Source organism: Hemibagrus wyckioides, linkage group LG18, assembly GCF_019097595.1.
Source record: "Hemibagrus wyckioides isolate EC202008001 linkage group LG18, SWU_Hwy_1.0, whole genome shotgun sequence".
NCBI lineage: Eukaryota > Metazoa > Chordata > Actinopteri > Siluriformes > Bagridae > Hemibagrus > Hemibagrus wyckioides.
Genome location: NC_080727.1, coordinates 5,465,458 through 5,537,546, shown reverse-complemented (window position 1 = coordinate 5,537,546; position 72,089 = coordinate 5,465,458). Strand labels below are relative to the sequence as shown.

Here is a 72,089-nt window from a genome sequence, read left to right as displayed (position 1 = left end):
ATAATGAACCTGTATTAATAGATCTTAGGAATAAAGGTTGTAGAGAGAAACTCCGATAGATCTGAGGAGTAATTTGCACTCAGATAATGACTTTCCGTTCCCATTTTAAAGTGTTTTGTTTTTATCCCAGGGTCGCCCATTTGCATCTCAATTATGGGTTATAAAAGGAAATGATGGTTTCTGTAATGATGCGAAATTACTAAAAGAGTATGTTAATGCAGTGGGTTTGTTGTGCTCCATGGAGAACTTCACTTCACTTCAATTCAGTCTCGCTATATTCTTCGCTCAGACTGAGTGCAGGCGTAAAACGATTACTCCCGTTCATGGAGGGGAGTTAGCAATAAGGATATGATATCCGCTGCTCAGCTACTTTCTCTCCCCATGAAATGCCTCGAATGGATTTGTAGGCATCCTCATTACGAGTTCATTTTCATTTAAAAAAAAAACATGGACAGAGTACACATAATGATCAAGATTGTCCGTGATTGGTAGGAGAATTGTGTTTAAAAGTAAAAGAAGATGCAGGAGACCTCACAAAAGGGGTAAGTGTTGTTGCCAGTTAAATGAAATTTCTCCATTCTGAACCTCTGAAATCATCCACATGGCAAGGCAGTAAATACAGAAACAAAATCAAACGTGCATTCAAGTGACTAAATGGATTTGTGCTGTTCAAAACCAAAGATGGTCCAAAAAAAGTTTTGCAGAATTAACAACCAACAAAAGGTGATGGCATAAATGGCATAAGACAATAATCATGATCTTGATAGATGGTGAGAGCTGACTGGTAATTGGGAATCTGCAAATGACCAAAATGTGGAAAACAATAGAAAGAAAAAAACAGCTTTTAATGGCCGAATAAGAACACATCACTTGCAAATTAGAACGAAAACAATATTTAAATGAGGATTTTGCATTTCCAGGAAGAGTGAAACTGAACCTGAACCTCATATGTTTACTGTACATTGAGTTAATTGCACTGGATTATGTGGTTATATGCATCAAAATGGGTATTTTTTCTTAACATATATGAAAACATATTTTAATATGCATATCGGTGTGTGAGAATATCACAACTTTATTTTTAGACATTTATTTCCACTTTTCCTTAATCCAAAATCTCTCCGATGGGTCTTGGGTCTGCCCCAGGAATTTTTTTAACCACTATATCTGTATCTATGAGCCTCTGCTCAAACACACGTCTTACCATTTCACCAAACATCTCATTGCTTCTTTTGGAGACGTCAGGAAAGACCGGTTTAAAAACAAATCACCTTGCATTTTCTAATTATCTTTATGGTCATAACTTTGAAGCCACCAATAAACATTTCTTCAGCAGAATAATAAACCTTACAGGATTATGTAATTAGGGGTTTAATTTATTAATTAGCGTTACCAGGCTGCTGAAATGAGACATTGTGCTCATTAAGATGTAATTACTGACGGTTAAGGTCTATTTCACAGCCGAGCAGGCAGCTAAACCTAGAGGCCGATAAACATTTGCTATGGCCAAACAGTGTTTAAACAGCGTGCTGGTTAAGACCAGCAGACCAGTGCCCACTCACTTCACTGTATCACTGATGAGGGAGGAAGGTTAAGACTCCTAATGCTGGTCTGTGTGTGTGACTACATTGTTTCTAGATAGATAGATAGATAGATAGATAGATAGATAGATAGATAGATAGATAGATAGATAGATAGATAGATAGATAGATAGATAGATAGATAGATAGATAGATAGATAGATAGATAGATAGATAGATAGATAGATAGATAGATAGTCATCTTTTTTTCCTCTTGTGTTTTACTTTAACAGTGATGATATATGGTTGCAGTGTTTTGTATAAAACATTTTTATGAGTAATCTTGCTGATGTTGCCGATTCATTCTGGCTACAAAGCAGTCTTTATGAATACAAGATCATCTCTAAACTCTCCAGATTCAAAAAAATTCCCAGCAGTAAGAAAGATTATACTTACAAAGCAGAAGTGGGAAGATGTACTGTATTAAGCAGCAATGTTCCGATTTGTATTATAATTTTGTATAATGTATATTATATTAACAGTTAGTTCCGGTCTTTTAGTTTGATTGGGCAAGAAGCAATCTGGTATATTTCCACTATTTGTATCACTCAGTTTTTTCTGTATTCCCCCCATAAAATTCAAAAGCAATAGAATTCGTTACTTTGAAACCATTATTACGCTTACTGCCACTGTCAATCAACCTGTGTGCAGCGCTTAATCCAGATGAAACCTTTTCTGGGAACTATTTTCACTGAAAAACAAAAAACAACAACAAAAGATTTGTCCATTTTTTGTCTGAAATGTCATTTAGTCGTTATTAATTTCTTGTTCATACTGTACAGCGCTCCCGCTTGAGTGCTATTGCTTAAGCAATTTTTACCAATAACGATCAGCCGGTGTTTTTATATCCTTTGTCATCTTTTCTATGGGGAATAATAACGTTCTGGTATATTGTGTTTTTATTCTTATTGAGAATCATTTGGAATGATGTGCCCCGGTACCTAACATAACAACAAAATGGCGCAAGAAATGTAGCAAACAAAAGAGGGGTGGGGGGACTAAAAGAGAATCCCCTTTTCATAAATCACACCCAACAATTTCCAAAGATCTGTTAGATGTGGCAGAAAGTAAATGGTCATGGTTGCAAAGCAATACAGCTGAGGGCAGCAGGAAAATAAGGCCCCTATACTTTAAATATTTCTGTAATAAAATGCCTATTGAATGGCATCCCAAGATTGCATCAGGGACTGTGTGAAATAATAGCTATCATTAGCCAAGAGGCACAGCTCCAAAACTCAATAAGGTATTTTCTGAGACCACTCTCTGAAATAAGACTCTCACTTCCATCATTGACAGGAGCCTTCAAAGAGGCTTGCTAAATTAAATTTCACATTGCGCCAGAATGAAAATGGGGCATCTATTGCTTCAAACGAGTCTGGAATGTTCGAGAACAAATTGGATTGAAATAGCAGCCCAACAAATCGCTCTTCAAACAACAAGTCAGTGGAGACCAAATAAAAGGTAAGCCATCTGAGCGCTATTAAAACTCAGTTGGGTGGGAAAAAAAAAGAAGAAAAAAAGTTCTGAGTAGCACAACTGAACGTCCCATAAAGCCGTCGCCTCTTGAGAGCTAACTTTGAAACCAGCAAAGCATTTTCATGATAAACAAAAGGATTGTTCAGGTGAGACTGACAGTGCAGGAAAGTAAAAGGGATATGAAAGGACAAGCTTGATTCACATCGCTAAGTCCTGAGATGGGTAGATACTTCATCAGCATTTCTGTTGTGCAGTTTTGTATTTGCTAAGCACCTAATAAATTAGAGCTGTCAATTCAATGCAGAGCCTAAATGATCTGTGTGGGGTTGTACAGAGGGACATTTCAGCTAGTCGGGATGTATGACTAGCATCCTTTCCCGAATTTACAGTTGTGTTATCCGTACGGCGAAGGCATCGTGTTCTGTCATTTCTTAGTCAAAAACAGTTAGTGCGAGACTAATGCCTGTCCGTAGTGATAACAACAAAAAAAAGTTTGTGTCTTTGTTTTGGCTTTGAGCTTTGTCTCCACCCATCATACCATTACTCTATTACTATGTCACTTATGTGACATTTTACAAAGCTTTTACAAAGTCTTTTTACAAAGTCTTGCTAATTGCATTGTGAATTTCTGAGTCTTGGTTTACATGCTCCAGGTTCTATAACTCTTGACCCATATCTGCTTTATTTTGTCTTACATTAGATGGGGGTCAAAAGAGTCAAAACTTGAATACTGTAGAGATGAAAGATAAAACTTGACTATCTATCTATCTATCTATCTATCTATCTATCTATCTATCTATCTATCTATCTATCTATCTATCTATCTATCTATCTATCTATCTATCTATCTATCTATCTATCTATGTGTGTTAATCCAAGAATAATGTGTCCATTCCGGGGGTCAAAACAAGGGGGGTCAAAAAGACTCTATCTACCCATCTGTCTATCTATTTGTCTGTCTACCTATCCACCCATCCACAAATCTATCTATCTATCTATCTATCTATCTATCTATCTATCTATCTATCTATCTATCTATCTATCTATCTATCTATCTATCTATCTATCTATCTATCTATCTATCATATGAAGCAATCCAAGAATAATGTGTCCTTGGTGGGGGTCAAAACAGAGGCAGGTAAATAAGAATAATCCATAGTTGAACTGCAAGTAAGAGTCTAAAAACTGAAACAACCATGGGAGCAAGAGCCCAATGATGGGAAATCCCTGATAATACTTCACAAAAATACTATGACAAGTTAGAAATAGACATTGAAAAGATGTTTATGAAATGTTCTACATAAAGTTAATCAAGGAATAGACACAGAACAGGGAAACGAAGCAATAACAGGATAAGGCAGAACTAATTAGATTACATGACATAAAACTTGTGCTTGTGAAACTGCTTGTATTGAAGACTGAAAGTATGTAACTGCAGCATGACCATTTCCATTTTTTCTATGTCTGTTTATTTAATATATTTATTATATGTCTATGGTTTCCATGCTGGCCTGCATTCTGACCCAAGTGCTTTGACGCCTATCCAGCAGTAAAGGAATTCCCTTAATAATGCCCTTAATAATAAAACCCCAAGCACACACACTTACATCCTGCTTCATTATCCCTCACATTACAATTTGTCTGTCGTCCCTCTTTGCATATTTCTATTTGTATTATTAAATGCAAATCCATTTATTTCTGCCTGATCTAGAGGAAATACAATAAAAAAATCTTTTAATTAACACGAACATTGCAGTGAGCATCTTCATTTCATAACTAGTGTGATGAGTGTGACTCAGCCCTGTGCTCAGTGACAATAGAGTTTATCAGTGCAACTTCCATTAGGGAGCTTTTTGCACTGTTATCAGTCCCTGGAGGAGGATACGCTAGAGACTGCGACTTTGGGCTTTAATTAAGAGTTTGACTCGGAGGAGATGTGATTTGCTAACACTCTGTTCGGTGTCATCCTTAGAGAAAGATTCTCTCTTATCTTAACAAAAGAAGCATTGTGCAAAGACAAAATATGCAGGCTTGGTTCATTTCGAGCTCTCTCAGGCAGGACATTTCAGAAGGATGAAGTTTATTGTGCTCACACCTTCATTAGAAAACATAACGGCTGCATGAATATTATGCGAATGTAAACACTCCTGGTATCTTGATACCTACATATTCGCTGGTCACTACCTGAGCTTTGTTTCTATGGTAACAACATACTCAAACTACAGATTTGCATGACATAGTATCCACATAAACATTTTTATTAGAGTAATCTTTATTATATATAATACATTGTTTTTTTATTATAGTGATTGTTTTCTGTGATTTTATATGAATTTACGGATGGTGTCTTCAGTTTCAGAGCGCCGTAAAAGTTAAGATGAACAGTGACGCAGAAAAAAATCATTTTTTCATTCAGTAAAGTCATTTATTGTGTTATTTTCTCTCTTCTCTTCAAAAAAGATTATAGATTTATTTATTTATTCATTTATTTGTTTATTCATTTATTTATTTATTCATTTATTACATTTTTTAAAAAATAAAATATTGGATTTTTTTTTTTTGCTGGGGTGTTCCACAAAATTTGTTCTTTAATAACTTAAAAAAAACCCATTTGCTATAGTGTTGATGAGAAATAAAACCCGTTGTGCTGCTGAAGGAATAGAAAAAGCTTTCAACTATGAGAACCACCATGTTTTTCTAAAACAATTTCACTAAAACAGCACAAGTCATGTTTCATTCCTTTATTTATTCCTAATCACTATATACTCATTTGTTATAATGACTGTATTCATTTTTACAGCAGATGCACGTACCCAGAGCAACATACATTTTTATCTCATTTTATACAATCAAGCAATTGCGGGTTAAGGGCCTTGCTCTGGAGCCCAGCAGTGGCAGCTTGGTGGACCTGGGATTCAAACTCACAACCTTCTAATTAATAGTCCAGTACCTTAGCCACTAAACTACCACCTCCCCCCTTTTAATACCACCTATTGTAGTTATACACAACTGTCTGTCTGTCTGTCTGTCCGTCTATACTGTGCAGTAATCCATGTGTCCTTGGTGCGGGAAGGCAAAGTGGAACAATCCAGAGACACAAGAAGTGATAAATAAACTACTTAATCAAGAACTACACACAGAACAAAGGGCAACAAACCAGTAACAGAAAGGCAAAAAAACTGGACCAAACGTGAAACCAAATAAACTGACAAAGATTCAATTAAATTCAGTTCTATTGGATCGTCTCAAAGCAGCTTTACAGAACATAGGAGATATAGTACTAAAGGTTCAAGATCAATATTAGACAAAAGTTCGAGATTAACATTAGACTTATATTTCAATTTCTTTGTGTTTATTCCTAATGAGCAAGCCTGGAGCAACAGTGGTGAGGAAAAACTCCCTTATATGGTAAGAGGAAGAAACTTTGAGAGGAACCAGACTCTAAAAGGAACCCATCCTCATTTGGGTGAATCACACAGAACATTTTACACAGACAAATTAATCAGGACTAGACACAGAGCAGGTGAACACAATAGGACAACAAACCAATGACAGGATGGTGACAGAATCCAAAAACAGAAACAGAGACGGCCATATCTACACAATATTAAGAGCAGTGCTTGAATACAACATGGCTTATATTCAAGACTAAAAGTACATAAAAGCCAAGTGACCACTTCTTTCTCTTTCTATTTTTTAGGATATTGAGACCACAAAGAAATAAAAGTGTCTTCAGTCTTAGCTTGAGGCTGACACAATGAGTTGTCCTACTGCTCTTTCTCTTTCAGTGTCACTCCCTGGTGAAGTTCAGCTTCCGCTCTGCATAATCAAGATGATAAGGAAGTCAACTGCCAGCTGCGTGCCAAGATCCAGCCAACATCGACATAACAGGAGTGTGATGCAGAGATAAAAAGCAGGATGCACAGGGTGCTGTCTGACTATCTGGGCGTGTGTTCATGTGTGCGAGGATTTCTACTGTGTGCCAAGTTCTTGAATACACTACAGGCAATTTTATCTAACAGTGTGAACTCTGTTGGGGTAAATCATTTGATTTGTCTCCTTGAGAACATGTTCAAGTGGATCATCAACACACTTGATGCAGATATTACAGGTACTAGCAAAATAACTTTTTGGCATGATAAATCAATTTAAATATAATAACTGGTGCTACTCCACACACCCACTATCAAGTATTGTTTTCTTTTCCTTACATATATGTTTAAATTTCCTGAATTTATCTGATAGAAATACTCTTCAGACATGGTAAATATTTGCACAGCACACACACACACACACACATTTTCCTGCGAGGTTCATTCAGCTTGTCACATCTCATCATTTTCCACAGCATGCATGTTGAAGAAGCTGTCAATCAAGTGTAATTCAAACAATTAACCTATGAAACCACAACCATATGGAGGCTTATGATGCAACACAGTGCTGTGGGTCCGTTATGACAAAAACATTCCTTCCAGCAGTAAACAACTTTTTTTTTTCTTTTTTTTTTTTCCATCTGGTGCTTGTACTCAATAATGAAGACGTAAAAAAAAAATGCAACCTTACTTGCTCAGTTACTTCTTTTATAAATGCAACATTTATATTTAAATAGAGGAAAATATAGCACATGTTTTTTTTTCTTTATTTTAAAAAAGAATATTTAATTAAATTAAATTTAATTTAATTTATTGCACACAACAGAAATGATTTTTTTTACATAAATAAAGTAGAAAACTTTACCAAAATTTGTGTTTGCTGGTTTAGTTGAGTTGATATTTTGCATTATTAAACAATGGAGGCTTAACTTCTTTACCAGAGCACTGAAATCGACTTTTCGACATTTTCATTCAGTAAAAACAATTAAGTTATTTCATTCTTTCTATAATAAAAGCTTGAATTAAATAAAATTATTTACTGATCTTGTCCTACAGAATAAGCTCATTTTAAGCTTGAATGAAAAACAAATAGAATCTTAAATTTACTCAAAATCTCACAGCCCCAAGGTTGAAATGCAAATAAAAAAATAAAAATAAATCTAAAAAATCACTTGTTTTCACAGTGAAGCAGAAAAGTGAAAAAAAAAAAAATGCATTGGCAATTTTTCCAGTAATAGTTTTTTTGGTTTAGTATTTGCACTATGTACTCATATCCACACTGTACGAATGATGAGAGTCTCCTGTACTCACCCCTGCTCGTCATTCTGTAGGCTATACGAACTGCATGCTGCTTATAATAATAAGCGGATTGAAGAGTTCATATATTTTCTAGTGTATTAAAAACCCGGTGCCCTTTAGTTGCTAGGTTTTCAATATATGTCTTATCCGTGGCTTTGAAAGTGACAAGTGGTTGAATAGGGATAGGATGACTGTTTATACTCCTTGAAGCCATTACACTCGCTCTCTAATGCATACTGAATAGCTTGCACGGGGGTAAAAATAGCTGTTTTTCAATATTTTGCACGCAACTCACATTAACAAAGAACAGATATTACACTCCAAAGGAAAAGAAAAAAATAACTTATATCCTTTAGACACTTTTTGGCTTTGATGTAAAATGCAGAAGTGGTAGCTCAGTGGTTAAGGCATTGGACTACTGATCCTGAGTTCAAATCCCATACACAACTAAGATAGACCCTCAAGCAAGGCCCTTCTACAAATGGGATAAATGTAAATTGGTCTGGTTAAGGGTGTCCGTTAAATTCAAGAATCTTTTCTTTCTGTCACTGTACTGAATGCAGCAAAATTAGAGCAGTCCTTATGGTGCAATTTAGATACAATGTGGTGCAAACTATACATACATTTGAACAAATAATGAAATAAAAACAATTGCAGTCAAGGCAATAGTAATAAATAAGTGATGTATAAGGTACAAATAAGTATGTACTATTTATGTAGATATCAATAAGTTATTGCTCAATAATCAAACATAGGGATTTGCATATAATGAGAGGGTATTAAAATGTCAAGGGATGTAAACATATCAAATAATATAGAATATAAGTTTGTGCAGAATTGTTGTGACCCTTCAGTTTATGTGTATGTATGTGTGTTCACAAACCAGCAGCAATTAGCTCCCATATTGTGCTGGGGTAGAAGCTATTCTGAAGTCTACTGGTTTGTGAAGTGATGGATCTAAAAGTGATGTCCAAGGTGAGAAGGGTCATTTAAATTCTTTAAATGTAATGCAATTAACATCCATCAATCCATCCATTCTCCACTCTCTGGGGAAGTCCTATCCTAGGAGTCTCAGGGCACAAGGCAGGTTACACCCTGGACAAGATGCCAGTCCATCACAGGGCACTGCAATTAACATTTCTGGCAATAGATCAAGTGTTGAAGTAATCGATGATGATCAAATCATCACCAAATCGTCATAGATTTCTTCAACCACTCCAAATACACAACATATTGAAGTGGCTGAGCTGCAACAACAGAATATCACATCAGGTTCCACTCCTATCAGCCTGAAAACAGAGGCTACATGGGGTGTAGACTGACCGAAAATGGTAGAAATATGTCTCCTGGTCTGCAACGTGCAGATGATAGGGTCAGAATTTGGCATCCACTAAATGAATCCATCAACTCAACCTTCCTTGTGTTAACAGTTCAGGCTGGTGGTGGTGGTGTAAAGTTGGTGTGTGAGGAATGTTTTCTTTGCACACATTGGACTCCCAGGAACCAATCAAGCATCATTTGAATGGCTAAACTTTTATGGCCACATTTGTCTTACCTATTATATATTATAAAACCCGCAGTACTTCCAGCATAATAATACACCACATCATGTAGCACAAAACCACTCCCCTGAGTCTAATAGAGCACCTTTGTGTCATTTGATAGGATGTAAGATTCATAGCATGAAGGTGCAAGACACTAAAAGAACAATAAAATCTATGTATTGAAATATCTGAAGATGATAAACGAGTGTCCACAGCTGCACTGAGCCATTTGGGTTACTTAACAGGAAAATTTTATTTGCTAATATAACGCAATTACAGAATGCTGAAGCATTTACAATCATTACCTCCTACACAGTAGCGACATTCACAGCTGTGGCTAAAACTAATCTGCACCTAATGAGCTAAGAGTTTTCCCCGAAGGACAGGTGCTCTCCAGGAAAAGCCTAACAAAGCTCAGAGTGCTTCTCATTATCTCATTTGGTCTCCTTTTTTTAATGGGTTCCTCATGACCTGGTCACCAGCATTAATCAGGTTTAGGCTCAATTGTTCCAAGGCTTTAGCTTCATTGCCAAAGCTCATATGAGTCCACATAGTCTGAGATGGTGATTGCGATGCTGGCTGAGAGCAAAATGACCACACTGAGACACATTACATATAATTATTTTGAAATATTTGTGATGTGTTTAGCAATTTTGCCGCTAAGTAGGTGGTTGGTGATGTATTTTTTTTTTTATTTCTCTATAAAGTCAGAAGGGCAGGAACTGGATATCGGTCAGGTTTTGCTGTTCAAGAGAGTCTTTTCTCATGCACCCTTTTGCTGGACTTAATGAGAAATCCAATATAGAAGAAATGGGACATAAATAATGGACTCAAACGTCCAGAATGAAATTCAGCTATACGATAAGCATGATCATGCCGATGGCTATTTCAACATGATATTTAACACTTTGGAAGCGATCAGGCTAAAGGACTTAATCGCAGCTGCATCACTTTCTTAAGCTATTTTCATGTTTATGCTGCAAGTCACCAATCGCTGTGCTATGAAGTCACCAGGAGATGTTCCTACTACTGGTTGCCATAGTAACAATATTTATCAGTGGGTGGTGTGACTAGCATTCCACTTGACAACAAATCAGCTTTCTTGCCACTAAAATGAAACATCCTGGAGTTTGAATATAAAAATTCACCTGTGAATATAAAATTCATATCATACAAGATCATGTGAGCTCTACGGTCTTCATTCCTTCTAGTTGCTGCACCAAGTCGCTACATATTTACATAAACTTTATTGCATCAGTGGACACGCCCATATCTGGTCGCAACTGAAGTCGTCAGCTGTCATTGCTTTCTTCTTCTTCTTCTTTTGGCTTTTCCCTTCAGGGGTGTCCACAGCGAATCATCTCTCTCCACCTATCCCTATCTTCTGCATCCTCAACACTTACACCCACTAGCTTCATATCCTCATTTATTACATCCATATACCTCCTCTTTGGCCTTCCTCTTTTCCTCCTGCCTGGCAGCTCCATGTCCAACATTCTCCTACCAATATACTCACTCTCCCTCCTCTGGACATGTCCAAACCATCTTAATCTGACCTCCCTAACTTTGTCCCCCAAACGTCCAACATGAGCTGTCCCTCTGATGTACTCGTTCCTAATCCTGTCCAACCGTGTCACTCCCAAAGAGAACCTCAACATCTTCATCTCTGCTACCTCCAGCTCTAACTCCTGTCTCTTCCTCAGTGACACTGCCTCTAAACCATCCCATGGCCGATCTCACCACCTTCCTCTTAGTTAATGTAATGTACAAGCATTAGATGAAGCAATAGATTAGCTGGTAGTCGAATGGAATTGATGGTGAGATGGTGATTTTAAGCAAAGAAAAAATAAACCAACATGTCAACAAAAGATTTTAGATAACTTGGAACTTGGAACAACTTTCATTATAAAGTAAATCTTGAACACGATTGAAAATGTCTTATTATACATCCAGTACATGCCACTTGTCCAGGTTGGATTTTTTTCCTTTTTGTTTGCATTCTGATTAAAGAGGCTGTTTGAGAAGTGCCAGAAACTCTATTCACCCTGTATGAAATCGCTTTAGAAATGGGGCAGGTGCTTGAGCTCCAGTGTGGCTCAAACTTGTGCCCTCAAATTACCAATGAAAATGAAGGCTTGCCGCTCCAATGGCGCTCCAGTGCCGCGGCAGCGCTCCCTTTCAGAGTGCCGCAGGTGGAGAGGCAAAGATGCATCGAGCAGGCTGATCGGGTCACGGAGAGCAGGACTGACTGACTGAATGACTCTTTGTAGGAGCAGAACAACAGAATAGTTATTCAAATCTCTGCTCAGCATATGGACTGCTGCTTGTTTGAGGGTGGACCTGATTCAAATAGTGAATAAATAAATAAATAAATACTAATTCACATTTATGCAACATTTATGCTGCAATCCCTTGTACTCAGAACTTCACCTCCTACACACAAAAGCGCAAATAAACATCATTCAACTCGGAATTCCCGGTTCCCAGAAACACATTTTCCTTGTATTGCATTACCCGATAAAACCTGACTGTACATGATTGTTCACATTCGTGTTGTGTAGTGATTATTACTGTTAGTTTAGAATTTCATTCAGCCCAGTTTTATTATGAGAACCCCTGAGTTTGTTGACATTAGGTTGTGGGAAAAAAAAAATTATTTCAAACGCTTCAAATGATAAAATTGGTGATGAATACTAAACTATTTAGCAACACTTTAGAATATGATTAATCATGTAGTAATAACTCATTATTCATGAATTCATGCATGGATAATGACTACATACATGTTAAGTATAGATTTGGTAGTTAGTTATTATTATGAATAATTATTAGTTGGTTTGTTATTATTATGAAACGTTACAGAATTTTTCTATTCGGATTACTCTGTAAAATTCTGTGGAACCTAGTCTTCTCATCTTGAAAAAATCCATAACTTTGGTATTGGTTTAGGTAAAGAATTCCACTGTGAGAAGAAACAAGAAGAAAAAGTTTGTGGGTTTTTGTGAGAGCTGCTGCACTGCAGTGGCTGAGCTGCATTATTGGACGATTTATAGATTTATAGTTCTAGCTTTCTCACTGTTAAGCTATCATTGCCTTCTTTGTGGTGTTTTGGGTGTCACAAAATGGAAACCGTGTTTGAAAATTTATGCCTGAATGACAGTTTTAAACAAAGGAACATGAGTGTGTGCTTTTGTAAATCTGGCTTGAATTTTTTATTAACTCCGTTCAGCCTATGAAAACATTTACACACGCTTGGACATGTTTGTAAAAGATATTTAATTGAAGCCTGATGTCTGAAGATCAAACTCTTCTTGTAGAATTGCAATGCATCCTTGGATCTGTAAATCAAAGCCTTGATAAATTTATTACAGAATCGTGTTAAGCTAATTCAACAAAATCCCTGTAGCTCTGAAGAAAACAAGTTGAGTCATTACAGGATGTCACCTTTAATTCTTGTTTCGTACGTTTTATGTCATTCGACTCGGTGGCTGTAGAGGAAATGAAAGAGCCTGCCAATGTAATAACACTAATGGCTTCTTGGATTTCCCAAGCGCCAGTGGGACTGTTTGACCTCCATCGCTTCATGCTAACAAATGCATGCAGTCTAGTGCTCCAGGGACTACACAACCTAGATTATCATTTTATTTCCACAATGCCAATCAATCCTGGCAAACAGAAGTGCTCTCTGGGTAAACCTTTGCCAGATTGGAGTGTGTGTCTTGAGAGAGTCGTTAAGTTGTCATTCGACAGACAAAAGTGAGCTTGAGGAACATCTACCTCATGTACAGTATGTCAAGTTGTCTACTCTTTTCAGGTGTGTCATCTGTTGGAACGTGGCTGCACCAAGGAACATAGATGAGGTTGTATAGGTAAAAGCGTACATGGGTAGCCTTGATTTCACAGTGGGGAAATGGATTAATTGACAGCTGAAGCTTGCTGGTGGCTATAAATAAATTGAATTTGAAAGAATTTGCAAACGTAGCCTCATTATATTGCATCTCTTCACTAAGATCATTTATTCATATTTCAATATAAGACCCGGTCCACCAAACGGAATCATTTCCAGTTCCTGTAAACACACAAAAAGCAGTTGATACGGGTCATAAAAAAAGCAATACCCAGAGCGAAAAGGACACTATGTAAATAACACTTTTCTTGGTATGTTCCAGGCATAGAAATTGCATCCCTGAAAATCTCCAGGCAGCCTGATGCTTAGAATTCGTCGACCTTCACTTGTCAGAAATTCCACCAGCTTATAGCACTGTAATGTAGCGCCTTTTCTTGTGTCAGAAATGGGGCTGTTTTGTGGCTGTAATGGACACACTCTGAATGTGTTTTTATCATTACTGGCTCCAGACTGACATTTAACATGCTAGGGGAAGGGGAAGAGAAAAAAAAATGCTGTACTCTCCATTTTGGTTTTATATAAATAAATAATGACAATATATGAACAAATGGTAGGCCATTTGGTTTACCATTACACTGGTTTGCTTGACATAATGACAAATAATTGCCAACACATACAGAAGCATGTAGGTCGGGTTTGTGCGCAGAAATGATGTGTACTGGAACATCCTTGAGAGCTTGGCGAAGTAAAATTGGTTCTGCTCTTGGATTTTGCAAATTTAAAGCCTGAAGTGGGAAATCAGATTGCGATGGAAGTATATAAAGCCAGCGAGTCATTAAGCTCACTCTTGTCTACTGAAATTAATCTAAAAACATCCTTCTCTGGATTATGGACCGTGCAATAGAGAAAAGAGGTTGTCAGATAGAAGACAGATGTATATTTGGCAAGATGAAACAAGAATACAAAAAGGCTTCTGATCCCATATTGCTTGTGCAAATTTAACCAATCCATTCTTGTTCAGTGTGTCACTCTGTTTGTGTGTGTCTGTGTACCTCTCTTCAGTGGTATTGTGCTTTTTCTGCTGGTTTGTTGGTGTGTTCTGATCACCAGAATATGTATTTATCTTTCATTTATTACCACAGAGTTCTACGTTATAAAGTTCTCCACTCTGTGTACTGAAGTCACGGTCTTGGCTTTCTAGCTAACAGAAGATATTAAACTAAATGCATGTGGCTAAGAATTGATCAGTGTACAATCAAGGTACGAGACACATAAAATGATCAGGTGTGAGTATCTCTCTTTGTCAAGTATACAAAACCCTATAGTTCATTACAGGATGAATCCTTAACAGCATCCTTAGATAACATTCAGTATACTTTCAATACCATTACACTGGATATCTGAACCAAAATGACGAGGCATTGGGAGATATCTACAGTATGATTCCCTTTGTCTTGTGTTCCAGCTACATAGCATGATGCTGCCACCTCCATGCTTCACTGTGGGTATGGCGATATCGGTGGATAAGCTGCATTGTTTCTTTTGCTTCATTTTAGAATTTTGCAACAAAATTTCCACTCTGGTATCATCAGTCCATAAGACATTTGGCCATATGATTTGGGGTGATTTAGAAAGGCTTTATATAGGAGGTTTTATTATTTTTTTTTATTTATTAAATTGATTATTATTATTATTATTATTATTATTATTATTATTATTATTATTATTATTATTATTATTATTATTATTATTATTATATTTTTATTTTTTATTAGCAGTGGGCTTCTGTCCAAGCTTCCCTATCCCATAGCCCAGACATGTAGAATACTACAGTTTGTCATCACATACAGTAAATTTTCTTCTTGTCATCTTCTCTATTTTGGTTCTTTTCTTGGTAGTGTCACTTACATTATGGGACCAGGTTATTCTTTTTCTTTTGTCTATTTTTTTTTTCATTTCATTTCTCACAAGAAAATGTGCCATTTTAACAGGGCTGTATAAACTTTTTTATTTCCATTGTAAATACATTTATTTGAGCTAGAGGTGCTATGAGTCAGAGCTCACTCTGAATTCATTTACATTTGAACTTCCAACAAATCCAACAGTGAGGTTCATGCAAGGAATACACAAATTCATGCAAATATGCTCAGGTTGTATGCAAACTCGATGCCTTGGAAAAAAAAAACAAAAAAAGGCGTCGATTCTGATATATTCTGAATCACACATTAATCTTTGTTGTGTTTACTGCACATTTGCATATACTCTATTATCCATTTTCTAATGTATGCATTACTAATCTCTCTTTTCTCCCCCCGAATCTTTAACCTGAAGGTTGTTTGTTCTCTGACCTTGTTATCCACTTGACTCTGAATTGTCCTAGTCTTGTTTTATTCTCCATTTGTGAGCCAGCCTACAAAACCAAGCCCTTTGGAAAATCCTAATAAATATATAAATCTTAATGCCTTAATAAAAGTCACTATCCTAGACTAAACAACTGGAAAGTTGGAATAGAATCCAGACAGAATGAAGCAAGACATGATTGGGACAGGATGCTCTGCTGTACAAGCAGATACTTTAATGACCCCATAAGGGAAATCGTCTTATAACAGAAAACAAACAAAGCACAATGCACAAATAAAGAGTGCTCTGAATACATAAGGAGAAATGGAACAAACATCTACCAGTACAGTTAGATCTGGTTTATATCATCATCATACAGGTGGTCTAGATGCTCTGTCCAGGGAAAAACCTGGCAACCTCAGAGATGTGAACTGCATCTACATGGAGTTTTAAGATATCAATATGGAGCTCGGAAAATCAAATAAAGCAAATGAGTAACCTGAATCTGAATATGTGTAACTTGAGCTTTGTGGTTTTTCCACATGTTGTCTGTATATTTTTGTGTAGGTTTCTTTCGGATTTCCTTTCATTCTAAATTGCTTCAAGGATTCTTGTGAAATCTGATGCTACCATGAATTAAATAGCAAGATATTTCAGTACAAAACCAGGTCTGCCAGGAGGTTCAGACTTGGCCATAGAACTTTTAGCATGACAGGAATTGTTATAAAGTAACACAATATTGTTGTCTTTGACCACAATGACCATCTCAGTGTCTGGATTTAGTTCCAGTGCAGGAGAATTCTGATGTACAAAGTCATTCTGTATGCTTTAAAATTTGTTGCAGCAGTTTGGAAAAATGTACATAGATGTGATGGTCAGGTGTCCACATACATTTGGCCACATAGTTTACTGTATACAGTGGAACCTTGGCAAACAAATAGATAGATAGATAGATAGATAGATAGATAGATAGATAGATAGATAGATAGATAGATAGATAGATAGATAGATAGATAGATAGATAGATAGATCCTGAAGGAAATTCCAGATATCCAACAGCAATAGAGACAGTAACAAAAAGACAGGTTGTAGATTGCATACTGTATATCTTACATATAGTCAGTATATGTGCAATTTTATATGTAACAAAGTGACAGTGCAAATAGTATTAATTGTTCAAATACCTAAGCAGTTGTGCAAAGAGCATGAAAGTGACAATGAAATTGAGTTTGTTGTTTCTGAATTTTCGCCTTAAGAATTGAAATTTACAAGGAATTTGCATCGGGATACGAAGCATTTTTGGCACATGAACAAACCGAACCAAATGCCAGTTAAGTTGCGTGTACATCTGGGAGCCAGTCAAAATTTGCTTGGATCAGTGGAAAGCCAAGCAAAGCCAACCAAAGCCAGTTTACAGTTTTTTATTTTCAGTCAACGAAAGCTGTTTCAAAAGAGTCAAAACACAATACCAACATTGCCTTTGGCATGCATTCAAAAGCTATGTGATATTTAGCAAGTTTTTTTGTTGACAGATTGATGGCCTGGGTGGTCTGTTCCATTTTTAGCCCAAGCTTGGTGGCATGACTTCCTGTGAGAACCTCTGACATGGAATGCTTGGCTTGGGTCAGTTCTTTGTAAGCAGCCATACATTTACATACACTTCGTATTGGTAATATTTTTCTGGAACGGATTCGCTGCATTTACATTATCTCTTATGGGAAAATTTCATTTTACACTATAAATGTTCTCTTTATAAACTCGCCACCAGAACGAATTAAACTCATATGCCACTGTATCTGCATCACTTAACCCTAATGATATCCCTAATAAGGCTTAAAGGTTAAGACAATAGTCTACCAGAAGACACAGGTCTGTTGGAAGGTTGTGAGTTCATATCCACTGCTGAGGTTTTGAGCAAGGCCTTTAACCCCCAACTGTTTAGTTGTATAAGGGGATAAATGTAAGTTACTCTGGATATGCCCTAAATGTAATAGTTTCATTACTGATATAAATATTAGATTTTAGCCATCACATCTAATATTCCAACCAGAAATCACACTCTTGTCATAAACATATATAGAATCCATCCCTGTAATTTTCAGGCCACAGAATTATGAGCTTTCAGGACACGAGTGGGACGAGCCTGTGGATCAAGCGGCTGAACTTAGCCACTAATTAGACTGTCATGTCACTGGAGCAAAGTATGTCATCGAAGCCGATGCTGAAATTACATTATAAGGTCATGGAGTCAGTTTATTCTGAACTTTTTCTGGGGGGAAAAAATATCATTCCTGTCACATACCCTTCCAAAGAGGCAGGTTCGAGTGACACAGATAATGCATCAGAGATAAAGTCATGATTCTTCTACTACAACACAACACTTCATTTACTCACTTTCTCACTCACGTTTCGGCTTAAGCTTAAACCGAAAGCATGTTAATGTTTGTTTAGCTGAGCATTAGACTGGAGCCTTTAGGAAAATAGAGGATTAAATTAGTTTGGATTCAGCCTTCTGTCTTTCTGAAAAAAAAAAAAAAAGATTAACTGTCTGTGTCTTTATTAAACACAGCAGTACCACTGCTAGCACACCAGTACCATAATATTTCATATTTACACAGTTACCCTCAGTGGGCCTGCTCTATGATAAATACAGCAGTCAAATAAATTGAGAATGCAGCATGGCACTTTGAGCGTAGTTTGTTTTATCTATTTAATGAGCGGTAGGAAGCAGAAGGACTGCACACTGCCTCATTTACTCATTTAACACATTGCAGCTGAACTTGAGAAACATGATGCATGGTGCGCATAACGACTATAACGTACAACCCTCATCCTCCAAGGTGATATAGTTAATGTAAAAAAGTGATCCGGGTTATAAATGAACCCAGAATATGACTTCATCTTAGATTACATCATGCACCAAAAGTGAGAGAAACTGGCTCGATGACAAATACGCAGAGGTGCTGTAAAAAAAATAATAAAAAATAAAATTTAACAAACCCTTCCAGGCGGCTTTTGGCTTTTGCGGACATTTAAGGTAAGATTTCGGTTAGACAATTTTTCATTTCTTTTCCGGATAAAATGTATTTGCAAACCCTTATCTTCTTTTTCTAAAAGTTTAGCACTAAAAATGGCAACACTCTGCAGTAATATGTTTTTTCTCTCTTTTTGTCCACTGCTCGGTCAATCACACCATGCCACAGTTTTAAATATCAAGTTTAGTGCCATTCACTGTACACCAGCCAATACATGTACATTAAAAACGGATTCCTGATCTTTTCCCAGTCTTTAGCTGTTTGGTTTTTTCTGAGCCTGTGTTCACTGTAGCCTCAGCTTCCTGTTTGTAGCTGACAGAATTGAAACATGATATGGTCTTCTGCCTCAAGGTTGTGCGATCTGGAGTGCTTCTGCTCACCAAGGTTGTAAAGAGTGATGATTTGAGTTAACATAGCTTTCCTGTCAGCTCACACTACTCTAAAGACATTCAGCCATTTTTAAAGGACTCAAACTATCCAGACTGGCCCAACAAACCACACATTGTGAGAACACAGCGTTTCTGATCTATGATGATGTATGGTATCTGTATGATTGCAAAGTATGTATTGTACTGTACATCAGTTTGTATGATAAAACTTCTAAACCACACAACTTAACAAATGTTCAGAATCAAAGCTTTTAGTTTCTAGTTGACCTGCAATCATAATTTTTACATTTTGCTTTCCTTCTTACAGAGCAATTTCTCTTGATTATTATGAATTTGATATTACAAATTGACTTCCATCCAGTCATCTATCCATCCATTTACTGTACCACTTATCCTACATGGGGTTGCTGGAAGCCTAAAGTCTATCATCAGGGGGAGTAGGGGCAGTGGTGGTTAAAGTGGTTAAGGCTCTGGGTTGTTGATTGGCGTGTTGGGGTTCAAGCCCCAACACCACCAAGCTTCACTGTTGGGCAAGTGAGCAAGGCCCTTGACCCTACCTGCTCCAGGGATGCTGTATCATAGCTGCCTCTGCACCTCCTTAGCTGGGATATGTGATGGAAACAATTCCAATGTGCTGTAATGTATGTGTGGCGATAATAAAGGCTTCTTGCCTTCACTTCAAGGTGGCAGACATCTTGGATGAAGTACCAATCTATGGTATGGCACAATCACACACACACTTACACTTATTCACACACTACAGACCATTTTGAGATGCCAATCCACCGACAGAGCATGTACGGACTTAGGGAAGGAAACCAGAGTACCTGCAGAAACCCAGGGAGAACATGGAGAACATCATCCAAAGACTAGATTTTTGGCTGTGTAATAAATAAAATGCAAATATACACAATATCTAAATAGCCTCATTTGCATGAAAAGAAGAGAAGATTGTGATATCTATCTTTTTTTCTCACCTGTATCTCATTGCTTCTGGTTGTTTCTGGTCTTCGGCATGTAAAATGAGACAATTTTTGTTTTTCATTATTCTGCTCATAATAAAAAAAAAGATCAGAGTTCACCACAAGGCTGCAGATTAATCAACACTGGCACAAGATGGAGAAGAACAGATGAGCACCAGATACGGTTAAAAGCCTCCTGAACTCTCGGAGCAGTCTTACGACAAAACAGAAAAACTATGATGATTAACAAAATCTGTAGCCGCCACAACCGGGAGCTGTCTCTACCTTCCGCAGAAGGACATAACCCCAAGTGAGTGCTTGAAGCAAGTTTGCCATCTAACGTTAGCTGTGTGCAACAGCAGCTTATAAACTTGAGGTTGATGTGACATAATATATAAAGTAGGAGTTTTAATGAGGAAGCCTGATTACAGCTATTAGAGTGGATGGCTCACTCAAATATGACACCAGTTAGGAGACGCAAAGCATCTCAATTGCTTTTGTACCTCTGAGACAAGCATTTAACTATAATAGCTTTGGTAAATATGCTGTTTTAAAAAGGGATAATTTGAGTCTAAGAACCTGTTACCGAACGTGTCACTGAAACAAGTAGATAATATAGTGTGGCTAATTTTTTACACCGAGGAATTATCCTGTCATTTTATTCAGATTGCAGACTGACCGGAATATTAAACAGAGCTTAATGAGATTTAAACAGGCCGTGCCTCTTAGCTTGATGAAGGCCCTCTATGTCTATTATCATCCAACACGCTCAAAACTCAAAACAGTTATTATTAATGATTAACACTCTGAATATGGTCTAAAGACAAAATCTAAGGGATTTGTTTTTAAATCCATGTCTTCAGTCTGGGTCATTTGGTCTTAAATTGGTCTGGGCATGAAAATTAACATGTCAGGATGCTGTTTGATGAATATCAAAACAGAGATAAGGAAGGAATGAAATACTTAAGAAGGTGATGTTGTGGGAAAATAATTACAAAGAGGTTTATTATTTTTCTATAAAAGGAGATAGCAAAGTTTTGTTTTGTTTTGTTTTTTTACTTTTTTTTATTTATTAATAAATCATTATACACAGACTATTTTAGGGCAAAAAATTGTTTTGGCATTTACCTGCCACTGAATACACCAGCAAAAGTGTTTCAGCAAAAGTGTTTCACTCTACAGAGGGCCAAAGCTTGGCTCAAGATATTAACATCAAAAACAGTGACTTATAATGCCAAGGACTTGACATGTTCCCTATTTAATAGAAGCAGAAGGTTGAGATTAGCTGCATTCAGCTGCATCTAGACCTCATAAAAATCAAACTTAATTAATAAATATTTTATTTTAAAGCTTTATTTATTTATTTATTTATTTATTTAAAATGTATTTAAAACTTTAAAAGTAAACCCTTTTTTAGCCCCCCCCCCCAACAATGGCTGTATTCTGTTCTTAGATAAGTAACAGCATTGATTTTTTTAATTAATTAATTTATTTATTAATTTATTAATTTATTAATTTATTAATTTATTTATTTATTTATTTATTTATTTATTTATTTATAGCAGATGTACACACATTAACGGCATTCTAATGATATAACATTATATTATTACTTTATTTTATATTGTTATACTTTCATTCATTGTATTATCTTCATAAGAGGGTCCATATCATCTCCATCTCACCAGTCAATATCGTAATGTCATGGGGGGGGGTTAGCAAGTTGGATTTGTTGTGTTGTGGTGCTGGAAAGTACTAGCAAGTTCAAGATAACTAAACGAAGACCGGACACATAACATTGTCTGTTATGAATCAAAAGAAGAATTGGCCTGAGTCTGAGCTTCATCCAAATGCTGTCTAACAATTCTTTTGGTGAACTTTGGAGATTAGAATTACCTAAAAACAGTATACAATAACATCCAGCAACCTTCTGGAGGAAGTGACATAACATGTCAAGAATGCCGAGTAGATCATGTAAATGTCCCAAGTAAATTGTCCTGCTCTTTGTTATGTAGCAAAGCTATTTCCTGAAGTTCTCCCTAGAGTATGATTAAGCAGCTTCCTGAACGCATATCACCAAGCTCATTACTGTTAATGAAGACAGCTTAATGTACCATCCTAATATTTGTGCTTTGTTTGATGAGCAGGCGTAATACAGCATTTTGTTAAATGCACCATTTTAAGACATTTCACCAAACACCAGATTGTGAATGGATCAGCATGTCAGCCTCCATTAGGTGGAAATGGAGCTTAGTCTTTGAGCGAATCTCTATAATTATTACATTACGGAATATTTCGAACTGCTGATGAATTTGAGAACGTTTTTGCTAAAGCATTACTAAGTGCAGGATTTTGTTTTCTCGCGATTTTGAATTCTCACATTTTTCGAGGTGAACAGCTTTTATATAATAAAACAGCTATGTTTTATTTCTTAGCTTTTCTCATTTAGCTTGTTGTTATTTAGCACAAGAAAACACGTAGAATCATTTTGATGGTGAACGACGATGGGAGGAGTCTCCAGTGTCAGCGCTTTTTGGAAAACTCAGTGACTTTTATGCTGCTGGAAAGGTTTCAGGACCGAGGAATTTTTGGTCTTTCTATAAGATGAAAACATCATGATTTTTAACAACAAAAATTTAGGTAAATAATTTACTTCAGGGTAAAAATATTAACCAGATTTCACACCAAAGAGCATCACACCTCTATCCATATATGACTGATAATTCCCTCATAAATGCTGATGACTTGTGTGAACAAACTGGGATTACCAAGTTAGCTAAATTGAACTGCTTATGATTTGATGTAATCCTCAAACCTCAGGAAGAGGTTTATTCTTTGGAAACAAGATTAGATACGAGTTTCTAGTAAACCGTGATCATTTCATGATACCAGTCAAAAATTTTGGAACAAAGAATGTAAAAATCTATCTGTATAGTCCTAATAATAACAAGAAACGTTTCTTATTAAATGTTTAGTGCATTGAGTGAAACACTGTAGAGATCTAACGTGACCAGAAAAAGCCAAAATCCTTATCCCTCTAATTAAAAGCATGCAGTACAACAATTTTTATGCTTTATAGCGAATACTAGCACTGTTTATGAGTTTATTCAGTGTCAACAAATCACTTTACCTCATAAGCCTTATGAGGGTTTGTGTACCTGCTTTCCAATCCAAATATCTAGAAATGGTGTGCTGAGGAGAACTAGACTAGTTATCACTCTTTGTAACCATGGTGAGCAGAAAAGCATCTCAGAACACACAACATGATTAACCTTGAGATGGATGAAGAACACAGCAGAAGAAGATGACATTAAGTTTCACTCCAAAGCCATGAAGATAATCTGTGTGTGTGTGTGTGTGTGTGTTATTGAGAGTCTTTGAATTAATTAAAGCTTCTATGTTTTGAGCTAGTCTCCACTGTGGCTAGACATCTTTAATTAAAGTAAAAGCATTAAGATGCGAGACCTGGAGCCTTTGCCACCCACGGAATAACATTTATATTACACATATATTTGAAATCACGTTCTTTATGAAGTTATGAGTTTATTGAGTTGAACCTACTTGACCAACGTGTGAACAGTTTCTTTAGACACTTTTTTTTTTTTATAAAACTGTATGCCCGACTTCTGCTGACTCACTGAAGTAAATTGACAGAACTGTGTCTGAGACAGAGACAGGATCAGACGTCTCTCTCAGGACGATAAACTAACACAAAATAAACCATGCTCCAGATTTACTGCTTGTTAGAGGAGAGGTTAGTTTCAGCATAGTAGTCAACTGGCAAATGCAAATGAGAGGCTTGTTGCTATTAACCAGGGACATGATTTCAAATGATTCCTTTAAGAAGATCCGTTCTATGGTACAGTTAAATAAAAATATCCAATGCTTTGCACAAACAGGTTAACAATGTATAAAAAGAGCATGACCTGGACGCCTACAGGAACAGTGCATGTGGAAATCTGTGGGAAGATCTGAGAAAAATTGCTCTTATAATAAATATTGCCTAGCACTGATGTCACTCACAAGTTGGAGGGTTGAGTGTCCGGGGAATGATCTGGACAGAATCGGGGAAAGATGTCAAAAAGTCAGAGTTTCTGAAGCAGAAAAAGAGTTTGAACTCTTTCCTGTTAGATTCCTGTATGAGATTTTCTGGCAGTTATTGTAGCACATATTACTGCTACCTAAGGGCATTTAATCACAATTACTACTACTACTACTATTACTGCTACTACTCATCATCATCATTGTCATCATCATCATCATAATACAAAAAGAATAAACAAAACTCAAAGTGTATCAAATGGTTAATAAAAAAACTGTGAAGTGAAGAAGCTGAAAACAGAGAAAACATTTCTATAAATGATATTTCATGTATCAAATAATGGAATAAACAAACAGTTCATATAAATTGTATCAAAATGTTTATATTATATTTTTAAATTAATTTTATTGTGTTTAACATTAATAAAAATTTAAATTAGACATTACAAATTATTGTTAAGATGTTTAACCCAAATAAATAAATAATAAGTAAATAAATAAATAAATGAGTATTAAATTATTTCCCCCTTGGCAGCTAAAATAACCTCTACTCTCCTGGGAAGATTTTCCACAAGATTTTGGAACAGGGTTGTGGTGGTTTGCTTATTCAGTGGATGGCAAAAAAAAAAGAAAAAGGAAAAAGGAAAAAATCTCCAGTTTCTGTGCGTGTTCACAGGCACTTTTAGACACCAACGTTGAGATTCCCCTTTATACATAATCTTACAGCTCTATCTGCAGGATAAGTTGAATACTGCAGCCATGTTACATATGTCAGGTTACTTCTAGCTTATTTCCCCTCAAGCTTATGATAGCTAATGGGCCCCTAAAACACACTTGCTTTAACATTTTAGTAACAGTCAGTTTATACATTTACAGCAATTGGCAGATGCTTCCATCCACAGTGACTTACGATTTCTCATTTTTATACAACTGAGGGTTAAGGGCCTTGCTCAGGGGCCCAACAGAGGAAGCTTGGTGGACTGATCAGTAACCCAACACCTTAATCACTAAGATAGCATATTCCCACATAAAGCAATATCAACTACTGCAGGCTATTCTACACAAAACAACCAACCAACATTGTGCATTAGTGACAAACAAATCTGAAACATGGTTTGTTGACACTATACCAGGTGCTTTATTATTGTTAAACTGTAATTCAGACCTTGCTGCAATTGTAATCCATGTTTTGTATGCAAGGTAAAGAATATTATTTGAATATTATTAAAACAAACAAAAGTTTACATTTCATAAAAACCAACAACAACAAAAAATCTTTTTTTTTTTTTTTTAAATATAATGGATATATGTGTGTAATAAAGAAGTAATAAATGACATTAAATGCTCATTTTCACCTGCAGTGAATCGTTGTTTATTTATTCAGCAACACAGAGCGATACTGAGCACTTAAATGAAGTTAAATTATTAAATTAAATTTTGTTTAATAGTTAAAATCCGTAAAATTCAGTATGTAGTATATAATACATTTTAATATTTCTCATAATTTCTTTTCATTTTGAAAAGTGCAAATTTGCTAATAACTCCATCGGTAATAAAGCAAACAAACAAACAAGTAAGTAAATAAAAAAGTAAAGTAAAGTAAACAAATAAATAAATAGACAGGCAGACAGACAGACAGACAGACAGACAGACAGGTAGATAGATAGATAGATAGATAGATAGATAGATAGATAGATAGATAGATAGATAGATAGATAGACAGACAAATAAATAAATGAATGAATATTTGTTTGTTTGGTTCTCTTTCTCTCTCTCCCTCCCTCCCTCCCTCCCTCCCTCTATCTATCTATCTATCTATCTATCTATCTATCTATCTATCTATCTATCTATCTATCTATGTTTGTTTTCATTTACCGTTTATCCATGTATTTATGTATTTTTATACTACTGCATGGTTATGTACACTGGGTCTGACAGATCTAACGGTAAATGAATACGCAAATGAACAGAAGAAGAAGAAGAAGAAGAAGAAGAAGAACAACAACAACAACAACAACAAAGATGAGAACAACACAAACAGCAAAAACAATCTTCTTCAGGCACAGAACTTTCTGGGCGTGCTCTTATGAATGATTCATTAACGCGTCAAGGTGGGCGGGATTAATGTATCCGGAAGTGAAGTGTTGACGTTACGCTATTCCCTTCCACCCGTATTCTGACAGGCACAGGCTGCTGCGTTAGGATTGGTTAGGCGCATTCCGCCCGCGGTGTGATGTTTGGGTTGGAGCTGATTGGCTGACACATAGCACTGCTGAGAGACAGGTCGCAAAAAACGACCAATCGTTGCGCAGGAGGCGGGATTTTTTTTTTACTCGGAATACGGGTGGGCAAGAAAAAAACAACGCGTTGACGTTGAGTCACCCCTGACCAGCGTAACCGTTAGATAGCTGACAACAAAACTGAAATATGTCCGAATGATTACACGCGTTGTCCCTGTCACGATATCAGCTTAAACGTCGGAGATCTATAGCGTCAGAAGAGCGTGTTCGCCAAGATGATGGAAGAAATCGACAGATTTCAGGTCCCACCAGTGAACTCGGAGATGCAGCCGCTGGTGAGTAGCATGGTCACTTCTGCACCGGCGCATAAACAGCAGGACCACGTCTGTCTGTCTGTCTCTCTCTCTCTGAGTTCATTAGAAGGAAAAACAGGACAGAATGTTCAAATAGTCAGTATTATTGCAAGAAATCTCAGTGTTCTGGGGGGGAAAAAAGAAAGCCTGGACTGGTCAGTAGGCTGAGAATGGAGGAGTATTGCAGTGTGGACATCAGTGATATTGTTTACAGATGACCAGAGCAAACGCCAGTGTTTCTCCAGTTGTGTGATGTCTATCTTGTTGTCTCTCACTAATATTGCATTTACAAAGATACACATTTTACACATAAAAGTATCCTCGATGAAACATACATATAAAACCTAAAAACAAAAATCTACAGCATTGTTTACTGTCTTGCCAACCCCCTATAACTTCACTTTCCCTATAAATAGAAGCATAAAAATACTGCTTCTAAAAAATGTTTATGACTAGTGTGTGACATGTCATGCCTGAAAAGTCCTTTTTTCCATTATTTGTTTATTAAGCCATTATTTATTATTATTAATGGGTTATTTTAGATTTTAGTCTCACCACTTCAAATTCACCCCTGAGAAACATTTATGGAACATTCCAGAAGTCACATGTTCGTACGTGTCATCAGAAATTTCTGAAGATCATGCGAAGAAGAACAAAGCATAAAGACTGCAATAATCATATAGCATATGAATAATTTTACAACAATAAAAGCATAAGAATATTCATTTATTTATTTATTTTATGTTACGGTGATTTTAACTGATGAGGATATCATTGAAAACACAACCTTGTTACCCAAATTATAGATTAAAAGTAAATTATTAATAAAAGAAAAGAAGTAACGGTGCAATAGTTGATTCGTAATTATTTTTTAATTATATTTTTCTTACTTTTCTGCAAATAACATAGGAAAATGACAAAAAATACAAGCATATAATGTTGCTGAAAAAAATTGATGTCCAGTTTAGACCGCTGGTTTGTGTTTACGTGTTTACTGATTATTATATATATTCATAAATAAATAAATACCAACATAACCTCTAAGTGTGAAAGAATTGATTAACTGATCTTACCTAATGCACCTTCAAGTAAATGATTAGAAAGTCTAGAATCTTAGTTGCTAGTTAACCCTAGTTACTAATTCTATTCGAATTCTTAAAGAACAAAAAGAAAGAAAGCAAGAAATAAAAACAATTTTGACATAATTTCCATTGAAACAGGAAGTCAGGGCAGGATGCACAGGACTCACAGCCCAGGCTAAGCCGTATTTGACAGTATTTGTGCTCAGGACACTTCAGTTTACTTCTAGAGAGCATTTGATTGGACTGGAAGTCTGACAAGAATTCCTGTAAATATTGAATGCGTATATATCTTCCGAATGTGAGTTTTATCATTGTTTTAGAGCAGACTTGCTTATAAAGGCTAACGCATTCCTACTAAAAGCATCAAAACTTCAATTTCAGTGTAACATCTATTCACAGTCTTGTATTTCAGATGCCCAGCATAAACAGATGAAGTGTTAAAAAATTAAACAAACAATTTTTCATAAGGAGTCTCCAGTAACAGGCACTGAAAAGTGTTCGGCTCGGACAGCGAGAGGCTAGTGAGGGATCGATCTTCGAAAAGCAACTATAAAACAGTAAAATGTACCTCCTGTTGTTCTTTAACAAGTGTGAAATTCTTGGTGTTGAGTAATCGCTGTGCTAGAAAAGGAGCAAAACTTATCAGGGCATGCTGTTATTGGAAAATAATCAATGACAACAAAAAAAAAATCCTCATCTCAGGAAGATAAAGTGGCCAGAATGGATAATAAGCTAGCACGGTCATCACTCCGGCCCTGAGCTTTAGTATTGCGTGAGCTTTCCTTGGCCTGGGATATGAAAAGAAGGATTCTTCACTTAGTTAAAAGGCTTATCCTATGGTGAAGCGGGAAATAGAAATGCTTAATTAAAGATGAAAGTAATTACGTTTTCTATAGACTTGGAGAGTAATTTATCAGACTATTCCAAAAGTTTAATTACACTATTGACTGCACTGCACTTGTCAGCGTGAGATAATACATCTGCTGAATTTGCAAAGAGATTTCACATTTGCTGAACACGGGCGGGAACGAGACGTCGGGCCTGTTATTAGACTGTAATGGGCTAATCTGACTAAAATGAGAATGACGACTGACAGAAAAAGTATTTCACCATGGGAAATATTAGTGCTGTAGCCTTTCTTGTCGTTTGTCTGTGTATGGAGCGATACATAAAAGTAGTTTTAAAGTGCTAATGTTTTTTGTCATAAAATACCGCCTATAGTTCGTCAGATGTTTCTGACGTACTTCAGCTTGATTAAACCCACAGTTTACATGGGTTTAAATAAAACGCTATTTCCTTGTTTTAAACTAGCATAGCATTTAGCGCTAATAGCACACACTGTCTCCTTCTCGCTCTCTCTCTCTCTCTCTCACTTTCACAGCTTACTAGCAGAAAAATGCTAAATAAAACACCTCATGCTTCAGACACACTCATTGTCAGTCGAAACAACAGGGTTGCCAGAGCAAAGAACCCGCTAGATTTTTTTACACCATAGTGGGTTGTTTTGAAATGACAAACAGAAATGCGTGTTCTCCACAGGTAGCTTATAAAAAAAAAATCTAAATTCTGTTCTGATTTTGGAGCCTATTTCCATTTTTTGTACTTGTTTTTCTGAATTGCATTTAGAGTTGAAGTTTTGCTGAAACCTGGCAACCCTGTGCGTTGACTAGTTTAATTAGACATGTTTAACTTTTGTTAAAACACATAGCTTTTGTGAACAAGTCATATCATGGACACAGTGTCATTATTATTATTATTATTATTATTATTATTATTATTATTATTATTATTATTATTTTAAATGTTTTTAATCGTTTTCTTTTTTTGCTTTACCGTGAATGTTTTGTTTCGAAACATTTGAATTTTGTATATTACTACAGCCTCATGAAATATGTCCCTAATGCTTGATAAAATTATTAGAAATAGAAACATTATAATAAATAATATTTCTCCCAAAAGAAGATTAGCGAGCTAGCATGGTCAAGAAAGGCTTTAATCTAAAAAAAACATATTCCTTATGACTGTATTATTATATACACACACACACACACACACACACACACAGCTAACATATACCCAATATACCCTTCAGATTCTTGCTGTTTTTCTGAGTAATTTCTTGTTTTTATTCTTTAGCAAGTGACCTAAAAGCTGAGCAGTTTGTTATGTCTGAAATCACATCAATCCACTTCACTCAATCTTCCACTTCCATAGCGATCAATCTTCCACTCTGTGCACTTGACATGAGTGTGTGTGTGTGTGTCTGGGTGTAGTGTGTTGAGCTCAGCTTGACATTTGCTCATTGAAATGGAGCTGGGATGCGGTGACACAGCCTGGGGTGAGATTGTGCCTCTCTTTCATCCTGTCCCACTATTCAGAGAGCCAGCTGTTACCCTGCGCTACACTTTTCTCATGCTAATTCCAGATTTAAAGCTATTGTGCATAGACCATAAAAATGGGTTGTGGCTCAATGGGTGGAATTATTGTTATCTATCGTTAGACTACTGCACTGTCAGATTCTCAAATCTGATTGGTCAGACGGTATTGGCGCTGAAGGGAGTTCTGGTTGTAATCACTTACACTTGAGTGAGACTTGAATGACATTTTTGGAAGGAGTCTCCAGTGCCAGTGCTTTCTAGTAGTATTGATGGATGATACATACTTAAAACTCTACCACAATATCTTATTACACTACAATATTTTAGTGTTAACGATCAGAAAATAGCACTGTTCAGCATATCTTTTCTGGTCTTGTTGCTTGTTGATGTTTTTTCCTTGCACAGCTTTCCTGATATTCTGGTCAGTGTTTTTGCTTGATGTAGTGGAACAAATCTGATGTGTTTCCAGCATTTGTTTATATAAGATAAGATAAACCTTTATTCGTCCCACAGTGGGGAAATTTCATACACACACTTTACAACTCACAGATATCTGATTCACATCTGATCTTCTGTATCCAAACCACTCCTTTGTTTGGGGATTAATTCATCTACTTTATGTCTTGGGTTGCAGCTCTCTCTTCCGATTGGGAACAACTATTTGCGATTGCTATAACATACCTGATAATACGAACCAACTTGTTACCTAGATGTTCTAAGACATTAAATGTAACTATAAATGGATTCCAAAGTATAAGAGGAATGAAATATCTCCACATGCGCCGCCGTTGGAAAATATTCGAGTGGTGATATTTTCCTTTTCATACCACCACGTCATTGTTTTTTGACTAGTAAGATGTTAAACTAGTACATCACCTTAAATGAATCTTTTTTATGAGTTAGCACTGAACACACACACTGAGAGAACAGACAAAGGTGCTTGCTTACTTGGTATTGGGGCAACAAGGACTGTACACATAGTGTATCCTGTTTAGCTGCTTGGGTTAGCTAACAGATTCGGTTAAATATCTAATGTGAGAAACGAATATGGCTTGGTTTGGCTAGCTTGAGAGATAAAAAGCTAATTTGCTAATAACAAATTGCATTAAAAACCTGGATGTTGGAATGGAGATGCTCTCTGTAATGAGGCATTTATTCATTGTTTATACTATTGTAACTAACTGTGTAACAAGGGCAGATATTCCACACAGGCATTCCAAAAAGCAAAAGCTAATAAAGTCTTTCATTACTGTGGTATTGAAGGAAAAATGAGTTGTTACCAGACCACCAACTAGTGTACAGGAGAAACTGGTTCACTACCTAGGGAGATAGGGAGCTGAGTGAGACATACACTGGGATAATATCTTTAAACTGCTATTCATGGTCCAACAAATGTAAAGCATTTTAGTGAAAATAATTCAGGATAATTGTTAATTTGAATAGATCATGAATGTGTATGCAATACATATCGGAAATGTCAAAATGTGTTAAAATATAATCATAAATCTCCAAAATGAGGTTCATGATCGGGGTTTTGTGTACCAGGTCCCATGATTTGGTGGTGTGCCAAATCACCCTAAGGCTTTACTCACTGTGTGTTGTGTGTTCAGCCAAGCACATGAACAACTACTCGTTCTTCCGATGTTGGATCTATTTTGTCATCTGTACATCTTGTAAAAGTGTCGCTATTTCTAATTCACGAAAATTTTTGACATGAGAAGAGCACCCGAAGAGATCCCTGAACAAATTTCTTTTTTTTTTTGTGCTTCACGTTGTTCACAACAAGATTGCAAATTTCCTGTCTGTCAGCATTGGAAGTGTAGCTTGTAAAAGGAAAAAGAAGATAGATCAAGAAACAGAGCTAGCATTTGAGAGATTTTTTGCTGTCAGATTTGGCGTGTTGACTTTTTCCTTCAAGTCAAGATTACACGCAGCGGGATCTTTTTCGCAGCTGTCAGTCCAGCTGAATTATTTATCATTCCATGTGTTGCCTGTATCATATAAATCAGTACACGCTGTCTGTACACCCTTCAGTCTTTTCCTAAAAGAACATACAGTAAACACGATGTTGTCCTCTTACACTCAGTATAATCAGAAGGCTTTTCCCAGTGTCCCGGTGTTACTTGCTTTATTGTGCACGAACGTGTCCTGAAGCAGATTGAGAGTTCCGATGGGACAACCCACTACTGCCATGCATGAATATGTTCTTCAAGAACACAGCTCGTTCTTAACCTGATGGTTCCTCAGAGGTTTAGAAAGAACAGAGTGTATGGAGTTTGAAAACTAAGCTACAAACCTGCTTTTTTTTAGATGTTGAATCAATAGTCTGCTGTTTTTTTGGAAGCATTTGGTTGCCTGGGATTTGGTTGGCATATTTGTTTATTGAAACTGCAACAATTAAATATAAGAAAGGTGCAATATCCTAAGAATTCTGACAATCCTGCATGTTGTAATGTGTTACGGGAGTTACACCTGCCATTTTACTCAATTATTAGGGCATACGTTTTTTGATATACACAAAGGTGAACAAACAAAAAGTTCTTTAGTTACCCCACTGGGTAAATCTTTTTGAGTTTCCCAATCCTACATTTCCAACGTAACTCAAGAGTGTAACGATCTAGGAGCACAACAAGAAAGCGTAACAAACTCAGAGGAAAGGGCTGTCTGCCCTTTTCAAAATACACAAGCTCACAGATGGCTAGCATCACTGTGATTAGCAAGAGAGGGAAGATTTCAACTCGCTATCTTGCTAGAGGTCATGTGTACAGGGTGGGAGGGATAGTACTGTTACTAGAGTACTATTCTAAGTAGTACTCATCACTAGCCACTGGGGCACTGGTCAGATTACGACACTGTGGTATGATTCGAGAGCTGGCCAGTGGGTGGGAATTGTAGGTGATCATATTGTGGAGAAAACTGGGAGAAAAAATGCAATTAATAATACAAATTATTTAAAATATGCAATTACCCAGATCTCTAGGATACAATTTAAAGTCATAAGTAACTAGGACCCTATTAGTTCATTAGCTAAGACCTTGTGTCAAGGTGATAGGTTATAACCAGAAGATCATTAGCTTAAATTCAATGGGTTGGTTGCACCTACAGCTTTTAACTGCAGTGGTTTTAACTGCTAAACAAGGTGTAGCTAAGACATTTTTTTAGAGATGATTAAAAACATTATTTTTCCTCTTCTTAGTCTTTTCAACTTCTCTGTTTAATCATTACTCGACTAGACTTTTCCCCAGCAGCTATACTTCAGCACATCCAGCTGTGAGCAATAGGCAGGAGAACTGTTAGGGTGAGAGAACATAATGTTTCCTACTTGCCAATATGGCTGGTAAATCAATGGAGACATTTTACCTCAATTACTTTCATTACCTCCACACATTTGGTGTGTAGGTGGGTGTTAATTTTGAGCCCAGCAGGTGAATACTGAATAAGAAGCTCAGAGTTTTAAGTTTTTTTTTTTCTGTGGGTATGTTTTTAGTAGGATTTTCTTTTGGAGTGTTGGGTTGTTCTATAGGAGATAAGGGTTCTTTTTGAGAGTTGGGTTATTATTTTGGAGTATATGGTTGTTCTATAAGAGATTATGGTCTTTCTATAAGAGATAAGGGTTGTTCTTTTAGAGAGTAGGGTTGTTTTTGGAGAGCTGAATGGTTCTATTGAAGAGTAGAATTGTTGTTTTGGACAGTAGGTTATTCTGTTGAAGAGTAGGTTGTTCTGTTGAGAGTTCTGTTCTCTTTGAGAGTATAATTATTTTATCGGAGTGTAGGGTTGTTCTCTTCGGGAGTAGGTTGTTCTGTTGGACAGTAGGGTTTTTTGTTGGGGTGTAGGGTTCTTTTGGAGAGTTTGGTTTTTCTGTTGGAGAGTAGGTTGTTTTGTTGGATAGTAGGGTTCTTTTGGAGTGTAAGATTATTCTGTTGGAGAGTAGGTTGTTTTGTTGGTGAGTAGGGTTCTTTTGGAGTGTAGGATTTTCTGTTTGAGGGTAGAGTTGTTCTGTTGTAGAGTAGGGTTCTTTTCTAGTGTAAGGTTATTCTGTTGGAGAGTAGGTTGTTTTGTTGGTGAGTAGGGTTCTTTTCTAGTGTAAGGTTATTCTGTTGGAGAGTAGGTTGTTTTGTTGGTGAGTAGGGTTCTTTTGGAGTGTAAGGTTATTCTGTTGGAGAGTAGGGTTCTTTTGGAGTGTAAGATTATTCTGTTGGAGAGTAGGTTGTTTTGTTGGATAGTAGGGTTCTTTGGGAGTGTAGGATTATTCTGTTTGAGAGTAGGTTGTTTTGTTGGATAGTAGGGTTCTTTTGGAGTGTAAGATTATTCTGTTGGAGAGTAGGTTGTTTTGTTGGTGAGTAGGGTTCTTTTGGAGTGTAGGATTTTCTGTTTGAGGGTAGGGTTGTTCTGTTGTAGAGTAGGGTTCTTTTGGAGTGTAAGGTTATTCTGTTGGAGAGTAGGTTGTTTTGTTGGATAGTAGGGTTCTTTTGGAGTGTAAGATTATTCTGTTGGAGAGTAGGTTGTTTTGTTGGTGAGTAGGGTTCTTTTGGAGTGTAGGATTTTCTGTTTGAGGGTAGGGTTGTTCTGTTGTAGAGTAGGGTTCTTTTGGAGTGTAAGGTTATTCTGTTGGAGAGTAGGTTGTTTTGTTGGATAGTAGGGTTCTTTTGGAGTGTAGGATTTTCTGTTTGAGGGTAGGGTTGTTCTGTTGTAGAGTAGGGTTCTTTTGGAGTGTGGGGTTGTTCTGTTTGAGGGTAGCGTTGTTCTATTGGAGAGTAGGGTTGTTCTGTTGAAGTATAAGGTTGTTCTTTTTGAGAATAAAATTATTCTATTGGATTGTAGTGTTATTCTGTTGAGGAGTAGGGTTGTTCTGTTTGGACAGTAGAGTTGTTCCATTGAAGTATAAGGTTGTTCTCCTTGAGGGTAGAATTATTTTATTGGAGTTTAGAGTTGTTCTTTCGGAAAGTACGGTTGTTCTCTTGAAGAGTAGGGTTGTTCTATTGGAGAGTAGGGTCCTTTTAGAGAGTAGGGTTATTCAAGTTACACAGTTTCACAGTTAGTCACTGGCTGATGATGATTACCTCACCAACAGCTTCTTCAAAATACCAACTGAAATGCATTTCCATTTAATACCCATACAAGTTATTTGCGGTTCTCATCCCATATATATGTGGCTGTAAGGCCCCCAAAAATTTCACAGTCCCCTCCCTCTGAGCTCCTCCTACTGTATAGCAACCTTCATTTCTCAGCAAGGAAACTTATAATTTATATGCATTGATATTTGACTACCTTATGATTCTATGGAATATATAAAAACATTTCTCGCCTATGTCAAAGTGATAACCAATGAACAGCATTAAAGTGTCTCTTTCTGATCATGTGACCTCTCTGTACCTCAGCTGTATTTGTATGAGCCTCTTCATTGTGCTCTACATCACTAGCTTGGGGTTTTCAAGACAAGGTCAGACATTGAATTTGCAAGAATGCCCAGCTTTGTTTCAGTTCTGTGTTCCACTTAGGAACCTTAGTCAGAAAGTAAACATGGTCTGACAGCTACTACAGATAGGGTGGCTATATGCTGTGAGCAAGCTACTCTGCTCTGATTGGTCTGTGACATTTACCCACGGTGCCTCGTGGCCTCCTGTAATAAGGCCAGGCTTGTGCTCATAATGAGAGCTCTGTTGGCAGAGAATATTAGTCTCTCTCTCTCTCTCGCTCTCTCTCTCTCTCTCTGTCTAACAGACGCCTTCTGTTTGCTTCCCAGTTTCCACCAAAGGCCCAAACTTTACAAAGTGAACAAAAAGCTGGCATGGTCTTATGGAGGAAATACTAGGTGGTAGCTATGGCATCAGGGAACCTCCCATCTTTCTTTGTTTATTTTTTCCCTTTCTTTTTCTTTTTTTAAGCAATTTTTGAAAAGGAAAGTGAAGGGTGTACTTTAGTTATCAACAAGTGTTTAACATTTTCATCGCATTCATAGCAAAGGAACATCTTGCTTAAAAGCTTTGCCAAAACGAGTACTGTGGCTTTAAGTTAGATGCAACTGTTCATGAATTTTGTAAAGTATGACATTTTTAAATTATAACAAAAATCCCCTCACAGATTTCAAAGCAAACTGAAATGGTAGCCAGTGTAGTGTGATTTGATCAATAAAAGAAACTTGAGATACATTGCATTTTATTATTATTAATACCATTATTATTATGTCTGCATTAGATCACAGCAAAGAAAGTCCTTTGTTAGCCTAAACATGGACATGTTTTGTCTGGTGAGATCATCTAGACACAACTTTTTTAATCTTCGATGTTACACGTTGATTGTTGCAGTGTAGGAATCGACTCATGAGGGAAAGATTTTGCTATACTTAAATTAGAACGCAGCAAAGTCTTCATCATTTACCTGCACTCATTAGAAAAGATCTAATACCAAAATCCGATATGATGTTATACTATTTATGATGTAAGTATAATGTATGTTGTCCTGCTAAAGAACATACAACACAAAATGACAGTGATCTGGACGTGTTTCAGGATTAAGTAGAAGGATTAGTAGCCTAGAAGCAGTCCCTTTAAATGAGAACTTCGGTACATGAGAGCAGTAGGTCAAGAAGAAGTTCAGTTTGGTTTCAACATTCAGAATATAGTTCATATAAAATACATTAACTAGGATTTGGTAATCTTTCATCAAACTGAAGATCTCCATAATATAAACAGGACGAAACTGATAACTGCTTAATAACTGTGATGTATCAAAATCTTCTACATTTCTCTTAGGCCTTAATCACTGAACGGCTAAAGTGGGACAGGCTCTGAGAGGAAGATTAAAATGGGTTGAGAAGACTGCTGAGTCATAGTGTAAAAGTGGACTAACACCAGCTTAATCAACACTCGCAGCCTGTCTAGACACCCTCTGGAGCTTCTGGACTGTTTATGTACAGCTTCTCTGTTTGCTGTTTCTTTGTGTCTTCTCATGCTATATGTATAGAGCTTTTGGAGATTAGCAAGCAAGGGTAGAATAAATAAATTCCATCAAAACATGCGTCAGTATTACATTTCCACAAAGCAACTATTGAACAAATGTGTATTACGACTTTATCATTGTGTCACCCATCCAAAGTGGATGTTCCTGGCATATGCCTCAAACTGGGTTGCTGAAGATGATTTCATCTATCTATCTATCTATCTATCTATCTATCTATCTATCTATCTATCTGTCTGTCTGTCTGTCTGTCTGTCTGTCTGTCTGTCTGTCTGTCTGTCTGTCTATCTATCTATCTATCTATCTATCTATCTATCCATCCATCCATCCATCCATCCATCCATCCATCATTCCATTCTCTGTACCATTTATTCTACACAGGGAGCCTGCAGTCTATCCCAAGGGACATACGGCACAATGCAGGGGACATCCTGTACAGGCTGCAAACCCATCACAGGGCACAATCACACACTCATTAACATACTACAAACAATTTAGAGACACGAAATCAGCCTACCATGCATGCATTTATATTGGGGGAGGAAACTGGAGTACCTGGAAGACACCCCCCAACTACAGGGAGAACAATGCACACAGGGTGGAGGACAGAATCGAACCCTCAACCTACTAAGCCACCACAACCCCCATAATGATATGATGTTTTTTTGTAGTTTCTATGGAAAAGAATACAACATGTATTTGGAAAATAGGTCTTCTATTATATTTCTAGCTGTGGAAACACTTGCTGTTGTTTCATTCTTGATTTTTATACCACTTTGTCATTATAATTCAACAAGGATGCAGAGGAAAAAATCAGAAGAACAATGACGTGAGTGTGCTCTAGTGAAAGTAAATAGCGTTTTAAATTAGGTGCTTGAGAGATTACATTAGCTAGCTAAATCTAGCAAGCAAGTGAACAAAAATATGATCACCAACATCAGATACACCATTTAAATCCATCTTAATATCAGTAGAGGGTGTTGAGTATTTTAGTGTTAGAATAACATGAATAGGTACATTTGTATTGCCAATTACTGTGGAACCTCGGCATACAAATGCCCTCATTAAGAATTTTTGCCTTAGAAATTTAATTTTTGCAAGAAATTTGCATAGGCATATGAAGCATTTTCGTCTTTCAAATGAACTGAACACTAACGCCAGCAAACAAAGTTTCGCCTCTAGAACGAATGAAATTCGTATGACGAAGTTCCACTGTATCTATTTCCTTTTGGTTTAATGTTATGTTTCTGTGTATGTCCAGGATCCAGCAGCGACGTCCACGTTAGAGGCTGACTCAGAAACGAGAGAGGCCGAATCCGTCCCCATCAACTACAAGCCTTCTCCACTTCAAGTGAAGATCGGTGAGCTGTCCTTGTATTAAACCGCTAACATGTTAAGGTTTTGTAGGTCAGAATGGTCTGGATGCGATATAACAGAGGTCAGCTATTTGTCAAATTACTGCACAGCTGTTATTTATTTGCTGATGGCACACATACTGTGAAGCGAGAACACTAATTAGCAGCTTCTATTAGCTCCGACTTCACTGTATAAACCATGACGTACAATCAATATCTGTTGCTGAGCGCGGCGTCCATTGTTTTTTATCCTGGGCATCGATTTATGGGCATGTCTTTCCAAAGCCCAGTTGACCAATAATCCAAAAAGTTACACTGTGGAACCACTTACTTGCAAAACAGTAGTCATACAAAGCAACAAAATAGACACAAACGTACATAATTATTGATTATCTTATCATCAGTGCTAGCTTAATGTCATCTTATTGCTAAATAGTCTCTTACAATTGGAACAACTGTACACTCGCTCTTTCATTGTAGTTTATTATAGAGATTAGAATTCCTGTGTCCACATGTTTTGTGTTCTGAGATGCTTTTGTGCTTTTGTCCTCCAGTCCTTTCCATTCTCCTTTGACCTTCACTGAACTGTTGTTCACCGAATGTTTTTTGGTTTTCGCACCATCTTCTATTAAATCTAGAGACTACTATTTGTGATAATCCTACTAAGCCCATTTGGCCAGCAGCAGGAGGTGTGAAATCTGCAACCAACCCAGCAACCAAGGCACTGAGATTCAGGATCTTTGATGCAAACCTGAACCGAACGTTGTAGCTGCATGCGCATTGTTCATTATGCTGCTGCCACATAATTGGCTGATTGGATAAATGCCTGAATAAGCAGGCGTACATTATTACAGCTATTAAAATGACCAGTGATTGTATATTCTAATAGCTGGACATAAATTATAAATAAATTTCTCTCTGATTGCAGAGAAACAGAGAGAGTTGGCAAGGAAAGGCTCGGCAAAGAACGGAACGGCGGGCAGCCCAGTCAATCAGCAGCCTAAGAAAAACAACGTTATGGCCAGAACACGGTAAGACGACACAGGGAGGGTTATTATTCCCAGGGAGAAAATATATCACATGCCGGCATCCATGGTCCTGTTGGACATCATAACTATAGAGCTGAAACAACATGCAGCTCTACTGAAGCGCGAGAACAGAAAGTGCGAACGCTAATGAAAGGCAGAGAGAAGACAAGTTCTCGTCGCACTCCTACTGGGATTAGAAGAAACGAGAACACACTGACTGGTGCAGGCCAGTAGATAAGTCTCCTCAGAGAGAGCGGACAAGCGGACGGACTGCAGATTAGGCCAAGCCTTTGTTCTACACTGAAGAAAACAGGAGAACAGGCTTCCTCCTGCAGGCTTTTTCTTACTCTTATAGAAGATCAGCTAATGATGGACACTTTTTTTTTTTTGCTATCGATTGCATCATGTCAGGATTTTTGTGGGGTTATGTATAAAAATATATAATGAAGTTTGACGTATGAGGTGAAGTAATTTTTTTTTTTCTTACACAAAGTTCCAGATTGTCTTTGGAGAATTGCTGTTTCACTAGTTAATTATTGAGAGAAATGTAGTTTGGGCCTGTAAAACAAGAGATGCTGTGCTAATTAGCAAGCCCCGGTGGACTGAAACAAAACACACACACACACACACACAAAACAAAAGCTGCTACTCGGTACATTGCGTCAGTTTGGATGAGGATTTTTTTTCCTCTACTATCTTTCTTCATTAGTTCACGTACAGAGTAATTATAAGTATAGAGTCATATTCTAATGTACAGGACTGTTTATACAGCAGATTCATATTTCTCATTATCCAAAGTGCTGAAGCTGGAGGATATGCAAAAATGACCAAAAATGACACTTGGTTTTAGGCTGCAGGAAATAAAATGCATAGGAATTTGTGAATTTGTCAATGCACTTGAAGTATGATGAACGATTATATTGTATTTTTTTAGTATTTTAGCAACCACTTATTAATTTGTGTTAGTTTATAAAAAGCTAAATAAACTAGAACTCTGATTGGGGATTATAATCTGATAATATAATATCGATATCGTGACGAATGTCAAAATTGGCTTCGTCATCATTTCTTTTAATAATTGAATGCAGCTGTACTTTATCATTAATATTATATCATTAAAATGTTTTTTTTTTCCAGTGTTAAAATCTATTTATTTACATTTTTTAATAGATCAGAATTTTAATTTTTGAATTAAAAAATAATTCGCTAAATCTATTTAAGTAACTTTTTTCTTGATTATAAATGTTTATTAATACTAAAATAACAAATTATTATTATTATTATTATTATTAATTTTATTTTTTTTAGTATGTAAGGTTTTTTTATTATATAGAAATGTAAATCATGGTATGCATTTATATTTTCATGTGAACAAAGATTGTTCCTTAAATGGTTATTCGTTAAGAAGATAGAATTAGACACTAAATTTGTAACTGTTTAATGCTTTTAATTAAAAACAGCTAGCATAAATGACAAAATAAAGTCATTTTCTTCACCTCTTGTTTCTACTGTAGGTTGGTTGTTCCCAATAAAGGTTACTCATCGTTAGACCAGAGTCCCGACGAGAAGCCCCTGGTAGCACTGGATACAGACAGGTATTGTAAATTTAAGCAATTTTAAGTTATTTTTTCATTAAAAGTACAGTAGTTTAGCTGTGATCTCAACTAAGTCAACTGAAAGTCCAATCTAATTAAGAGATTTTCTTCAGAATAAAAAAAAAATATATCGGATTTCACACCCATGTGAGAAATTTCCATCCATCAAAGCAGGGTAATTAACCCAGACGGCTCATCTACAGTCTCGTTGCACTTGGGAATCTATATAATTGGTTTTGGCCAAAGTCTTTTCTGAACCCCTTTCAACTTTTGAGAGGATCTGCTAATAATTTTCATTTAAAAAAAGAAAAGAAAAAAGTTTCGTCAGCTTGGTCATTTCTCTGATTAGTTTCCAAATTTGTTGGAGAGACTTGCCAAATTCATGTCATCTTTCGTCTCATCATATTAATCAACTTAGAAGCTTATCAACAGGATAAGCTGTGCTTTGAGAGGAAGTCAGAAGACAACCAAAGGTCTTAAAGTGGGATGTGAAAGCTTAGTGGTTAAGATGTTGGGCTACTGCTTGGAAAGTTGTGTGTTTGAATCCCTGGTCCACCAAACTGCCTCTGTTAGGCTCCTGAGCAAGGCCCTTAACCCTCAGTTGTATAAAATGAGATAGATTCTAAGTCGTTCTGGATAAGGGCATCTGCCATATGCCATAAATGTAGATGTAATGTACCGAAAGATTGATATATCTCTCTGATAACACAATCTGTCTCACTGATCACACCAAAGCGCTGCTGAATTCTCCATTCTGATTGGTCAGAATACACGGTCGACTACATGACTAACTTAACAAGGCCAAGACTCTACATGTGAAGAACGACAGTCTTGTGCTTTTTTCTTACTGATGTGAAAACAAGCTTTTTTTAATTATAGTGGTCATGCTCTATTTATCCAGTAATGGTTGTTATTAGTGCAGATATGCAAATAAGAAGGTTAACCCACAGTTTAGGAATGTACAGTGTGAAATGTCTATAAAAAATGATTATAAAAGTCAAGGATTAATTGTTAATCCTTTAAAGTACGAGCAGCGTGAAATGGGAAACATGATACATGATAACCCAGGATTCCCTTTACCCAGAGTTTACAATCACCAGGGTTAACTATTGCAAGTGTGAAAAGCCTTCGTTGGTTCTGGCTGTGTGAAATGTTCAACCTGTGACATCATTTCTATGATCTCAGACCATTGGGTCATGCATTAGATCACTCATCTTCTCTCTCTCTTTCTCTCTCTCTCTTGTTTTGTTCTGTTATCCCATGTATTGTTTTATCCGCTTTCTAATCGCCATCTCTTTCGTTATTTTTCAGCGATGACGATTTCGACATGTCCAGATACTCGTCGTCAGGATACTCCTCCGCCGAGGTGAGATCCTTGAGGGACCAGGTACCCGTGCATTACACTTTGACCTCTAACTGATGTTCATCATCACCTCTTTCACTACTATCCCTGGAATTTCACTGGAAGTGGAAGTGCTTTCAAATTTTTACCATTATTCCCAGTATACCAAAGCAATGCTGACTTTTTTTTATTCGGATTGCTTAAAAGGTATCAATGCATTTTCTCAAACAGAAATTCTAGCTGCAAGGCAAATCACAGGTCAGGTTTTTACCTAATTATGTTAATGCACTTGTTATAACACCTCTTAAACTGATTAAAAAAGGTAATGGGAATGTTATGGGATTTTTTATTTGAGTAAAGTATTTTGAGTCTCAAGTGTCACTCAGATGTTTGCTGAGGTAAATATGTACAATTTACATGGAAAACTCTTTATGATCAAGGATTTTTTTTTGTTTTTATTATTAACTTCAAGAAAAAAAGTATTAGGAGCAGGAAGGAACTTGTCTTATGGATTATTCACAATATGACTATATAAACAGCAAAAAAATTAGTCTCTCTTTAGTAAATAAAAAGGACACAAACCAATCCATTATATTTTTTATACATCCTGTGGGTTTTTGACCTATGAAGTATTTTGATTGATTTTTTTTTTTTAAATCATCAACTCCATCTCTCCTGCTTTTGTCCTCTTCAGCAAATCAACCAAGACCTAAACATCCAGCTCCTGAAAGACGGCTACCGCCTGGACGAAATCCCGGATGACGAAGATCTCGACCTGATTCCTCCTAAATCAGTCAACCCTACGTGCATGTGTTGCCAGGCTACTTCCTCTTCAGCCTGTCAGATCCAGTAGCCCTGTATTCATTCGCCACCCCACCCCACCCCCTTTTCCCTGATCCCCCCTCATACTGTGAGTTTAACTCACCGCTCGACTTTAACCCTCGAGTAACTACTAAAAAATAAATAAATAAATAAGACAGTTATCCTACAACTAATATAGGAAAGAAATATCAGAAGGAAATGCAGAAATAATGATAAGTCATTGGTTCCTCCTATGGTAGGATATGGTGTCGGTGTCACCACCTGAGGGAGTTAGATAGATTTAGTTAGGGAAGTTTATTGTATGTCATGTATAGGATGCAGTGACATGAAAATAATGCATATTTTCAAAAAAAAAAAAAAAAAAGGGAGAAAGAATTAACACGTTTATTTGTAGAAACATTTCACACAGAGTTATTCTGTAAAAAGTCTCTTATTGTTTGTTTTTGGATGTCTTGATGCACAATGCTGTTCAGATATTGGGATGTGAGGAAGAATCTTTATTTAATTTTTTTTTAAAATTTGTTGTCCTTTGTTTTAGGTCAATTTATTGAATTGTGAATTATGAATTCATATCCCAAATTGCACTCACTGCATACTTTGATAGGAAGACCTGCACCCCTATTCATTCCAGAAATAGTCCAATCAGCCAGTCATGAAGCAGCAGGGTGATGTGTTTTAGTTCAAGAGCTTTAGTTAATGTTCACATCAAACATCAGAAGGAGTAACTGTGATCTCAGTGAAATTGACCATGGCATTGCTTTTGTTGGTGCCAGATGGGCCGGTTTGAGTGTTTACGAAACTGCAGATCTCTTGAGAGAGATAGTTTTAACTCACTTTACAGTGTTTACACAGAATGGCTTGAAACTAAAACTAAAACTAAAAGTCCAGCACTATGGGTGGAAACACCAAGTCGACCAGAGAGGTCAGAGAAGAATGGCCAGAACTGTTCGAACCGACAGGTGGTCTCATCACTCTTTACAGCCATGATGAACATCACAATGAACGTCACCTGATCTTTTTGTCCTGTTTTATCTTCAAACTCTGAGACTATCGTGTATGAAAATACCAGTCAAGGAAAGACTCAAACCAGACTATCAGTCAGCACCAACTCATCAAGACTTTTTTGTTCTATTCTGATGTATGAAAATGAACTGAAGCTCTTTGACCTACATCTGCATAACTTCCTGTATTACACTGTTGCCACTTGACAGACAGATTGAAATATTGCAGGATTAAACAGGTGTACAGGTGTTCCTATTAAAGTGGCAATAGACGTCGTACAGTAAAACGATATCAAAAGCTTCAGCAAGGTCCAAAATGATCCACCCAAAATAATGACAACTGAGTCGTACAGCACACAAATCTTGGAGGGAAACTGAAATGTACTAATTAAGTCATTTCTTCATTCGTTCACTGTTCAGACTTGGCTTCGGATAGAAATAAGTGTCATTATTTTGTATTTTTTATTATTATTATTATTTAGATGCTGCTTACACAACTTACACAAAAAAATCTGTTTACCGCTGCATAACGGTGATGATGTGAAATTAATGGAAATAAGAAATAGGTTTTAAAGACTGACTTTTATGTGCCGTACTACCAGAACTTCTTACTACAAAAAAACGTAACCACGTAGGACAATACAAATAGCACTGTGTCCGAGTGTATTGCACAAATACATATCATGTTACTCTAAACAAAAGATTTATATTTTTTTGTGTGCCAAAAGCACATTATCACAAATTTATGATGAAAAGTGACACTTACAGGTAGATGCAGTATTCAGAGGTGCCAATACTTACGGTTTAGCTATATTATTTATGATTTCAGACTTCTTTCTACAGCAGTGCTGGTGATATTTGAAAACCTGAAGTCTACATTTTTTTTTTTTTTTTGACTAAAGTAGCAATCAGATCGAACACTAAAAAAAAAGTCAATTCACCGAAGGGGAAAGGACGTGGGCTTAAAAATGAGCATTTGCTTTTGTTTGTTTTGCTCAGATTTCATGTGAGCGACCTGTAAATTCACAAGCCTCTAGTTTGTGAGTCAACAGAAAACAAATGGACGGGGTTTTACCTTTTTTACTAGGATGTTGTGTTAGAAATATTGGCACCTCTACAGTAAGAATTTACGACTCCTTCCCTTCCGTTATTTTTTCTCTGAAATATTTTCTCACAAGAGTGTATTTCATTTGCTTTTAGCCAAAGACTAGTGAATTATTTCTCGTTTGGACTGTGATCTGGACCATGACAGTGTGACCGGAAAGCACTTGCGACACGACAAGAATTAGCGACTCTATGTAACAAGTTATATAACACAATATCACCAGGAACTGATGCTTCTTTACTACTTTAAAGGCAGTACTGTTGATGTACACAGTATTATTATTATTATTATTATTATTATTATTATTATTATTATTATTAAGAAAAGAATAAAGTAACATTCATGATATGGTCATGTGTAATGGAACCCTAATGATGCTGTTATTCCCAGCTACAAACACTCCAGCTTTTCTATCATGTACAGTGGAACTTTGGCATACGAATGCCCTCCCTTACCAATTTCTGCCTTAAGAATTGAAATTTTGCAAGAAATTTAAATCGGCATACGAACATTTTCGGCATATGAACGAACTGAACTGAACGGCGGCTAAGTTGCCCGTATGTCTGGGAGCCTCTCGAAACTTGTTTGCATCAGTGGAAAGCCAAGCGAAGCCAACTGAAGCGAATTTTACAAAAAAATTTTCAGTCGGCGAAAGCTGTTTCGAAAGAGTCAACCCACGATACCAACATTGCTTTCGCCATGCATCCAAAAGCTACGTGAATTTTAACACGTTTTTTTTGTTGACAGATTGGTGGCGTGGGTGGACGGATCTATTTTTAGCCCAAGCTTGCAGGCATGACTTCCTGTGAGGACCCTTGACCTTTGGGAATTGGGTGGCTGGAACGGATTATCTGCACTTATGTTATTTCTTATGGGAAAATTCGTATCTCAATACAAATTTTAGCCTTCAGATCTCGCCTCCAGAACGAATTAAATTCGTATGCCGAGGTTCCACTGTACTGCTTTAGGGTAACATACCATATAAAGGGAAATATGTGTAGACTTTTATACGTACTGTGTAACTTGGTATGCTAATTAAACAACCGAAACGGTTCTTCAGCGAAGATCGAAACGATGAGACTCTACTAGGACAACTGAGTAGTGAGTAGCAACTAGATAGAAGGAAAACTCAACGAAGTGCCCGTTTAAAGAAGCGTTTACACTCTAATCTGCTTTCAGTACCTGCTTAGGTACTATGATATCTATCAAGTCCTATATTTCAAAACTATAGAAACATATACAACTCCATAGTTCTGAATTTGCGTACAGTATTTATTATTAGCAGTAGATATGACACTGTAATTCGCTTGTCCCTCTCTTTTTTGTCTTCTCCTTGCACCTGAATTTATGTTACCTGTATTTCGGAATTGCTTTGTGAATGTAAATCCAGCGCTCCTCTTTTTTTTTCTTTTTTCTCCATGATCATCCACGTTCCTCTCCTCTCCTGGTGTGCTGAATTAGAGTATGCCTTAAGTCAGTGTCAGTAGAACATTATTTATTGTGTGTGGTTTGTTTTAATTTATTGAAACAAATGAGAAAGGATGAATTTTTAACATAGGCATATTGGTTTTTTTTGTTTTTTTTTCGTTTTAAATCCTGATCAGTATCATCTCTATAAAAATGTGAACAGTTTAAATACCAGTATTTAACAATGTTGTAGTGTAGCATATCAATAAATACATCTGGCACATAAGAGAGTGTGTGTGTGTGTGTTGGTGTGTAATGCAGTGACACTATATGTATTTTGTATATGGTTTAGTGCTACAAATATCTGGAGCTGGATCTGCATTCGAATTTGAACCCAAAGTGGGCGTGGCCTAAAACTTTTTATTAAATGTAAACCAAACATAACATATGCTCCATAACGCAATGAAAAGCACTATGTGGTGGGAAAATCCCCATTGTCCTCTATTAGAAATGTGCATATAGCTCGTTTTAGAGACAGTTTTGCACTTCCACATGATATTTTCTAACGAAGCTACTATTTCCCAAAATATAAACAGAGCTGTAGCCGAATTTAAGGTAATTTAATGTAAAAATCTTATTTGTATGTATGCTGAATACCGTATTTGTATTCGGTCACATCCCAAATAAAAGAGATCAGAACTACAGATTGTTCTTGGTGTAATTCAGATAAAGAGTAGTACTCCATGGGAACTGCACATCCCTTCCTCAACACTCTCCTTGAGGTTTATAGTTCCTCCCATGACCTCTCAACGGTAAACGACCGACTCAGGGTAGTGTCTAATTAGTGAGGTATGAGTTCCCTTGCTGAGACCTTCAAATTGAAGGTCCCTAAGAACTTCCAACATCAATCCATACAGCAAAACTGTTGCTATCTTCAAACATGGCTTAAAACCAGTCTCCTCCTTGAGCGGTTTACTAACCCATAAAAAAATTAAATAAATTAAAATCTTGTATGGAATAGTAGCACTAACTGTATTGTCCTCTTCCTACTCTATCACTTTTATCACATGTACTTCCTTCGGATAAAATTTTTTCCTAAACGAATAAATATAATTACTTTCCAATTTTATTTGGTAAACCAGTATTCCAGCATAAAGTGGATACCGAAGATGGATAAATGAGTTGGTATGACTTGGTATTAAGTTCTGTGCTAGTGATAAGCCCGGAAGTGGTAATTCTCACACTTGGTGTACATGGAGGCCAGGGATTGGTGGTCAGGACTGATTAGCCGTGCTTCATCCGTCCTGGAACAGATGGTGCAGTCGGCTTACCTTCAGGCCTTGACAAACCCTCTTGAAAAACACCTCGTATATGCGACAGGAAGGACCACCAGAGGATCCCCTCAGATTCAGGTGAGATTAAACTTAAAGCTTCAACATGCAAATTAGCTTCAGTGTGCTTTATTGTGGTTTGTAAGACTTCTATAGAAGATATCTATATAGTTTGGTTTGTCTTTTGCTGTAATATCGATGCATTTATTTTTGAATTGCCTAGTATACAAGATGATGGAAACATGTAACCGAAACATGAGCTACAAAAGCTTGATGATGATGATGATGATGGCTCTGTTGCTGCTTTTTGCACAATTGCTACATGGTTCTGCTCTTCCTGCTGCATCGTCATACGAGTTCACAGCCTACAGGATGCAGCAGTACAGACTGCAACAGGAAAAACATGGTACTATCATTTCATCTCATTTGTATAAGCTCAATATTCTCAGAATTTACCTTGAATCAGTGTTGGACTTTGAATTCCCACTTTAATTTAACTCACAACTTGTATTCTGTATAAGTCTTAATTTCTACAAAGTTTCTGCAGTTATCATGTGCTGTTTAGCAAAATTATAAATTAGCACAATATGCAGTATTTTGCCAGAGCATTGTTATTTTTTTTTTAAAAATCTGTTCTATGAGCCTTTAGTATAAAGGTATTACTGTCATGTCTAATGCAAATGGAGTCTAATATTCTGTCTCGTAGGTTGTCAAGGTGCCATGGTTGTTGCGGAGGCACGCTCGCCAGACGACTCGAGTTTGACTCGCCGCTGCGTGATCATGAAGCTGTCTGATTTTACATTAGATCGCTTTCTACAGGCTAAAAGGCAGAATGCAGCAGCAGTGCTCATACTGATACCTCAGAACATCTCCAATATATCTGAAGATGTCATCCAGGTGGTTACTAATAAATTATTAATGTGCACATTATTGGTTAAATAATAATCTGATGAGAGCAAATTGAACTTTTTGTAAACCTAATAATGCTAATCACACAGAGAATACCAATCCCACAGTGGATTGTTGGAGCCAAATACAGGCCAATCCTAGAATATAACATGTACAATTCATAATTATAGCACATCGCTCTTGAATTCTCAAATCTGATTGGTCAGAAGATGCTGAATAATTTTCTACAATAGCAAATGCTCCATATTCTCTAAAACTAATAAGAGGTGGAATTTTATTTAAGAAAAATACAAACTTATTGATATGGTGATGCTTTCTATAAGGAAATGTTTATTAAATATTTATGGAAGGAGTCTCCAGTTTTTAGTGCCTTGACAAGGCTTCAGGTCAAAGGACTTCCAGTTTCTTGGTAACATAAGCTGTTATTTTTTCAGTCTTGTTATTTATACTTCAACAGAGAAAGAAAAATATATATGTTATGTAATAATAGGATCAGTGATTTTACATTAAACGTAACAAAGTAGTTAAATATAATGATAAATATTTATTAATGGATTAAAAACCTCTAAGCAAATTGCTGTCATATAAGTTTTCAGGATTTGTTATAGATAAACAATCAGTTTGAGTGCTTGCTTCGCTTTGCTTTGCTTCAGGATGCTTTAAACCACAAACGTATCTTTCATTATTTTCCTTAAATGTCTCTCATCTGCTGAGCTACCAGTTTAAAAATTAAACCTTCCATCTCCAGAGTTTCATGGTTACAGAGTCTGAGGCCCTGAAGATCGAAATGCTCATGCCTGTTTATGTGGTTCCTGAGGATGAGCAGCTTCTATATATGTATGAAGAAGTAAAGCATGCCGCAGCCACAAAGTCTGCCTCCATCTTGATAAGAGGTAAGAAGAATCTGAAAAAGGACAGATATTTAATTCTGTTGTGTATCTTGAAAATTAGTATGTCAAGACAACTAAACATTAGAAGCTTTATTAATTCATAAGTACATAATTTTATTAATCCTAATCTATGACTTCCTGGCTGGCTCGCCAACTGTTAGGATTTTGTATTTATCCATATTGTACTTTTGATGGTACACAATTTTGTAATGAAAAATATATAAAATATAAAATATATGATAGTTGAACTATCAAATTCACAGAAGTCACAGCTACAAAATGCAATTAAGTTGGGTCTTCTTTAAATCCTGGCTGGCTTGCTAACTGTGGACATTTTTGGTAGAACTCTCTTTTGTGGTAGTTGATATTATGACTCATTTTAATAGTTTTATATAATAACTTTTTTTTATACCTTTTCACACAACTGTGCCTGAGGTCCAGAGGTATAAAATGGTGTTAGCTGGCTAGATATATGATAAGTGTTATGCTGAGCCATGGTTTGTTCCAGTTTGACATAATTTATTTAAGATCAAGGAAATATGTCTTACAGTTGTTTTGAGGGCAGAAACAGCTGTACAACAGTTACTCACTGAGGTTAAGTTCAGTCAAAATGCAGTTTGTTGATGTAACTAGAGCCTTTTTTTTCAATCTTGTGTCATTAGTCAGTAAGCTTGGATCAACTTTGGCCTTCTCTTTCAATGTTCAACAGTTTAATATTCTTGAGATGGTCTTGACTTTTTCATGTGCTAGCTCACCAATTTTGATAAGCCCTAAAGTGCTGTGGAGGAGTTGTAACTTTATTTACAATACAAAATGTCCATACTCCTAAAAAACCTGAACTCTTAAATGTCTGAACCATATTTTGCCATTTGAAATCAGCAAACGTGGAAAAAGATCCTCTGCTTTGAGAAACCGATCTTTTTGCCTATGTTTGACAGAAACCCCATACTGCGCATCAACCAGGGAGCACCCATTCTGATGGTAAAGCATGGTGGTGGTAGCATCATGATATGGCATTGCCTTTGATCATTAGGGACAAGGTTGTTCAAACCTAGAAGAAAACCTCTTCCTATTTTCAGAAGATTGACTCTAAGCATGCTGGCAAAGCTATCCCTGAGTGGGTCAAACCCATAAACCTGAATGTGTTAGAATGCCCATGAATGTGTGTGGAATTTCCAGTTTCAAAGGTGTACTACCACTAGTGATTGGAAAATGACCTGGATGACTGTGTCAGATCTTGAAATAACTGAAGTAATCCTATGAAGTTTGCATCCTTTTTCAGACTCTGTTGTTGTGTTGTTTTTGGTGTTCTAGTACTCCGCAGTATGGTCACAACCACTGCTTTTCAGATATTGGTGAACAACAACTCCCCCATCAAGGCTATCACTGACAGCTCTATCATTACATTAGAGGTGAGCTTGATGGACCGCCTTAACAATTAAAACCACCAGTTATATATGACTAAATATGTGACCTGTCAAAGAGTGACCTGTATATGTGACCTGTCAAAGAGTGAGAGTGTGAAATTTCTTTATTCCAAGGGTGTGCTTCCTGGAGTTGGAGAGGACCCAGCCACAATTGTTATCACTGCCCATTATGACTCTTTTGGCCTTGCTCCAGTAAGCCAAGATTACGAATAAAACTAATTACACACACAATCATGGCATTATGCTGCACATTGCCATAAATGATTCTGTTCTTGTTTCTAATGTCTGTATGTTTTCCAGTGGATGTCATATGGTGCAGACTCGAATGGCAGTGGTGTCACCATACTGCTGGAACTGGCTCGACTCTTTCATCGACTTTACAGTGATCCTCGCAACAAGGCACCGTAAGTTCCAGTTTCATTACTAGCCTCGGGAAGGATACAAGAGGTAATGTAACATTGGGCATATTAATTAAAAGATCTTTTTATTTAGCACTTTTCCCTCACACTTCGGGTGTTAGGGGTTCAGTTCCCACCTCCATACTTCTTCTGAGGTGTTTCTTAAGGTACCCCAGTGTCCTCCCCTCATCCAAAGACATGATTTGTAGGATGATTGGCATCTTCAAATTGTCTGTAATGTGAATAAGTATGTGAGTGTGATTGTGCCCTGTTCAGGGTGTCCCCTGCCTTGTGCCCTGAGTCCCCTGGGATACGCTCCAGCTTCCCTGTGACCCTGTGTAGGATAAATGGTACAGCAAATGGATGGATGGATGGATATTCATCTTGCCACTTGTTCTATGCTTATGTTTAGGTTTCACCTCCTTTTCTTTCTTACTGGTGGAGGAAAATATAATTACATTGGCACTAAACGCTGGCTGGCTGAAAACATGGACCATGCAGGTTAGTGACTCGGTATTATGATGATTTTTGAACTACTGAGTTCGACAACTGTGGGAAGTTCAAAGGTCATTCATTGAATAATTATTAAATAGAATTGTCCTTGTGGGATGCTCATGCTTGATCATGTGTAGTCTCGGGCTAAATTCCAATACCTTTATATGTCTTGTCATTGTGAGGCTGGTGTGTAAACAACCAATTTGCTCAACAAAATAAAATGGTGTCCCTCCATTACACAGAATCTAGTCTTCTACATGATAATGTGGCCTTTGTTCTCTGCTTGGACTCTCTTGGTTCTGGTGATGAACTCTTCCTCCATGTATCACGACCTCCAAAACCTGAGACACCTCAGTTTAGCTTCATCAAGCAACTAGAAGACGTAAGACCACATCTAATGAAAACTATCACAATTATTATTATTATTATTATTATAATTTTTTATTTATTTATTTTTTTTAACCATACACATACTGAACATAACCCAGCATCCACACATTCCATCCTATCCCTTGCAGGTTATCTCCTCCAGGTTTCCATGGGTAAAGTTTGGAACCATACACAAGAAGATCAACCTGCAAGAGTCTGCTCTAGCATGGGAGCATGAGCGCTATGGAATGAGACACATCCCAGGGTTCACTATGTCTCATCTGCAAGACCCCAGATCAGAGCGTCGGGGCTCCATTCTTGACACCATGTAAACAGCAATCAACATGTCGAACAAAACTGATTGTAATGGTACTTTAAGTACCATGTAAGTGTTTTTCCAGTCCACTGGCAGAATGGAAATCGACTAATGGGACATTTTCAATCAGTATAAGTAAATACATTATTTTATCGCCACAAATCTGGACTCTGTAAGCTTTACATTAAAATGCTTTACATTTTAGATGATTACGAACAAGCACTTGGTACATCTAAGAGGGCAGAAATTTGTTTAATACCACCATTTACTCTGAAGATAGAAATATTTGTGTGAAAAAAAAAACCAGCATACGAATTTAATTCATTCTGGAGTTAAGGCGTAAATTTGGATTGTGAAACAAGAAGTAATGTAAATGCAGATAATCTGTTCCAGCCACCCAAAAATGTTACCAATATTACCAATACAAAGTGCATTTAAACTGTATGGCTGCTTACAAAGAACTGACCCAAGCCAAGCATTCCATGTCAAGGGTCCTCACAGGAAGTCGTGCCATAAAGCTTGGGATAAAAATTGAAACATTTTTTCGTACAAAACTCGCTTTGTTTGGCTTTGCTTGGTTTTCCACTGATACAAACATGTTTTGCATCAGTGGAAAACGCCTCCCAGACGTATGCGCAACTTAGCCGGCATTCAGTTCGGTTCATTTGTATCCAGAAAATACTTTGGGTATTGCATTCGTATGCTGAGGTTCCACTGTATATTGCCGCTAGTTGGCTGGGTAAAAACAGAAATACCTAAGAAAAACTACAAATTAGTGTCTACTTTCATATGAGCTTCATATTAACCACCACTGTGGATTGACAAAGTGACATTAAGTGTCATTAAGTGGATTGACATTAAGTGGATTGACATAGCAAAAAACATTCAATGCTGAACATGGACACAACAAAACCATTTTTCCATTTTTTTTGGGCGGGAAAAGAGTGAAATCCATTACATGAAGTTTATTTGCTGTCTTATTTGCACATGTAGGTCTCAGGTGGACGTCAGAAAGCTGAAACGGAACGTAGTCATCGTTGCTGAGGCCTTGGTGAGGTACATGTATAATCTGTCAGACAAGGTGAGGGACAACGTTGCTGTGAAGCCTTAAGCCCTGTAAACATGTAGCTGAAACACTTGAATTCATTGTTTTTCTTTTTATTTTATGGTGCAGGGATCTCCGAAAGAATTGCAAGTGTTCAGAGGCAGTTTGGTATGACTTTTTGTTATTTCATTTTTTTTATTAGCAAAAGAAAAATGTCTACTACGATATCTGTTATCGAGGTTTTAGGCTATTAACCTTCATAGACGTAATGCAACGTGTGAGGAAATAAAGTGTGACTTTATTACTTGAAAACCATTCACATTTTAAATAGCTTAATGCTACTGAACGCTTCATGCTGTATTAATGCTTTCACTGTAACGTGTTATAGTTTCTGTAGTAACTATAATCAAAGACATTTCATGTAAATTGATTTTTTTTAAACGGGGAAGTTTCTGTGAGATTCATTTGGAGTATAAGTCTTGCGTTGGAAGGCGTCTCCGGTGTCCCTGCTTATTAACAGTCAGAGGTTTTCTGACATGGGAAGGTCTTCAAAGGACCTCGGATAATTAGAAAGAGAAAAGAAGCAGTTAGGTATAAATGGAAACAGTTACGAATGGAAAGGAGTATGACGGGAAAATTGCTGTGGTAGGAATAAGTGGAGAAAGAATAAAGTGGTCTTTAAATAATACCCGAGGTGTGTGTGTGTGTGAGTTGCAGGAAGTCCTGGACAGTCGTTTATCTGCTCTGATGACCATGTTGACTACAGTGCCACGAGCCACTCAGCTGATGGACACAGAACCACAACAGACTCTTCTCATCGACAGCCTGGAGCAGGAGTTCAGGCGACACCTTCAACAGGTTTACAGACACACTTTCCGTCAGGACCACAGGTAGGTACACACATACACACAGTGGAAGTGGTCTGTTCTATTTTGAGCCAAAGCTTAGTGGCACAACCTCCTGTGAGGAACCTTGAAATGAAATGCTTGGCTTGGAGCAGTTCTTTGTAAGCAGCCATGCATTTTACATACTCTTCGTATTGGTAATATTTTTGGGTGGCCATAACGGATTACCTGCATTTACATTATTTCTTATGGGAAAATTTGTTTTGCAATGCTATGAATTCAGTTCGTATGCTGAGGTTCCACTGTATCAAGGTGTGATCACACAAGTCTTCCTGCATGTGAAATTTCTTCTACATATTTGATTCATTATCTGTTCAATCCGAATCATGTTTTCATATTATATTATTATTATTATTGTTTATTATTACACTTAGCTAGCTATCTAGCTCTCTATATGTTATGTAACATCAGCTAACACTTTCTTGTCTTTTCTATCACTTGGCAACCAAAAGTGTTATAAAAACATACTGAAAATTGTATTATGTGGATTAATATGTGCATTCCATAATTTTTTATTTTTTTTGTCAGGGATCCTGACATTACGTTCTTCGATCAAATGAAGCAGCCAATGATGATGTACAGGTCAGTTCTATGTAACTTTTATCTCTTACCAAATTCCAATAAGAAAACCAAAGCCTCCTGAAAAATCATGTCAATTTCCTCCGTTAGGGTGAAACCGGCTGCGTTCGATCTCTTCCTGGGTGGCTGTATTGCGGGTTATTTAGGATTAGTGTACTATGCAATCCAGGTTTGTTCAAGACTTGATAATAAAACACACATACGCTAGATGTGAGTGTTTTATGAACCTAAAAAGCACTGGTGTCTATTTGCAGAACTTTGGAAACGTGTACGCAAGACTCAAAGCTGTCCTGAAGAACAAACTGCAGTGAGACACATGGTGCGTTGAAGACGGGTTAAGAAAATTTGCTTTTGAAAATAAGGAGTGTTAAACAATCCTACAAGACGTTACCACTTATTGTACACTTGTTTTGTACTGTATTTCACATGGTTGTGTACTTTTATAATAAACAACAGTCTTTGTAGATAACATACTTGCATTTATTTCATCAGCGTTTGATGACGTATGATGTCTTTATTTGTGATTAAAATATTCTTTTCTGGGAAAATCCGGTAGTTGTTAAGTGCTGGAAAAAAACTTACTTTAAATGAAATTGAGGTAAATTAAAAAATTATGCACTTTTGAGAGACTTACCTGCAATAAACAATGATTTCATTTGACTCATCCACATATTTTATGCTTTCAATAACATCTAAAAAATAGAATTAAATAAAACGAATAAAAATAAATAAATATTCAATTATACAAGGTCCCGTGTGGATAAGCTTTGGATTAAATGATTAATTAATTATAGTGAAGCAAAATCCATTATTTATCAGCGTTGGCCTTAAGTACACAAGCCACACATTAAGCTGCATCCTGCTTGGCTTGACTTAAACAGGCTCCAGTTTACCCACAGCTGCTTTAAACCTCTCATGTGGACACAGCAAGTGAAACCACACTGTGACTCTGTTTTGGAAGATCAGGTGCCAACTTGGCTAAGCTAAGATTTCTCATTTCCTTTGCCCTATTGGTACCCAAGACTTCCTGCTGCTGAGTAAATCACAGACAGGATGCAGATGCACACCATTGTTTTTAATGATTACGTATACAGGTCCTTTTTGTTTTAAAGGAACTGTTCCACATAGAAAAAAAACAGCCATTGTTGGTCTGAGCAGCACTGAATGGAGTAATAAAAATATATGAACTATGTAACTGTGGAGTGAAACAGAGGTGTTTTGCATCTTGTAATATCTAAGCAAATCATAGTGAATATCGCAACATTCTTTTATAAAAACCCTCTCTCTTAGTTGCAGTGTTTACTCTGCCCCCTGATGGAGACCTCCCTAAACCACAGCCAACAAAAAAGATCAGAAATCACTACTTCCATAGATAGATAGATAGATAGATAGATAGATAGATAGATAGATAGATAGATAGATAGATAGATAGATAGATAGATAGATAGATAGATAGATAGATAGATAGATAGATAGATAGATAGATAGATAGATAGATAGATAGATAGATAGATAGATTTAATTATAACAGTTATTATCTCCATTCCACAGATATTCATGGAAAACAAACGATTAAAAGCAGGAGTAAGAGCAACAACAACAACAGCAATAATAATAATAAAAATAATAATAATAATAATAATAATAATAATAATAATAATAATAATAATAGACTCAGGGCTGTGTGATGGAGGTGTGCAATGCTGTCCTCAATAGATAGGAAGGGCCGGTACGCAAACTATAACTGGTCCAGGGTGTCAGGTAGGGAAGAAGAGATGAAGTCACTGATTAGGCTTTCGAATCACTTCATCACTACTGAGGTCAGGGTATTATTATTATTATTATTATTATTATTATTATTATTATTGTAGTTATTGTTGTTGTTGTCTTCATCTTCATCATCACCTTCTTTTTCTTCTTCTTCTTAAGTAAATAATAGATAGATAGATAGATAGATAGATAGATAGATAGATAGATAGATAGATAGATAGATAGATAGATAGATAGATAGATAGATGAAGGGTGGATCAAGTAAAAATATAATAAAATAAAACGAAATAAAAAGAAAACCAAAATTTCTCGAAAAACTACATTTCCCAAGCGTGCTATAGTAGAACACTTCCTGAAACTCAAGGCTCCTCGCGCCGCTGCGGGCTTAAGCCCCGCCCATCAAAAATCGGCTCGTGTTTGTTTTGTATTTTTCCCCTCCCCCCACCCCCTGTGAACAGCACTTGGACGTCTAAGAAGTCAACTCAAGAAGTTATCTGCCCTCGTGTCGGTAGGTAGTTATAATGAACGATTTGACGTGTTATGTAATAATATATGTGTACGTAGAGCGTAGGGACACTTTAAACTCCAGCTGTACATTCACCCTGTCCGGGACACTGCGTTGGTGTCTCTTGCCTCGTGCTGAAAAACGGTCCTGAAGGAAGGTGCTGTAAACATGAGCTGGTCACGCGCTCAAGTCCTCAGGATTGATGACGTTTTCTTTGGAAATCTATACGTCCTGGTGGTGTTTTTATGTCTTCTCAGTTGTCCTCTGTCCTCCTGAGATGTCCTTTAGAGGAGTTAGCTAATAATTGACTGTTTGAAAGCGTGCTGTTTGCAGATCCACCTTTCCTTCATGGAGTTTTCTGAAGCAGCCTGCAGTGTCACTGCAGTAGAAAAAAAAAAAGAAAAGCTGCCTGCTCTTCTACCTTACATTCACATGGACATTATGGCTTATTTTAGTCCGACTGTCAACATGTAGATATGCAGTCAGACTTTGCCCCGGAGCTCTGTACACAGAAACAAATCTGAACAAGTTTCCAGGAACAGGGTTAATGCTGAGAATTTATTATCTTTAAAATATGCATTAGTCAGCTATTTAACCATGCACTTCATTCTACTCAGATTCTCTTGTCCTTCTATCCAAATAGGCAAATAAAAAGGTTAATCTGCTTCCAAATATCGCAAAAGACATACGTTGTAGGCTGATTGGCATATCTGAATTGTTCATAGTGTGTGTGTGTGTGTGTGTGTGCCCTGTGATGGGTTGGTACCTTGCCCCCAATCTCCCAGTGACCCTGTGTAGGATAAGTGGAACAGAAAATGATTGACAAACTGTTTAGATGCTCAACAGGTGATTGAATCATATACCGTTGAAAATATTACTCGCCTAAACATGATGTATGTTTATATATTTATATACTGCATACAGTTTTCCAGCTCTACAGGATTACACAGAGCCTGGACATGTAAACAGGTAGGATGCTTTATAGCCAAGGACATTGTCATCAGTCGATGTTATTATAGTAAGTGACATATTTCAACCATTTTCCATACAGTCCTGGATGTTTTCTTGAGAATGTTCAGAATAAAATATTTACATAGAATCAGAATGAATTTTTAAAAACATAGTTTTATTTTATTGTATGCATACAGTTGTATATATATATATATATATATATATATATATATATATATATATATATATATATATATATATATATATATATATATATTTGCTAATAAAAGCCACTTGCCTTATAGCTACATGAACGCAGGAAATGGAATTTGCATTAAGGGATATGACGTGAATTAGTGCAAATCCTTCCTCAGCTATAGCAGAGTCTGACTGACACCTTTCTCCATCGTACTAAAGAAGCTTTGCTTGTGTTCTTAACATATATTTTCAGGAGCTCCTGTAAACACTGTGTGTAAAATAACACCACTGAAGCTGAATAACAGCAGCTGAGCCTGGAAGCAGAAGTGGCATTTTTGTTATATATGTTTGTGCAAATTATTTGTGAAATATGCGGAAAAAAATGTGTGAGGTCTAGATTTAATGTGCAATGAGCATGTCAAGGGGACAAACATCCATCATTAATCAGATGTTAAAAGGAGCACAAAGGACTGTTCTCTTTTATATTGTCCAAGTCTTATAAAAGGACCTGTTTGTCAAGGACCTAGATTTGCCAAGAGCTATTCACGTTGTACCCTAATCACTTTGCACCTTTTCAGCAATTCACACACTGACACATTTAAGGAACTTGGCTGTGAGCAGAAGCTTCATTATGTGCTTCTACTCGCCCTTAAACTGAGATAGGGTAGTAATTTGCCTGGTTTTAACTGAAATCTCCAAAGCAGTGGAAGACAGAAATACAATAATAAAGTGTCTTTGAATGACCAAATCATGCTCATTCATAATATACCTTATTGTAAGAGGCAAAACTAAATACTGAGATTTTGCTTTTCTTTTACAGATTTGTTAAAGGATAATGATGGAAACAAAGAAGAATACTGAGCAGAGAACACATTGCTTGATATTATAAGCTTTGAGCAATCTCTAACCGCTCTGGGAACTTTAAATGTAATGGGACACAAACATGTTACAAGTGCTGTAGTAGTTGTTTAGTTTCCAAGTCAATTCATAGCCACCAGTGGATCCTCACACTCGTGAAGAAAAGAGAAGGAACACGATGTACCAAGTAGTACCTGGTGGAGCTGGGGGTACTATCACGGAAGGGGTGCCCCTTAAAAAAATAAATAAGGAGAGTCGTCCACTAGTGGGTGCTGGAGTTCTGGGTCTGGTCCTGGTTATCGCTGCTGTAACAGCGTGGTGTTACTATATCGCCTCCCTCCGTAAAGCTGATCACTTAAAGACAGAGTTATTGGACCTTAATAAGGATGGCTTTCTCATCCGCAACCAGGCTGGGGGGATTGTGTTCAAGATGGCTTTCAGGTAGGTGGGAACAATAAAGCATGCATACTCTATATATTTTATTACCTTGGTAAACATCAGTGGCACATACTAAATAACGGAAATTAAATAAGCCCTGATAAAAGAAAGGAATAATTAAATGCATGTCAATTTCAGATCTGGAACCCTTGATTTGGACTCCTGTTCTAAGGAGGATGTGATTCTGCGCTGCTCACGCTCTTATGCTGGCAAAGTGAATTTCTTCATAATGACTGTGAAGCCCAAAGAGACTGTAATGTGCTACCGTGTGCGGTGGGAGGAGCTGGAGTCTGACCGACCCGTAATGCACGCCATGTCTTACAATGGCTCTCACTGGTACGGTGGTTCCGAATCTGCTATCCAGAACTGGCCCATTGCCATCTCGGGTCAGCAAGCACCAAAGCCCTTTGTCACCAGCGACGTTTATTCAAACCGCAATGACTTTGGTGGCATTTTGGAACGATATTGGCTCTCATCTAATGCCACTGCTATTAAGATCAACGACTCTGTGCCCTTTCACTTGGGCTGGAATGACACTGAGAAGTCACTGTATTTTGAAGCACGATATCAGGACAGCCCATATAAACCTCTTCCTGGGATGCCACCATATGCTGAGCTCAGCTACCGCGTCTGTGTGGGCCCCGATGTGACCTCCATCCACAAGGTCATGGTCCGCAGGTACTTCCCCAAACCCAACAAGGTACCCTTAGAAGCGATGTTCCGATATCCAATATGGTCCACCTGGGCTTTGCACAAAACTGACATTAATCAGGAGAAACTTTTGACCTATGCTGAAAACATACGTAAACATGGCTTTAACTGTAGTCAGATAGAATTGGATGACCGGTACACCAGCCGCTATGGTGAGTTTGAATTTGATCCTGAAAAGTTCCCCAACGCGTCAGGCATGTTCCAAAAGTTAAAAGCTGACGGCTTTCTGGTGTCATTATGGACACATCCCTTTGTGAACTACGAATCATCTAACTTTGGCCTGTGCGTCCAGAAAGGTCTTTTCGTGATGGAGCCCACCGGGCAACTTCCTGCATTGGTGCGATGGTGGAACGGCATTGGAGGCATTCTGGACTTTACCAACCCAGACGCTCGAAATTGGTTCACCTCCCATCTGCGAGCATTGCGCTCCAAATATGGTGTGTCATCCTTCAAGTTGGATGCTGGTGAAACAAACTTCCTACCCTGGCGGTTCCGGACACACGTCCATCTTCCAGATCCTAGCACGTTCACGCGCCGGTACACAGAAATGGCCCTGCCATTCAACGAACGGGCGGAGCTGCGAGCGGGCTACGGCTCACAGAACATCTCCTGCTTTTTCCGCCTCAACGATCGTGATTCGGTTTGGGGCTACGAGCTTGGACTCAAGTCCATCATCCCTACTGTCCTCACCATCAGCATCCTCGGCTACCAGTTTATCCTGCCTGACATGATCGGGGGCAACGCATACGCCAACCGAACCTATGGGAATGGTAAACTCCCTGACCGCGAGCTGTACATACGTTGGCTGGAGCTTTCTGCCTTCATGCCTGCCATGCAGTTCTCCATCCCACCATGGGAGTACGACGACGAGGTGGTAGCCATCGCCCGGCGCTTCACAGCACTCCATGAGACATTGGTTGCCCCCAGAGTTCTGGAGCTAGCAGGGGAGGTGCTAAACACCGGTGACCCCATCATCCGTCCTTTGTGGTGGATAGCCACCGGTGATGAGACGGCTTACGGGGTAGACTCGCAGTTTCTCATAGGAGATGACCTGATGGTGGCACCAGTGCTGGAACCTGGCAAGCAGGAACGGGATATCTACCTCCCGGCTGGCCACTGGAGGAGCTACAAGGGCGAGCGTTATGATAATAAAGAACCTATGCATCTCACAGATTATGCTGTGGATCTTGATGAGATTGCATATTTTCTTTGGGTTCAGTGATGCTGTTGTTTCTAATTTTTTTCAGGCGATGAGCAGTATATACTTTGCATAATTGCACATTCAGGGCTGTTTAAAACAACTAAAGCTTGATGCATTACGACAACGCACTTACACAGAAGCACACATTTACTGGGCTGTTTTAACCATTTTTTTGGCCTATGCAGTTACAGAAGCTTGATGTACATACAGTGCTCATAGTGTCTCTTGATTTCAACCGCTTAATCCTGGTCATGGTTTGCTTTTTTTATCCAAAGACTTTCTTAGGTATACCCCCTTGCAGGCACATCATGGATGCCCACATTTGCATAATTGCATATCCACTAAAGCTAATGGTATCTTTTTGGGGGCGGAAGGAACCCAGAGTTCCTTGAGGAAACCTGTTGGGAGACCCATACCCACTCACGTGCCTTACGTTTTTTTGAATGTACATATAACGCCAGGTTCGGAAGCTTCAAAACTAAACCAAATGCTAGTTTAAAAAGTGCACATTTTGAACTCGGGACGCACCGTTACGACAATTCCGTCTTGATGCCAATACTTCTGTATCTATGGCTACCGACTATTGTGTAAGCTCAGATTGTTTTATAAATCTGACTATGTCTAAAGTCGGATAGTAACAATTGAAATGAAAGGGAACTGATTGATTTACTGTGAAAATACACATCTTTATCTTAAGATGCTGACAGACTTATACAACAAGCAAACGAACATTTAATGCATTTCTGTACATGCTCGCAATTTGTATTGAAATATATGCATGTATGCAAGCTTCTCCTAATCTAATAAGCTGTTAGAGTATTCCTGGTGTCTTCCAAGCACACACTAGCACCTTTTCGAACATCTGTATTTTTAGTATACTAGAGCTGTACATCATTTCTAGCTCGGGTTTTAGAGTGCAGCCTAAATAGTATTAGTGCAGTTTATTCGGTGTAGGTTCAATAGAGCACCATCGCTTTAAGCAATAATTAGCTTTGTTAGTAATATTTTCCAGTATTGAGGTGAGGGATGACTTTCTTTTTCAAAATGAGTTCTGTGTGTGAGTGAGTGTGTGTTTTTTTTAAAGTAGTATTAATCATTCAGGGATTTGTCACAGAACATTTCATAAAGCTCTGTTTATGTATCTTTGGTTTAAATATTGTTCATGAAAAGTTAGCTAGGTAATTTTAACTACCTACACTCATTACCTTAGGTAGCTTACTTTCAAAAAAACACTTCTCAAAAGCTGTAGGTACAGTATGTTGTTTTTGTTTTTGACAATCTTATTGTCATTAACCATCGTCACCAAGAAGAATATCCCGGGTTTAGGGCTATTCCTTTACCTTTGCCTAGCTAGCCGTTGCTAGAATGTTGGATGCTCCTGGCACTGACCTTCTCACTCAAGTTTTATCTCCGGTTTCAGATGGTTTTATCAGGTTACTTGTTTTGTAGGAACATGTTTGTAGGGATTTTCACAGTGCAGAGCCATCTGCTTTGACTGCCATTGTTAATCACACGTTAGATCGTGTCGGCTGTTCGTTGTTTTATAACATGATTATAACACAAAAATAAGCACAGTATCGAGCCAGACACAGACCTAAAATAATTCACACCACCCTGCCTTATTTATATTTCATTCACATTTCATATTCATGTTGTACATGAGATTTGTATGCAGTATGTTTATATAGTTTTCCTTTCATGGTTCCATAAGCTTTTTACAGTCCGTGTTTACTCGGTCTTCATCAGATATATGTGAAATTTTTTTCCACATGCACTGCGTGTCCTTTGCTAATCCGAAGCGTCCCAGCTTTTTTTTTTTTTTTTACCACATCTCGCCGAGCCCACTGTTTTTTAAAAATACACGTGAATAAATATTTTGGAGGACTGCTGTCGGATTGCTTCTATGAGCCACTATATAAGGGATGAGTTTTCAGTGTTTACATACCGTGGGAGAATAACCAACATGCGCCAAAATGTGTGTGCGTGTCATTTCAGACTAATGCAGCTTCACTTACTTGCCATACACTGGTATATGTGTTGATATAATATGATAGGATACAGAAACATAGACACATAGACCTAGTACTTCACATAAGCAGTTTTTCATTAGACGCTTGCACGATAAACGGGAGAGATTATTCTTCTCTTGCACATTTAGAAACCGGGATCGCAAAAACAACGACGCAGCGAAGCTCCAATGAAGCAAACCCTCCGTTTACACACTCTGTACAGCGCTTATCTTGTTAACATTGACACAACACCAGGCCCCTGTTTAGCTCCCGGAACACTGATTGTAAAATGCTGATGCGCACGAAAGTTACCAGAGCAAAACCGATCTTGGTGCCTGTTTCTCTCTCTCTCTCTCTCTCTCTCTCTCTCTCTCTCTCTCTCTCTCTCTCTCTCTCTCTCCCTCCCTCTCATGCAGACTTGCACTCTCCCAGTCTCAATAATCACAAAAATACCCCACTTAGCACTTAAGCTTATTTTGAAATGCATATTAGAAACGCTAGTGCCTGGATATCGAACTGCATCGTAGCTTTTTCCACGACTTTGGCGTATCTCTGAGCTTCTCAGCTTGTAGAGACATTTTCTAACCACAGGGAGGCAGTGTGTACCTTTTCAAAGATCTCCCAGTGTAAAGATGTTCTCCTGCTTGCTTCTTTTTTTTCTCTCCACAGCTGTATTTCCATTTATTTAGAATGATAACCGCTTTTTATAAGCTTTTTTTAAACTCAGTATAAGGTTGCTTATATTATTATTATTATTATTATTATTATTATTATTATTAATTTGGAATGGTGCTTTAATCAATGATTACCTGAAGCAAAAAAAAAAAAAAAAACTGGTACAGAGTGAAGATATTTTGAAGAAGAGTTGAATATTGCTGTATATCAAATGTCTCACTTCTGCTCTTTTAAGAAACCTCTGCCTCTATGTGTCTGCATGTTGTACAATAAACAACATGATTTTTGAGAAATCACCTGAGGCGCTTGTCGAAATAAATGTTAAAGGGAGCTGTATCAGTGTCATGTTGCTGCCATGGGGCCTAATGTAAAACCCGGTCACTAATAAAACCACAAAAGGATTATTTTCCAATAACGGCACATCCTCAAGTCTTTTATTCCTCTTACACTTCAGAATTTTGCTTTCATTAATGAACATCACACCATATGTCATGTCCTCACTAGGAAAAACAAAATAAATAAAAGGGCGCTTTTTTCTGACCTAAAAGCCAATCCAAAATGTCATTTTATTTCAAACTTAGGCGCTGATAATGAACTGTTCCTCATGAGAAGGCTTGAATTATGAAAGCAGGCTAAAGTCAACAGAAAGGACAATTAAGTTCTTAATCACAATTATGTGTGTGTGTATATAAATCACCATCCAAGGCCTCATAAAGGTGACTAAAGCTAATATACTATAGCATGTATTACTGAATATTCTAGAAATATAACACATCCTAATAGTATATACTTTAGCTTCTTAAATGTTATTTAGAAATGTGTCCATCCATCCGTCCATCTGTACTTCTTATCCGACACTGGGTAACAGGGAACATGGAGCTTGTCCTAGGGGACTCAGAGCACACAGCGAGGGACACCATGGACACACACACACCTATTTATACTCAAAGGACAATTTAGAGTCAGCCTACAATGCATGTCTTTGGACTGAAGGAGGAAACCTGGAGCCTGGGGAGAACATGCCAATGCTACACTCTCTGGGGGATGTGGTAGCTTAGTGGTTAAGGTGTTGGACTACTGATCAAGAGGTTGTGAGTTTAAATCCCAGGCCCCCCAAAGCTGGGCATCTGAGTAACCTTTGTATAAAATGAGCTAAAAATGTAAGTTGCTCTGGATATGGTTGTCTGCTATGTACCAGAGATGTAAATGGAGACAGGGAATCCAACCCTAAATGTCTTACCCAGTAAGCTATCATGCCCCCATCCCTTAAGAAGTTTTTGCTTGAAGCACAGTATTAAGTAAGGAGTGACACGAAAAGAGCATTTTATTCCTTTTATACCACAGCGATTTTAAAGCTTCCTTACTGTATTAACTTTAACATTAATTCCTTAATGTTATGGAAACTATGTCCTGAAAACTTTCCGATGGTGGAAAACTTCATGAGACTTTGTGTTACACTGGAAAGCTCAAACGCTTTTCTCGTACCGGAATTGCTGAGCATTAACAAACAAAAGGCAAAGTGGCCGTGCGGGAAAGTGGTAGCTTAGTGGTTATGGTGATGGGCTACTAATCAGCAGCTTGGGAGTTTGAATCCCAGGTCCACCAAGCTGGGCCTGCAAGCAAGGACCTCTTGCTCAGTTTTAGAAAAATAAGATAAGAATGTAAGTCACTCTGGATAAGGGTGTAGGCCAAATTCCAGAAATGTTAATGTAAAAGGCCAAATTTCAACCGTAATATTCTATCAAACTTCACAGATTCCTGAACTCAAAGTTCAGGAGCAGGATTTCCACATCCTTCCAGGTTGGACTCTTCTTATCAAGCAGTGTAAGTAAATTAAAAAAAGCTCTGAGAAATCAATGATTATAAGTTTTTCTTTTGTTACATCACAATAAACAAGTCTGTTTAGTATTAGATTATGATTAGATTAAATAAGATTATGTCGATTACAATGACCGTGCCTTTCCCTGTGGATAAGCAGTTTCCATGGAAACCATGACATATTACAACAAGTCAATAATATTAACCTATCATTTATGTTCTGTTGGAATTACTGTCTTACTGGAAATTATTCACTGTTTGATTTGAAAATGTAAACATATTCAGTAGCTACAGTGAAACTAACACGTGATGTCATTCGTTGATGACACGTGATGAGGGCGGAGGCCTCTTTTTTTTTAGCTGCTATGTCATCGAAGTGTACTAAAAGTTGTCTCTGAGCACAGCGAAGTGGCGAACTTTTCCCGCCGCGTGTCATTTTGTCCGAAGATTACGGCGCAACTCTCAGCTAACTTCAGACAAAGCCTTCGGATCACGCTCGGTTACGGGTCCCTGGACTCATTGAACCTCCAACCTTCCCTGGCCCCTGACAGGAATAGTAATTATTGCAAAAGAGGTTAAGCTTGATCAAAGTTGGAATCGGCCTTTGGTCCGGCATTGAATTAAGTCTCCTGTGAGCGGCGTCTTCGGGGTTTTTTCGGGCCCTGCTCATCACTGCTGGATAATGCCATAGGGCTGAAGTAATTTACAGGTTATATGGAGGTTAGCTCTAGATCAATAAATCATTTAGTTGAGTTTGGGTCAGAGGAGGGGCAGCCACGGATGAAGGAGGTGGGGGGTGCGACAGGGCAAAGAGCGAGGCTGGATTGCGAGCAAAATGTCCACACCTCACATGGAACAATTACAAAACACGCCTCCTGAACAAAGGGCCAGCGCTATGCTCGTTAACCGTATTTGTCCGAATTTGCGGTTTTCTTTCCTTGTGCTTTTTTGCGTTCAGATTGTATCTGTGTTGTCTCTGGCTTTCTTTCATGGTAAACAGGTCACTAAATGTGCCAAGGAGTGGGTTTACTTTGTCTGTCAATGACATCTCCCGTTGGCATTGATCCGTCTTTGCAGCCCACACGGAAGACACACACGTTGATCGATTAGCTGTCTGAATTCCATTGCTAAAAAATCAATGCTATTTGTAGCTTTGCTGCCCTGCAATGATATTGTGTATTATTGAAAGACCGGAGTAAGAGACGGCTTTCTAATCATGTTTGAAATGACTGCTTACAGATTACGCTTGAACTAGAGGAGTCTGTTTAACGAGAGTGAGCAGATGTGTATACTTCTCCTCTGCTGGGGGGGAATTTCTGACTTTTTCGAAGTCAGAAATTCTGACTTCGAAAAACTTCTACGAAGTTTTAAATGCGTGCTATACCACGGCGAGGTCGAATTCTTCAATTCTCTGTGCCATTTAAATAATTTATCATGGATTATATTAATCTGTTATTGTTTCTATAATAAGAGCTTATCCACAGAGATGTGTACACCAGATCTAGCAGATATCTAATTTATGTGTGTAAAAAAAGAAAGAAAAAGAAAAAGTACATATGTAGGTACCAGGAATAAAAAAAAAAAACCTCCTTAGACTACTATTATCATAGTATATCAAACTATTAGTGTAATTAAATATAAATTCTATTTCTCCTCCTTTTTTGATTCTTTGCCATTCTTAAAATCCTAAAATTTAGAAATTGAAAATAGATTTGTGTTTTTACACAAAATCCAAAAATTAGATAAATGAAAATAAAAGTTGAAAATGTAATTGTTACAAAATCCTAAAATTAAACAAGTTAAATAGAAATGTGAAAAATAAATTGTTGCGTCTTCCACTAGTCCTAATCTGCACAACTGATTGTTTATAACCCAAATGGAATTTTTTACTTATTTATTTATTTTTCAAATTTCAGATATAACCCCTAATTCTTTTATACTCATGTGTATTCTAACAAATATGTCGACTGACAGAACTAAAATCCGGTGTGATCTTGTTGTTCTTGTTGATCTTGTTGTGATCTGCTGTTGCTGCTCAACTTCCTCAAGGCTCAACGTGTTATGTTTTTCTGCTCTTCACGGTTGTAAAGAGCGGTCATTTGAGTATAAAATCACCACTTCATAATCTGTTCTCCTCAGGTCTCTCTTATCAAGAAGGTTTTAATTGTGGCTGCAGAAAACATGATGATGTTTTTTTTTTTTTTGTCTTCTTACACCATTCTCTATAAAATCTAGAGACCTTTCCTGTGAACTATGAAATGAAGCCATTGAGTTGTATCTGGATGCTGCTACGTGATTGGCTGATTAGATCAAACTGTATGAATAAGCAGGTGTGCAGGTGTTCCTACTAAATTGGCTGGTAAAGTAAATGTAGGTGATATTTAGTAAATGGTTATGACATTTAAAAAAAGTGTAAAAAAGAAAAAAAAAGAAAAGCTGAATATCTTTTAAAAAGTTAAGAAAGAGATAAAGACAATTTACATAAATAAAAAGGACATTCACGTAAATAAAAGATAAAGAGTATTCCTCAGACTGATTCTTTTGACCCCTGGACTTGAATCTTGAAACTAGAACCAACACGGCAGGCTGAACTTCCTTTAGAGGGCAGTGCAGCTTCACGTTAGTCCATGCTGGAAGTGTGGACCTCAGCCCAGATGTGATCAACGGAAAAATTGAGGAATGCATACTCTGAGCAACAAGGAGGACACAAACCTGGCATATCCCCCCACCATCCCGCTCTCCCTCCTGTGCTGCCCGATGCCCACCTGTGTGCCCATCTGCACCAGAGAAATGCCAGTTGTTGTGTATGTGTGCCAGGCGGAATCAAGACCCCCATCCCAGGTGTGTGTGCATCTGTGTGTGTGTCTGGACCTCAATTGCTGACAGCTCTCTCGGGAGCGTGCTAGCTCTCCCCCGTGAGAACACAGTGGGTACAGAGATCCCGAAGTCCACTTGTCATAAAGCAGTGTGTGAACAGGAACCGAAGCAGATTGCCATTTTGGCGTCCAATCTATCGTCTCCTTTAATGGGAGGGCATCCTTATCAAGCTTTGTAATAATCAAAATATAGGGTAAGACTTTGTTGTGAATTAAGATCATGTTATTTGTTTAAGAAAGTTCAAATTAGACACTTAAAAAAGTAGTATTTACACCACAGTGCTCTTGATTTCTCAAATCAGAAGGCATGGATTGGTTTTCTAAGGGCGGGGTTTAATTTTCTGTAGACATGGACTCATTTTATACCGGTGTGGATTAATTTTCTTCAGGCGTGTATTATTTTCTAAAGGCATGGACTTATTTTCTACAGGAGTGTGCTCATTTTCTATTAGTGTGGATTCATTTTCTGTAGATGCGGACTCAATTTCTATAGGCATGGATTCATTTGCTAAAGGAGTGGATTAATTTTTATAGTTGTGGACTTCTTTTCTATATTCAGGGACTCATTTTCAGTAGGGGTGGACCCAGTTTCTAGAGGCGTGGACTGATTGTCTATAGGTATGGATTGATTTTCTAGTCCAGGACTCAGTTTAATAGGTAACTGTATTTTTGGTAACAGTGCATTCTCAGGGATTTGTATGGCAGGTGATCTACATAATGTAATAAATATATATTTATTAATGTGTGCTTATTTATTAAAGAAAAGCACATAGTTGGCTGTTATTATATATTTATAAAGCTTTTTATTCTTCTGTTTAGCAGATATAACATTTTATAGAAGGAGTCTCCAGTATCAGTGAAATTCACATCTTATTAGTCTTGTCCATGTTCACCTTTAGGAACTAAGTAGGCTTTAAGAGCTAAACGAAGGCCGGAAAGTCGCTAATACTCTGAAATATGCTTCAATACAGACCAATTAGTGATTAAAACATGTTAGCTTTCAAGATACGAGTCCCATACTGTGCCTCATATTCTATGATCGAGATCAATTTTAATATATTGTTCTGCAACACACTGAACATAAAATAATAATCTTTATATCTGTATTAGTTAGGCAGTGTGTTTTAAGTATCTTGTTTTTTTTAATATAACATACAATATGGAATTTTTCCATATACCTGCATTCTCCTATTAAAACATTTTAATATTATTTGAATCCATCACTGTTGTCACTTGATATCCCTGTAGAACCTGAAGGTACTACATGAACAATTAAGTGTAATATGAAGTGAATTTAGATTATTACACCAGTAGTTTGTTTAATAAAGTCAATTTCTTGGCCCTGATCATGAAGGTTCCTCAGGAAAGCTCTCACTAAAAGCACACACTTTAGTTCACTCGGATTACAGTCGCAATAATCTATACATCTTCTTATATGTTTTTTTTTTTTGCAGTGTTATTTTTGATCAAAAGCCCTGAAACAAACAAACTAAAAAAATCTGCAGTATCAGTAACTCCCTGCCAGTTGCTGCAATCCCCAACTGGGCCTTTAAAGCTATTCATATGAGCGGCGCAGTAGGAAATCACAACCGGGAGGAAGCAATTTGTTGCAGACCAGAGACATGAGACAAGGTTAAGTGCAGTGTGAGATGGGAAGGATGAGAAAGAGATCTGTTTTGATGGGGGTTTTTTTTGTTGTTGTTTCCCAGCTCATCACTGAACTACAGCCTTGTGTATTTTTCCAAGTCCAGATACGAAAAAAAAATATTGTTCATCTTCTTGGCACTGAATGATATCATCTGAGAACTGTGTATTTTTAGGTTTTGATAAAATAACTGCAACTGCCTACACTGTATGGTATTTTTTGGACCTGGCTTGAAACTCCCTTGACTCACATTAATGCATTCATTAATCAATTCCCACATGGTCAAGGTTGCATCCCGAGCTGATCCTGTGAACACCGGGTGGGAATACAACCTGGATGGGATGCGTCCATCACTGGGTACCATGCAAACATTTATCTGTAGGGGCAAGTTTAATGTATTCAATCCACCTCCTAGGGTGTTCTCCTCTCAAGAACATGAAGGAAACCAAACATGGACAGAAGGAGAACGTTTGAAACACAGCAATCCAAGCTCAGGATCAAAACTGGACCAACCACTGGGCCAACGGTCAACTAGAATCTATTCAGACATAAGCAGGTGGAACAATATTCATCATTGACACCTCAATACATTAATACGTCTTAGTCACGTTGCACTGAAGAATAATGGAAACAAAACCAACTGTAAGAACATTGTCATTACATATGACTGCTCTAAAAGGCCATGTAATAAAATCACCCATAAAACAATGAGCACCATTG

General features: G+C 37.3%; 3 protein-coding genes across 5 annotated transcripts; all 3 read left to right on the top strand.

Moving 5' to 3' along the window:
• The first annotated feature begins 26,732 nt into the window (after nucleotides 1-26,732).
• On the top strand, nucleotides 26,733-45,960 carry fam219aa (family with sequence similarity 219 member Aa). Its single transcript, XM_058415885.1, has 6 exons — nucleotides 26,733-26,960; nucleotides 38,657-38,756; nucleotides 39,679-39,781; nucleotides 41,293-41,373; nucleotides 42,685-42,739; nucleotides 43,410-45,960. Exons 1-6 carry the CDS (start codon nucleotides 26,901-26,903, stop codon nucleotides 43,566-43,568), a joined length of 558 nt encoding a protein of 185 aa, XP_058271868.1. The 5' UTR covers nucleotides 26,733-26,900; the 3' UTR covers nucleotides 43,569-45,960.
• Nucleotides 45,961-46,139: 179 nt separating this feature from the next.
• Nucleotides 46,140-56,194, top strand: zgc:109965 (Nicalin-1-like). The gene is made up of 15 exons (XM_058415884.1): nucleotides 46,140-48,787; nucleotides 49,088-49,278; nucleotides 50,039-50,183; nucleotides 51,495-51,592; nucleotides 51,722-51,799; nucleotides 51,908-52,011; nucleotides 52,418-52,506; nucleotides 52,743-52,882; nucleotides 53,019-53,197; nucleotides 54,179-54,266; nucleotides 54,360-54,398; nucleotides 54,948-55,120; nucleotides 55,664-55,717; nucleotides 55,805-55,883; nucleotides 55,969-56,194. Exons 1-15 carry the CDS (start codon nucleotides 48,580-48,582, stop codon nucleotides 56,023-56,025), a joined length of 1,722 nt encoding a protein of 573 aa, XP_058271867.1. The 5' UTR covers nucleotides 46,140-48,579; the 3' UTR covers nucleotides 56,026-56,194.
• A 1,724-nt stretch (nucleotides 56,195-57,918) lies between these two features.
• Nucleotides 57,919-64,525, top strand: myorg (myogenesis regulating glycosidase (putative)). Of its 3 annotated transcripts, XM_058415645.1 has the most exons (4): nucleotides 57,955-57,992; nucleotides 58,914-59,007; nucleotides 59,959-60,437; nucleotides 60,573-64,525. In XM_058415645.1, exons 3-4 carry the CDS (start codon nucleotides 60,175-60,177, stop codon nucleotides 62,365-62,367), a joined length of 2,058 nt encoding a protein of 685 aa, XP_058271628.1. In that variant the 5' UTR covers nucleotides 57,955-57,992; nucleotides 58,914-59,007; nucleotides 59,959-60,174; the 3' UTR covers nucleotides 62,368-64,525. The 3 variants fall into 3 exon arrangements, with proteins under 3 accessions (XP_058271629.1, XP_058271628.1, XP_058271630.1); XM_058415646.1 differs by lacking the exon at nucleotides 58,914-59,007 and having other exon boundaries at nucleotides 57,919-57,992; XM_058415647.1 differs by lacking the exon at nucleotides 57,955-57,992 and having other exon boundaries at nucleotides 58,914-58,958.
• Nucleotides 64,526-72,089: the final 7,564 nt, after the last annotated feature.

Coding starts and splice junctions, on each gene's coding strand:
- fam219aa (XM_058415885.1), top strand. CDS start 26,901: ATGATGGAAGAAATCGACAGATTTCAGGTCCCACCAGTGAACTCGGAG. Junction 39,782..41,292: donor AACGTTATGGCCAGAACACG/GTAAGACGACAC, acceptor TTTCTACTGTAG/GTTGGTTGTTCCCAATAAAG. Junction 41,374..42,684: donor GTAGCACTGGATACAGACAG/GTATTGTAAATT, acceptor GTTATTTTTCAG/CGATGACGATTTCGACATGT.
- zgc:109965 (XM_058415884.1), top strand. CDS start 48,580: ATGCATTTATTTTTGAATTGCCTAGTATACAAGATGATGGAAACATGT. Junction 52,883..53,018: donor TCATCAAGCAACTAGAAGAC/GTAAGACCACAT, acceptor TATCCCTTGCAG/GTTATCTCCTCCAGGTTTCC. Junction 55,718..55,804: donor CAGCCAATGATGATGTACAG/GTCAGTTCTATG, acceptor TTCCTCCGTTAG/GGTGAAACCGGCTGCGTTCG.
- myorg (XM_058415646.1), top strand. CDS start 60,175: ATGTACCAAGTAGTACCTGGTGGAGCTGGGGGTACTATCACGGAAGGG. Junction 60,438..60,572: donor GTGTTCAAGATGGCTTTCAG/GTAGGTGGGAAC, acceptor TGTCAATTTCAG/ATCTGGAACCCTTGATTTGG.